The sequence below is a fragment of the Pinus tabuliformis genome, chromosome 6, assembly GCF_031772625.1.
Source record: "Pinus tabuliformis cultivar Carrire ecotype Pingquan chromosome 6, CPIR1, whole genome shotgun sequence".
Taxonomy (NCBI): domain Eukaryota; kingdom Viridiplantae; phylum Streptophyta; class Pinopsida; order Pinales; family Pinaceae; genus Pinus; species Pinus tabuliformis.
The window spans coordinates 147,790,519-147,862,607 of NC_142292.1; positions in this window are offsets into that span (position 1 = coordinate 147,790,519).

Below are 72,089 nucleotides of genomic sequence, written 5' to 3' on the forward strand. Positions count from 1 at the left end.
GGCAAGGCTAGTCAATCCAGTGTCAATCCCGACCATCCTCCATGCCAATGATAGATCACAACTAACAACTAGATGCATATGCCATGCATGCCAAAGATAGTGAAGGAAACATACATGCAACTTGGTAACTGCAAACAACTCTGATGTAGGTGTTGATCCCAATGCATTATTGCGCATTCTTTCTCTTTCGTTTCCTTCTTTCTCCACAAATCCAACTATGCCACGCCCTCCAAGAGTGCTCCAAGAAAAATCTAAGTCTCTAAGAGTATGAGAGAGGGAGAGAATAATGAGAGAGCTCCAAAACTGAATTGACCAAAAGGTTACCAAGTGATCCTTAGAAGCCTTTTTATGGACGAGGCCTCTATTTTCTTCATTTTCCATTATTTTCCTTCATTTTCCTCCTTACATGCAACCTGTTATCTTTCAAATCCTTTTTCTCCTAATTTCCATTATTTTCATAAATAAATGTGCCAAAAATTCCATTTTTCCTTTCGAAATGCTTAACCATTGCCTTTTCCAATTTCTTTAGACAAAAACAACCATATGAACACCCCCCGTCTTGCTTGACATTCAGCTTGGAATAAGTCTCCCATCAACCTTGCTTATTGTTTTTAAATTTTATCACATGGGATTTTCACTAGGGTTGTTACAGGTGCAACATACTAATATGCTACCTGAATCAGTAAAAAAAATAAATAAAAGTGATACGTTGGCTCTGTGAATTCAAAGTAGGGGAATGGCTCCTTCAAACCATAAAACAAAGGATAAATCCAAGGTGGAACATCCCAGTACAACCCATAGAAGCCACAAGAAAAGAATAGTAATGGGAACACAAAGAAGGACATGGGAAAGTGGTGTGATCTTCATAACAGCCCCACTCATAACATAACTGTGTGTTGTGTGAAGATGTTGCTGGTGGCCGTGATAAAAGACTCAAAGTTAGATGTTGGTGTCGACTCTGAACTAGACCCTAGCAAGGGGAAACAAATCATTCATGCAAAACTCAGTGTCACTGGTGCTACCACCAAAGTATAGCGCAAGGATCTTGAAGATATAAATTAAGGTGAGTGTCTCTTCCACTGAGAGATGTGGGTAAAGGTAGCCCCCTATGATTCATTTTTGGTAGTAGGAGTTAAAAGAACCTCATCTCAGCAGAGGTTGTTAAGCAATTGGGTCTGTTGGCAACACCACAGCCATAGGCATACATTGTGGAGTGGTTGCACCAAGGGTGAGATCTCCGCGTCAACTAACAATGTTTGCTACCCTAAAACATCAATTCATTCACACACAAGGTATTGCATGATGTTGCTCCCCTTAAATTTTGTGGTGTTTTATTGGGCCAACTGTAGTTGTGGAAGTGTAATGTTATGCATGAGTCCAAACCTCATAGTATTATTATTTCTTTGGGCAAAATTTTTTATAAGATACCAGAGGTAGCCCCGCCTACTACTATTTCTCTAATACCTAATAAGAAATGCAGTAAGATCATCTCCCAAACTGGCAAATTTGTCTTCCTCCTATTTTTCTCTCAAAGTAAAGGGAAGATCATAGCCACATCCATGGACACCATATAGGGATCCTCTGCATAGAAAAATCAAGTGTAAAATGCCGTGGAAGAATATAAAGACATCTTCTCCTCACCCATAAAGGTGCCCTTCCATTGGCAGGTCAAGGACTCCATCGATCTGAACCTCGATGCACCTCTACCTAATGGGCCAATCTCCAACCACTCTTTTCTAGAAAATGAGGAAATCAAGTAAAAAATCCAAGAGTAGCTACAAAATGGGCACATCTGACTAATTTATTCATCTTGTGAGAGCCCAAGCGTACTAGTGTAGAGGAAGGATGGGACCTAGAGGCTTTGTATTCATTATTGAGCCTTGAACAAAATCATAGTCAGGTATAGGTACCCGATTCCATGGATTGACAACCTTCTTGATTAGTTCAAGGGGAAAAAATACTTCAATAAAATTGATTTGAAGGTTAGATATCACCAAGTTCCAATTGAACCCATAGATGTGTGGAAGACTACTTTCAAGTCCAAGGAGGGTATTTTTGAGTGGTTTGTCATGCCCTTCAGTTTGACAAATTCCCTTTCAACTTTCATGAGGCTCATGGATGAAATCTTATGACATTTCACCAACTTGTTCATGGTTGTATATCCCGATGATATTCTCTTCTTCAACAAGAGTTTGGAAGAGAACTTGCAACACATTCAACAAGTTCTGGATACTATGCAGAAGAACAAGCTAGGTGCAAACTTTGAAAAATGCTCCTTTGCGATGGATAAGGTCCAATACCTAGGCTACATTATTGATGAGTGAGGCGTGCATGGTAATCTAGCTAAGATACAAGTAATTCAAGATTGGTTGGCCTTGAAAAGTCTCATGAACCTTCAAAGCTTGTTGGGCCTTCCTAATTTATACCACAAATTCGTGTTGGGATTCTCTCATATCACTTGGGTCTTAAGTAAAGTTACCAAGGGTGAAGAAAAAACAATATTTTTTTGGTCGAGGTCACAATAGAAGGAATTTGTTGAGATGAAACACCGCCTTTTCTCTGCACCAATCCTCACCTTACTAGACCTATAGTATCCATTTGAGATTAAGATATAATGCTCTAACTATGTTGTTGGTGTATTCCTCACATAGTAAGCACATCCAGTGGCCTATTACAGCGGGACACTCTCTGATATTATGTAGAGATACCCTACCTACGATTAGGAGATGTATTCCATTATGCAGGCTTGTTAGAAATGGAAACATTACATTCTAGGGAAGGAGATGATCATCCACATAGATCAATTACTTCTTAAATTTGTGTAGACATAACAAAAGTCACAAAATGATCGCCATAGAAAATGGGCCACTTCCAATATCTTCTTTGAACATGTGTGGGTACATTTTTGAATCCTATAGACCACCATATATAATCAAGATAGCAAGATATTCATTGTTGGATTCGAAGCTCACCAAGTAAACTTTCTTCCACCTCTAGACTAATGGCCCGACAGAGGTTGACAATATGATGGTAGTGTGCATACTATGCATGTAAAATTCTAAGCATCCAAAACCAAAGGATGAGATTCTCCCTTAGTTCAACACAACTACAATAGAGCTCCCCATAGCTCAACTAGCCACAACCCATTTGAAGTCGGCCTAGGATTTCAACCATTGTGTCCCATTGATGTTGTGATGCCTCTTTCCACTACATAGGTAGAATCTACACATGTTCATTCTGAAGTTGATAAAGAGATCACATTTATTGAATGCATTTAGCACATCTACTAGAAGGTTCTTGATATCTTGGATAAAGCCAATATTGAGTACAAATATTTTCATAATCAACATTGAGTTCCAGATAAGTTTCAAGTGGGGGACAAGGTTTAGTTGCATTTGTAGAAGGAACACCTTGCAAGAGCCCATCAAAACCTTTAACACTATAATAAGAAACTTACACCATCACTAAGGTTGTGGCTCACACCAATTTATAGCTATATATCCCCCCATTCCTTGGTTTGTACCTGTTATAGAAATTTTTGGGCCCTACAACCCCAAGCATGAAATGTCCATAACCCAAGGGCTCCTAAGTCCCTAAAAGTGTTGTTCTAACCCCTAAAGGAACAAGGTCAACAGATTACAGCTTCTCCCAGAAGTTCTCCATGAAAAACTGCTCAGAATTGGTCAAAACAGGATCATTTCAGCTGCTCCACTGGCCAAGTGCGTTGCATATCACCTAAATACACTGTGTGGGTGCATTGCATTTCAAAAATCCCTTATGTGGAGTGCGATCGGCGAGAAATGACAAATGGCAGTGTCATTCCGCGAGGTGGAGAGGCAATGGAAACCTCCAGAATCTTCTCCTGTGACATTTGCCTCACTCAATTCGACCAAGGATGAGTAAGAGACCATCAATCTCCAAGTGGAAGCAAGAACTATTAGAGGGAAGACACTAATCAAATCATGAGCTGAATCATCTCCATTACAGATATCTATATATGGATCCCTCATCCTAGAGATCGAGGAGGCTGGAATTTTGCATATTGTAAGGAATTGTTGTTGGTTTCTTGAGACAAACATCAGATTGTTGGGTGATCTAAACTTTGTTTGAGGTGAAGAGGGGCTTCTTTGCTGGGAGGTTGATGCTGGGTCAGAACAACTGGTTATAACTCCTCTTGGCTCTTTCTTGTTTTATCAAGAAAAGCTATTCAAGTTTTCCTCCATGCTCTTGTGTCATTGATTCTTGCTAAATTTGTATGGTCAATTTACATCTGATCCTATATTGTTTATGATTATAGATCCATGTCTTTGTATAGTGCTATGCCTTTGTGATCTTACAGTTACTTTGTGAAGCTGGGCATGCAAGGGAGCAGGCAGCTAAAGACTATCAAAGAAGAGGGGAATCAAATCAGGAGATTAGCGCAAGACAAAGGTTGGTCTTTCTGTTCCTCTCTATCTATAATTCATAAAGGAAAAACGAAAGTAGCTTTTCTCTGTTTGTTTCTAAGGCAGTTGTCACAACTTAGTGGGATAGAGCAGTTCTATATAGACACCTTTCCTTGTAACAAAATGGCAACCCCGCTGGGGAGATAATTAGTTTGTTTGTTTATCATTATTTGTTGTCTATTTCATAAAATTACAGGTAGCATTCGAACTGCATTTGCCATAGCAAATGCAAAGTAGATAACTGCTACTTCAATCCATCTACTGGATCTGTTTATGATTTAAACAACTGATTCAAAAACTATCTGATTGCCCTTGTGATAGCTCTTAGATCTTCCTTAGATCTACCCCTGATTGTTGCATTACTGATTGCTTTTTGCTCGGTTAAAACCCAAGAACTAAACTACAAACTGTGACCCAGAACCCAAACAGAGTCTCGTTTCTGGCCCAGCGCAGGTACTGTTCAGAGAATCTGAACTTCAGTGCACTTCCCGAGTGGACAAGGTGCACTGCATTTCAAACTCTCTGTGTTACAGGTGCGCTGATCAGACTAGGCTCTGTGCAGTTTTGGTTTTTGTGATTCATTCTTTCCAGTTCTATTCCTGAATTTTGCTGCCCGTGATCAGTATATGTCTGTTTGAAACCCCTTTTCCTTGTTATTATTCTGCCTGCTTTGTACAAAAGAACTGTAGATGTTTTTGTGTGTTTGTTGATTCATTTATAGTTCTCCTTTGCAAAAGTAGCATAATCGTACTGTCGTCCTTTGATTTGAAACTGTCGCAAGTGTCGATTTCAATCGTAGGAAAGAGTTTGATTGCTGTTGATGGTCGATTATCCTGTTACTATTTCTTTTGGTCTGAATTTGTAATTTTCTAGTGTCAAGAACAAGTATTCATTTGTAAATCGTAAGGTGTTGTGATCGTCTCCATTTTTTATTTCGAAAAGAAACTTTTTGATATTTGTCGCTTGAAAAGAAATTCAGATTTGTGCATCAACTTTCTTTTTCGCATTCATATACTAAGAGAGTCGAAAACAAATACATGCATGTGCATTTGCATATAGAGAGTCTGATTGGCTTGATTTAGGAAAGTGCATTTAGAGTGTGCTCTTTGCTCTTTGTGAAAAGATTATGTCTTTCGTTTCCTTAGTAGCTAGGATTTTCATTGCACAATGAAGATAAAAAAGTTTGTTTATCATCTTAGATTGCATTTTAGGAATTACATATACATCTCGTGGTGAACCTGAAAGGAAAACTTCATAAACAAGATCAACTTAAAATAAATTCAATGAATCTAACAACGCTCTAGAATAACGGTGAACTTAACGCACAACATTTAGAAGTCTAGGCTAGAGATGTATTCTGATGTCGTAAAGCCTGGTAACTATTGTTCTCACTGATGGTTGGGTGATTCTTCCACTTTGAGACGATAAGTGCCAGTACAGACTTGTGCTCCCACGTACCGTCGAGTATATTTTGGGAGACCCCAATAGGCTTAATCCTTTATCCATAGGAAGCCGTGTCTGCCACCCTATCGATCGCAATGCACTGAACACAACATTCGGGAAGATTGACTGCCGTACCATAAAAATTATTCTGCAGTTTTGTGATTGGTTTGGTAATCCCTATACCTAGATTTCCAGAGCAGTCCCTTTCATTCCTTTTCAGACTCCTTAACAGAAAAGGTCCATCTGAGCACTTGTCACTTCAGGCTCATTAAAAATCGAAGGAGACTAGAGTCATCTTTTGTTTTTTCTCGACTCTTAAAAATTGAAAAAACAAGTTGTGTCAAAGCGTCTAAAATTTATTTTAAACGGAATATTCATTACCCTTTCCGACATTGATCTTGGGTTGAGAAAATGGAATCCACCAACCAAGGAATTCCCCTTGGAGGAAATCCTAGTCCCTTCTCCTCTTGGGGAGATGTTGGTGCACCCCATATGGCCACATTGTCGCTTCCAGGACTGACAATTGGTTTGCCTGTATGGCTCTTCTCAACCTCTGTCGTTCAGAACACCACAATTCCTGAACAATCGAATCAACAACTAGACGAGTCCAGAGTTACCCACCAACCTTCTACTTCCTCTAATTCTTCCTCTCCTCCTTCCTCTTCGCTTGACGGGGCTGGTAAAGCCAAAATTCAAGTACCCGAGAAGAAGAAGGAAAAGAAGAAGAAAGAAAAGAAGAATAAGGAGCCAAAAGCGGATGGGGGCAAACGAGCGTCGTCTAGCGAAAATCCACACACTGCACCGACCAGGCCTAAATCGCCATGTGTCATTTTCAAAGGAGACCACTATCACAGAGATTGTCCTTGCATCCCTCGGATCTTAAGGGACTGGTCTCCTCGTTTGCACAATCCGGTGTCGTCAACCTCTGATGGTCATGTTGAAAACACACCATCAACTAGTGAAAGCGAAGCCCCAGGACAAAAAGGAAAATATAGATTTCTTTGTAAACTGTGCGAAGGCGATCATGCCGTCCACCGTTGTCCCTTCTTAGACGAAGCTAAAAGATTTTTGGACGATTGTCCGGTTTCACCGTTACGACTTCCTCCTGGACATAAAAACTCTTGCCGAGCCCGTCACTGGTGGAAAATCCGGTTGGCCCGCTCAAATGGTCGGCTGAAGCATCTATCATTGAAGATAAACCATCTGAACCCATACCAGACGAAAGTCAAAAGGTCGACGCGGCAGTTGACCCAGTCTTGCCTTCAGAGGTTCCATCTTCAGATGATACAGTCACTGAAGAGAACAAGGATGACACCGTCCAAATTCTTTTCATAAGCACAGACTCCAACAAACATGGTGGAAATTTACCCGTTCCTTTACCGCAGGAAGGAAGTTCGTCAGAGTCGTACCCGGCCATCTATTCGGACCCACCTCCAAGCAACCTAGTTGTCTCCTTCGACTGGAATCAACTAGGCAGACCCCGTTTACCAGCTAGTGTACCATTCTGAATCATTGTTCAAATATATAGAATGGTTATGGCTTGTACCATCATAGATGAGGGGGCTTCTGTCAGTATCCTTTCCTCAACTGCTTGGAAAGCACTTGGTTCACCATCGCTTTTTCCTGAGATGAGAAATCTAATAGGTTTTGATAAAGGAACCAGTCGACCATTATGGATCCTTCCCAATGTGCCCATAACATTGAGAGGGAAAACCATTCACATGAACGTAATGGTAGTCCAAGGACCCCTGGATTACAATCTACTCCTTGAATGAGACTATATTTATTGCATGGGAGCAATTGTCTCGTCACTCTTTAGAGTAATGTGTTTTCCGCACGAAGGAAGAGTGGTCAAGCTCGTAGACCAGCTTTCATTTCCCAGATCATATAGAGCAAATAGTCATATACCATCCCTCAATGGTCTTTTTATGCAAGAAATGTCTCAATCTCCAGTCCATCCACCCGATGAGAGCGAGTGATTCGGGGGGACATGACTGAAACCCAGGGGGCATGCACCCTGGTCTGCTTCGGCAGGAAAACTTTGGGTATAGGGTAGGTTTCCGCGAGAGAATATGACTAGTCTGTACCCACTTCCGTGATTGGAAGAAGGGGTTATTCTAGAACAAGATTCTCTTGTCAAAGCTATGTGAGTGGAGTAGCCTCCTTCACTCACCTTTGTCTATTTCGGTAGACATCGCCGAAGTAGTGTTTTGTTTGCGCTGTGAATAGAACGATCTTTGGGTAACCTGTAAAAGGTAGGCCTCTCTCGGTAAAACAAATGTTTTAACAGAATAAAGAAGGGGTAACCTTGAAACTCTGTTTAATACCTGGGGGCATGCAAACCTTTTGGAGTGCAAGCAAAGAGCGATCATTTATCTGTTTTTTGGATTGGTCGTTTCCTAACTTGCATAAATAAAGGATGTGGGGCAAAACTCTAAAAATTGTCATTTTTATATGAGACATTCTTATCACACGACTGGATTAATCGAACAGTTTTAGCACATAGTTCAAGCTCGTTAAAAAATAAACATAAGCCATGAGCAAGTGCTTCCCCCCGCGTTTAAGCTCGTTAAAAAATGAACTATTCCCCGGCAAATAACCATCGTGAATGTAGTACTTCAGCCATTAAAGCCTTGGTCGTGTTTGCACCATCACCTCCACTTTTGCATTGGCCGATCATTCACCTCCATTTGATTGTTTACCCATTTTGAGGAACAGATGCGAAGAGTGATTTCACTAGCCATCCTTGTAACACTACCGTGATTGGAAAATTCCAAACCTTACCTGGAATCAGTTGCTACCCATTTTATCACTCGTTCCTCAAAAGACGAGTCTCCTTTAAGCTCTTTTCAACTGACTCATAAAATATGAAAAGATTGCTGAGCCATTGGCCTCTCCAGCTCGTTAAAGTGACAGGAAGTGCTATCCCTCCTCTAAATTTTAATCTTTTTGGACCTGAGGGATTTTTACACAAAACGATCGAGCGCTTGTTTTGTTCGGCTCGTTAAAGTATCGAAAATTCATCCCTTTTGTATTGTTTTATACTTTTTCGGACTTAAGGGATTAGATGACAAAAAAGGAATTTTGGAGTTACCTTTACGTTCCTTTTCAGACTCTCTAAAATTGAAAAGGGCCGAGTTATCTTTGTCGTTAAACTCGTTAAAAAGATTAATAGCGACAAACTTGTCTATAGACAAGAACGAGTTTCACTATCGCTAGGCTCGTTAAAACATAGCAATGGGTTTGCCCGAAGGGAAAATTATAGAACAAGCATATGTTATCCTCCTCAAGCTTGACAAAAATAAAGAGGTACTGGTCAGCAATGACTGGGGAAAAATTGGGAAGAAAACTTGAAGAAACTTTGTTGGTAGCAAGTCACTCTTGAACATGACACTTCCACTCCGTGTCTGAGTCGGGTTGGGTTGTTTCATTCACGGTCACATCACCATGGTCCCATCACACCATCCACATTTGGGGTTAATGCTACCAATCCATCACATCAGTGTCGCCGATATGTTCAAGAGAAGTCATTGAGAGAATTCACCTGTGTCTCACCCACTACCATACATTTATACTCCATTCTTTCATGACCGCCACCCTGAACCTTATATCACTAGATCATTTTCACCTCCATTAAAATCATTTGCTCCATTCCGTGTCATTGATGTGGGATTCATCAAGGCCCTCCTGTGACGGATCACTTCTTGTCGACATCAGCTCATTATCCAAGAAGTTGATCTAGGAACACCCCATTCAGTACTTTGAAGCTTGCATGCCTCAATGGAAAGTTTCTCACTTCCGGCGATAGGTTTACATCAATGGCCTTCGACCGAAATATTTTGCATGGTGTTCGATGCCAAGTCCTTTATTCACACCACGTGAATTGTACTGCAGTACCTTGAGCGTCATTATCATTATCGGTGATTCCTCTCGCACCTATTAACATCTTACATCATTGGCTGGTAATCAGGTGATGTCTTTCCATGTTCGACTCCAGAACATTTTTCACATGGATCGACTTGTACTTCGAGTGAAGATCGAACGACATTTAAGACCCAGGATCTAGTTTCATCCATCTGGGCTACGATATATATTCAGGGAAATAAAGACATCAAATGTAAATCATTGCCGCACAGATAATCATCCAATCAAAAGGATGATGGCTCTATCAGAATCATCAGTCTACACTCAGACGATTGTCTGTCCTATGTACATGAAAATGAATTTATAAAGCTAAGCATGGGAATGCCCACCTCAGCTAGATCATGAAAATATTATGAAGATAATGTATTGTATTGTATCTTATTACAGGTCTCCTCCCAGCATTGAAAGAACTTCGAATCCTCATAATAAATCATTTCACTCGACATCAAAAGATTAACGACCTCATGCTTTTGGGGGCAACTGTTATAGACATTTTTGGGCCCTACAACCACAATCATGAAATGTCCATAAACCAAGGTTTCCTAAGTCCCTAAAAGTGTTGTTCTAACCCCTAAAGGAACAAGGTCAACAGATTACAGCTTCTCCCAGAAGTTCTCCATGAAAAACTGCTCAGAATTGGTCAAAACAGGATCATTTCAGCTGCTCCACTAGACAAGTGCGTTGCATCTCACCTAAATACACTGTGTGGGTGTGTTGCATTTCAAAAATCCCTTCCGTGGGGTGCGATGGGTGAGAAATGACCAATGGCAGTGTCATTCCGCGAGGTGGAGAGGCAATGGAAACTTCCAGAATCTTCTCCTGTGACACTTGCCTCACTGAATTCGACCAAGGATGAGTAAGAGACCATCAATCTCCAAGTGGAAGCAAGAACTATCAGAGGGAAGACACTAATCAAATCATGAGCTGACTCATCTCCATTACAGATATCTATATATGGATCCCTCATCCTAGAGATCGAGGAGGCTGGAATTTTGCATATTGTAAGGAATTGTTGTTGGTTTCTTGAGACAAACATCAGATTGTTGGGTGATCTAAACTTTGTTTGAGGTGAAGAGGGGCTTCTTTGCTGGGAGGTTGATGCTGGGTCAGAACAACTGGTTGTAACTCCTCTTGGCTTTTTATTGTTTTATCAATAAAAGCTATTCGAGTTTTCCTCCGTGCTCTTGTGTCATTGATTCTTGCTACATTTGTATGGTCAATTTACATCTGATCCTAGATTGTTTATGATTATAGATCCATTTCTTTGTATAGTGCTATGCTTCTCTGATATTACATGTACTTTATGAAGCTGGGCGTGCAAGGGAGCAGGTAGCTAAAGACTATCAAAGAAGAGGGGAATCAAATCAGGAGATTAGCGCAAGACAAAGGTTGGTCTTTCTGTTCCTCTCTATCTATAATTCATAAAGGAAAAACGAAAGTAGCTTTTCTCTGTTTGTTTCTAAGGCAGCTGTCACACCTTAGTGGGATAGAGCAGTTCTATATAGACACTTTTCCCTGTAACAGTACCCAACGTTCAATGTGGACCACCTTTGACCATACTTTCCATAATTTTTGGACACATCAGACATTGTTGAGTAGCTAACACTGATAGAGCTCAACCCAAAGTGCATTGAGCATGCCACAACCAAGAAAATCATTGACACAAATTAAAAACACTACCAATAGAGCATTCAACTCTATCGAGTTGTCAAATCCAATTACTCTTACAATAATGCAAGTGTCTCACCAGGGACCAAGTTCAACAAATGTTTCCTCACCTCATGGAGGCAGTCAATGTTTTAGATTACATGCTTTCATTCTATAGGTAATAAATTTTCAAAATTTTCTATTAAATAATTGAAGTTTAGTTTTTATATATATCTCTCTATTTTGGTTTTAAATTTTTATTTCATTTCATTCCTTCATAAATCCATATCAAGGAGAGCTCAATATGCAAATATGGGAAGTTTATTTATCTGGAAAGCTACTGATAAATCAATAGGTTCTTTAGACCACAAGTTTCCTCATGGTTTCCTATGGCAAGCCGCACTCTTTGGCTTCTCCTGTCCTCTTGAAACCACAAGAGAAGGATATTTAAACATGGGAAGGTTCCTCAGCTAGATAAACCACCATGGAAGTGCAAAGCTCACCTTTTTTAGGTAGTTATTCAGAGAATGCAAGCACCAATTTTCATATCCCAAGGCCACTCCTAGGGTTTTCACAACACCAAATTACTTGGGTGTCTCTGTCCCCTGGACAATAGCTTCATCAATCAAAAAACTTCCAAGTGGGTTCTTAAGTCCCACTAAAAACCAGTCCTGGTAGCTTCACTAGTACTTCGCAAGCCACTGCTATTTATCCTACAATAACAGACTGTCTTAGACTTGTTCAATTGCTCTTTTTTTAATCTAAATTCTTCAGATTTGTGAAATTCTTTTCCTTTCATGAATGAATGAATATCACTAGGAGATTATTAGCCTCCCCCTTCTTTCTATTGTCTTCCTCTTCACGAGGAATTTTTTTTCTTCTCTCCCTCCATTAAATATTACCTTTCGTGAATGAATGATTGTCACCAGGAGCTTGTTAGCCTCCCTATTACACAACATTTTTTTATTATCCCTATACTCCTCGTTCCTTGATCCTGGAGGACCTCTACAATGAACCCTACATGCTTTTCCTTCATGAAGAAACTCCCATTGTGTCCCTCTTCATGAGCAGATCAATTCCCTTTTGCACCATTTCCCCTGAAACTTTTGTTTTTCCCAGTTTATAAGACTGGTGCTAATGACCTTTTTCTCCCCTGCCCCGATGTGCAGAGATTAGCACTACTCCTCGCGCCAACCAAAGTGACTGAGTTGTGTTATAGTTGCATCGGTCCTGTTTTGGAAAGTTTTTTAAATTTGGAGCTGAAGATTCCAGCTCTAGGAACTTCGTAACAGAAGTCTGGTAAATGGTTTGGCTGGATGGGGTCGAGGATGTCAATTTGGGCTCCTTTCCCCTATAATGATGGAACTACCTCAAGGGATAAGCCCTTCTCCCATGAGAAAAGGATCCATCTCCCATACATTTTTCCTATATAAACCTCCCTTCTTCCCAAGCACAAGCTAGTGTTGATGTTGGTGTGCTTATGCTATTTTGGTTTGGAGTAGACAACAAGTTATTACTAGTTGTAGCTATCTAGTTGTGTGAGGGAGAAGTGTGATTTGGTTTGGAGTGAAACCTAAAGGGGAGAGCCTTAAAACTATTGTTGATTGAGGCCATCAAGGAATGCTAGGAGAAATGTGTGGGAACCTGGTCTTGTCAGAGGAGGACTGCAACGTCAAGACAAATGGTTGTAATCTCTCTTTGATATTAATATATGCAACTATCGATTGATTTCGTACATGTTTTGTCATCATACATATTCATGGATTAATGTTTCTTGACTCTTTAAGTAGGTTGAATTACAATTTGTCTATTGTCACCATTGTTGTTTGCTGTTCTTTACTTTTTTCAAGTGCTTGAAGAAGGAAGCGAGAGATAGCTGGAGCGAGTAAGCAAGGACATCATCAAAGAAGATAAGTGGACTAAGAGGTAGACCCTCTTAATTGGTTCTAAATTAAGGAAATCTTACATAGAATGTATCTATTGTGGCTAGACCCATCATTGGGCTAGAGGGATTTGTTCGTGTCCACACTTATAATTTTACTTCACCACAAATTGGCGATTCCGCTGCGGACCAAATCCTTTTTTTGTCTTGGATTTCATGATTTCGTGAGAACTTTTCTAGTTCCACTTTTTCCCTTTGGTTCTGTTTATTTTCTCCTGCTTACTAGTTTGAGTCTAAAAATTCATAGTAGCAGACCTGGTCCCTATTTCGAATTTTTTTTAACTTTTCCTTAGCTCCCTCGATTAGTGCGCTTAGTTCACTAATAGTTGCGCTGATCAATGTGAGTTGCTAAGAAATAGTCGCACCGACTAGCCTCTCACACTTGTTGTCAATTAGGTAGTCATGCCGATGCCTATAAGTGAAGATTAGGGCCTAACCCTAATCTTGGCCAGTGGGTTCTGCTCTTGTGATTTTGACTCCGTAAGCCTTTTGAACCATTTTCTCCCTAATTAGAAAGCTACTTTTCATTTAGTTTTGTTTTCTTGTTGGCTTATCATCTTTCTTCTTGATTGATTGAGTCATTGAGTGGCCAGCGACACTAGGGCATCTAGTTGGTCATCCAATCAGCAGTTTGCGAACTCAGGAAGTCGGGTTGTAAGTGTACTTACTCTTGGCATTTTGTTTTTTGGTCCTTTTACGACTTTGACCTCTTTTACACAAGTTTGAAGAGTTTTCGTTTACTTGCCTAAACATTTCCTTTCCGACATCTATTACATTGCTTGTCTTGTGATTGGTAAAGTTGTTGCATTAGTCTGAATGAGTTCCTCTTTCCATGTGTTCATTTGCTTGAAGAGCTTATTGTCTCAAGAACTTTTTCACTGAAATATTATATGCGAAAATTTTGTTTCGTGGTTTCATGAAAGAGTATGAAATTCTAGCTTGTTGCATCATTACGTTACGATAACTTGCATCATTAAAAGACTAGGATTGCATCGGCATTTGAAAAAGGAAGAGAACTTGTTTGCTTTTTAAAGGAATAATATTTAAGTGCTTATCAGGAAATTAGGAATTGGAATGCATTTTTCATTAGTTTATTTTTTGAAAAAGTAAGGTAGTGAAATATCATTTCATTTTCAGTTGCTTGATTGTTTGCATTTGATTGAGTAGTTTCTACCCTATTTAGTGTAGGCATTTCATCAAATTGAAAGGGTCTTGTCTCATTTAGTTGCATTTAAGGTTTTTTGAGTCGCATCGCTAAGACCTGAAAACTGAAACATAACTGAAGATCAAATTTAGAAAGAATTCAGTTAACCTAAGGCACATTTGACATTAACAATTATATCTAGAAGGTCTAGGCTAGAGACGTGTTCCAGTGCCTTTAAACCTAGCAATTGTCGTTGTCTTCGGCACTAGACGATGCTAGTATGGATTTGTGCTCCCCGTACCATCAATTATATAACGGGAGACCCCACTAGGCTGCATCCTTTTATCCTTAGGAAGTCGAGTCGGCCGCCTTGTAAACGTGACACACCAAACACAGCATTCGGGGAGATTGTCTGCTCATACTTCTTGGTTCACAGGGAGGTATTCTATAGTTTATGGTTACCTGGTAATCCTATTTACCTAGATCATCCAGAGTAGTCATTTGATATTTTTGACTCATTAAACTTGAAAGATCATTCGAGCACTTGTCCTTTCGAGCTCATTTCCAATCGAAAGTGATAGATTCATATTTGTTTCTTTCTCGACTCTTAAAAAATGAAAGAGCACCAGTCTTTTATGCCTCTTCATAATTGATTGCCCATGATCCAAAAACACCCTGTTAGTCTTTTTTTGAGACAAAATTGTGAGTTTCGCTTAAAATAACATTTTAAAGCCTTGAAGGTAATTGTTCTGTCAACTAAGACAAGGTCATCGTGGTTAAACCATCTGATTCACCCAATTCCTCTTCCTCTCCTCCATCTCAAATATTGTTTGAGGAGCCATTTCTTGAATTACCAAAGTCACTCGAGGACCAAGATGTTTAAGTCACAATTGTTCTGAGAATTCAACCCTTGTCATCTCTTCCTCCGCCTACTTTCGAGACTGGGTCATTTTCTGATCTTGGTTCGGAATATCCAAACAATCCCGTTCAAACTCCAGAGAACTCGCCGACCATTAACTGTCAACTTGGACTCGTTATCTACCCCCCCGAACCCTCTGTTTGACCCTGTTGTGATATCACCATAGTTTCCTTACAGTCCATGTGACTAGCCGGGTATTCCTTTGGAACTATCCCCTCGTACTCATTCAACCATTCTTCCTCATTTGTTTTTAGACATGGAACGCGAAGGCGATGCCTTAGTCGCATCTCTGGATGAGTCCAAAGTTTCTACTCCACACACTCTTGAGGGGGAGGAATTGCAGTTTCCTCTCGACAGTTTCCCCTTTTCAAAAGGTATTCCCTCCAGTTTGCCACCCAACTATGTGTCTTTGGTGCAATTGGTTTCAGGTACACCTAGTGCCTCATCAGTTTACCATAATCATGTATGGGCATCAGGCACCAAGCATACTTCATGTTCATTCGTTATGAACACGAATTCCCAACAAGCTGTTACTTCAGTCCCGGTGCAACATACCATTCTAGATACCCTGGTATTGTCAATCCTAGTTACTCGTCAGGCACAACCGGTAGTTTCAAAGATTGTCTTTGTCAGTTCCTCCGTCTCGCTAGTCAGTGGCTAGGTTGTGCCACCACCTCGGGGGGCAGAACCTAAACATTTCTATGGTCTTAGATGCCACTAATGTGAGTGGCTCACAAGCTCACATGCTTGGTATAAACCGACATTCTTCTGGAATTATTTATAACCCTGCTGACCCTACTGGATCAAGCAATGTCCAGTACCAATAGGCTCAGAATCTCGTTGGTCCTTCTGGATTGAGCAATGTTCAAAATCAACAGCCCTATGGGGCTCAGGTCCAATACCAAATTCCTTACATTCCATATGGTTCTCAAAGAATGGTTAATCAACCTTACACCCTCCAATCTAGGCAGTACATCCAGCCGGGCTATGGTCAGATTCAATTCGGTAATTTCCCAGGCACTGTTCAAGTACCCTTACAACAACAAGGAAAGCCTCTACAACAACAAGGGAACCCTTTGTTACCGCAAAGGGAAACATTTGTTACATCAAGGGCGCTTCGTGTAACAACAAGGGAAAATTATCCTGCAGCAAGGTCAATTGCAACAACCGCAAGGTCAATCCTTACAACAGTTGCAACAAGTCGTGCAGCAACAGATGCAATATGCTCCGCACACCTCTCAACCCATGTCCTTGCAGGGGCAACCTCTGCAGTCCTAGGGACAAATTTTGCAACCACTAGGTCAACCCTTGCAACAACAAAACCAACCACGGCAGCAACAACCCTTGTATACATATCAACAAGGTCAACCCTTGCAGGGGTAGGGTCAAGGTCAAGTCCTATAGCAACAGGCTCAAAATCCTCATGTCCTAGGTCAACAGGTTCACAATCTTTTCGGCCAAGGGAATTAGGTACAAAATCCCTATGTCCAAGGGCTACAAGTGTATCAACCTTATGCCCAAGGATTGTAGGTCCAAAACCCTATTTTTTAGGGACAACAGGTTCATCAGTTGTATGTTCAAGGACAACGGGTCCCATATCGATATGTCCAAGGTCAACAGGCTCAACAGCCTTTTAACTTGTACGTTCCTTATCAACAACCTATGGCCAGATAGTTCCAAGGTATTCAAGGTCAAAATCCTCCCTATGGTCAAGGTAATCCACAATGGGACAGCCTCAGATTCCATATGGCCAAAATCCCCCACTATGGGGCCAAAATCCTTACCAGCAAGGATGGGCTCCTCCCTATGGGCCTGCTTATCGACCTCCCATGCCTTTTAACACCCAATTTCCATTCTTCACTACACTCGAGTTGCCATATGTATCTCACCTTACGAATGATCAGATTCTTCATTCACCATACTGGCCTCCGGTGTCGTCCAAGATACTAAGTGATTGCCCAAAGCTTGATGGGAAAGCTAAAGAAGATCCTCAGGCCCATGTGATGACATATCACCTCTCGTGCTCGTCAAACTTGTACGTGGACAATTCCATTCATCTCCATCTTTTCCAACGAACCCTCATGGGTGCTGCAGCAAAGTGGTACATCAAGCTACCTCAAAGTACTTACCATGACTTTAACTCTTTAGCCATGGCTTTCCTCATGCATTTTCATTTGTCGGTTCGCTATGAAATGGGCACCTATTTTCTCACGTCGCTTAAGCAATATATTGTGACACACGTCTTCGATCACAACCACGAATGGAGACGTAGGCATCACCTGATCAAATTCAGGATTGCTAATCAGTTACTCACTGAATGGTTTACCAAATAATTCGTGGCCCTGATTCCTCACAATATAGTTATGGGTGGATGTGTCACTAAAGAGTAGGCCATCGCTCATGCCCAGTACTTGGATCTAGTTTACTCTCGGTCTGGCACTTTGTACGAGTTATTACCTAATGCTCTACGGCCATCATCCGATCCTGAAGCATTAAATTCATCAGCTATTCCTCTCGTCGATGGAGTTATTGGCTTAGTATCCCAGACCCCTGCTAAAACTTCTTCCAAACAGAAGTCGGTCTCAAATATTGTTCCTAATAGTTCATCCCATAATCCACCTGGCCCTGGTAAAACCTCAGAGGTCAACACTGTCTAGTCTACCGCAGCGGACAAATCCTCGAAAGGGGAGAAGAAAGGAAAAGGCAAAGCTAAAGCCAATGCCCCAAAATAGGGTCCTCCCAAATCATCTGGTGGTGAATATTTGCAACGGAAACCTAAGTATCCTTGCCTTATTTGCGAGGAAGATCACTACACCAAGGATTGTCCCTAACGACCTGAACTTAGTCACCTGCTGAAAGAGACCCTTGCTATCCTCAAAGAGTCGTTTCTGTCTCAGTAGACCAAAATGGTAGACCAAACCCAATATGCTTCCTCTAGATCTCAAGTGTTCATGATGAGTACACTTGTTAATGTGTCTACTAGGTTGAAGGACTATCAAACTCTAGCTCTGACAACTGGGAAAGAGAAAGAAGATGCAACTTCTTCTTCTACCCCAATTTCTGGCCCTCTGCATATTGAGCGTCTTAACCCTGATTCTGCTATGTGGCCACCCTCTCGAGGTGTACTGCGGAAATCCTCGTATAATCCTAATGCCTGAGCTGCTCAACACTACAATATTTTTGAGGATTTGGCTCAGGCGCCGTCAACCATGTTGGCTCCCAAGTTACTCCAAAGCTTCCCATCGCAGTGGACATCTTTGCTGTGAGCTATTGGGGGCATCAATCCCAGCGATTCCAATTTGATATGTTTTGATCTAGAAAACCATGTTCCACAGCTCCCTCATCAGATTGCCTTTCTTATTCAGGTAATCATCAATGAGAAGACCATCCACCAAATTGTCATCGATGAAGGTGCTTCCACCTACATCATGTCAACCACATGTTGGAAGGATATTCATTCTCCTGCACTGAACCAATATCTGAAGACTTTGGAAGCTTTCGATGGGCACGATTCACGACCCTTCGGTGTCTTACCTAACCTTGCCATCACCATGGAAGGCAAGACAATGCAAGTCGAAGTAGAAATTGTTGACGCCAATCTCAATTATAATCTTCTACTCAGTCGAAGTTGGACTCATGCCATGCATATCGTGGCCTCCTCTTTATTTTGTGTGATTCATTTTCCCCATCAAGGGAATATTATCACCATTGACCAACTATCTTTCTCTGTCTCTTCCTCCTCAAATGGCAATGTTCCATACGTCAAGCACACTAGTGCTCCTATGAGAGTGTGGGGGTAGGTCTCTTCAAAAATTCTGCCTTAATGGGAATTTTTCCACTTCCACCTCCTCATGTTTCCTCTGTTAACATGATCTCAGTCAAGTCTGATCCTTGGGTCATACCTACACCGGCTCTTGTTGATACCTAGTGTGAGGTTATGTCACTTAGTCCCGTCGAAATCAATTACATGGAAATTGTTTCGGCTTCGAACTCTGCATCCTCTGATCCTCATATGCCAAAGACCTCTTTTTGATACGTACTCTCAATCCGTGTGGCTTGCTACTTTGGAATCACTTGATCCCTTAGCTGAGACCTTCCTTGCTAATGAAGGTATCATGGAATTCATGTCTCTCGCGGAACTACCTTCGATTGATACTCATCATCGCTCCTTGTTCCAGCCTCACCTGGTGGTCATTTCTACTATTTTCGAAAAGTCCTCCTCTCCTTTTCCGCCACCTATTGTTACTCATGAAGTATGGTCGGAAGGAAATCTAGGTAATATTACCCAAATGATGCCAATTGACATCTCTCTCAAACCCGGTATCATTGAACACATTCATATTGGGGTATCATGTTCTTCGGATGAGATCAAGACATATACTCATCTATTTTAAGAATTCTGTGATGTGTTTGCGTGGTACTACGAAGAAATGCCTGGCATTGATCCTAGCATTATGGTGCATGAAATACCAACGTATCTGCACGCAAAGCCTGTTTGCCAACGGCTTCGCCTGGTGCACCCTAGGAAGGCCGCTACTATTAAGGGTGAATTTGAAAAGCTTGTCAAATCTAGATTCATCTATCCCATCCCCCTTACAAACTGGGTGTCCAATATTGTCCCAATGACTAAAACATAGGGCACGATCCATGTTTGTGTGGATTATCGAGATCTCAATCATGTCTATACTAAAGACAACTATCCTAATCCCTTCATTGATCAAATCATTGATGAATGTGTCGGGAGCCCGATATTTTCCTTTATGGGTATTTTTTTGGCTATAAGCAGATCAACGTCGCACCGAACGATCAAGAAAAGACAACCTTTATTTTTCCATGAGGTACATTTGTGTACAAGAAGCTCCCTTTCGGCCTAAAAAATGCTGGAGCCACATTTCAACGGGCAATGTCCTATGCATTTCGTGACATTTGCAACATTGTCTAGCCTTATTTGGATGACCTTCCCACTCATTCTCGTAAGCGACAAGAGCACCTAGACCATCTTCAATAGATTTTTCTACACTACAGGAACTATAACATTTGATTAAACCCGTACAAATGTGTTTTCTATGTAGAATAAGGATGACTCCTTGGATTCATCATTTCCAAGGATTGTATTCTCCTAGATCTTCTAAAATTCGAGGCCATTGTAAATTTACCCCCTCCATCCTCACTACACCAACTCTAGAGCCTACAAGAAAAGGCCAACTTTCTCCGTCGTTTTATACCCAACTATGTTGGGCTAGCCACAGGATTTACCCAGTTGCTCAAACAAGGAATGCCCTTTGTATGGGACATGGTGGCCCAAAAATCCTTTGACGATCTCAAGGCCATCCTCATAAATGCTCCTTTGTTGCACCCGCCAGACTATTATCGAGATTACTTCCTTTACCTAGTCACGTCCCCTAGAAACATTGCTATGGTATTGGTCCAAGACGACGATGAAGGAAAGGAACATGTAATCTACTACCTTAGTCGGAATCTCCTCGACACTGAAATGCATTATGCACATGTCAAGAAGTTGGCTTTGGCTGCCATTCAGGATGTTCAACGCTTTTGGCACTATATCCTTTTGCGCACGACTGCAGTGATTTCTGAATGCAACCCCATGACCTATATCCTGACTCATTAGTTGCTGGGGGCAAAGTATTTTAAATGGATCGTAATCCTACAAGAATTTGATTTGGTCTTCACTATAGCCAAATCTAAGAAGTCACTTGTTTTCGTTGAATTGATTGTTCCCTTCCCTCTAAGGCTCTCCCTGTTGGTCCAGATGAACAACTTCCAGATGAGACCCTTTTCCTAATGAGCACGCTCGATCCATGGTACGGTGATATCATCATGTATCTCCATATTTCCACGTTCTGGTCTACGTTGACCAAGGATGATCGTCGAAGGATTCAGCATCACTCCCAACCCTATCATATCATTGGCGATAATTTATACGATGTCGGTGTCAATTCAGTTCTTCGTTGATACCTTATGATCGAGGAGGCTAAAAGAGTTCTCAATGATTGCCACTCTGGGGCATGTGGTGGTCATATGTCTAGTTACGCTACAGTTCAAAAAATCCTTCGCGCTGGTTATCTCTGGCCATCTATCTTCAAGGACTGCATTCTTGTTTTTCATAAGTCCCATGAATGCGAAATTCACCAACACAAGCTGTTTGCCCCACCCGCTCATCTAAACCTCTTCATTACCGTTGGTCCCTTTTCCAAATTGGGCATCAATTACATGACATGTAACTCTCGTTGGTCCGGGGCGCATGGCTATATTATTGTCACTGTGGATTATTTCACCAAATGGGTCAAAGTGATGCCTACATATTCTGCAGATGGTAAGGCGATGACTCAATTCCTTTTCAACTATGTTATTTCTAGGTTCGATGTACCCCAAGCCATTATCATAGACCATGGCTCCCATTTCAGAGATTACATGATGACTGAGCTAACATCTACATTGGGCTTGCACCACGATGGTTTGACCCCATATTACCCTCAGGCCAATGGCCAAGTTGAAGCCATGAACAAGGTCTTGGTCACAATGCTTCAACGTACTATTGGGATTCATAAGTCAAATTGGCATCTCATGCTTTTTTCAGTTCTCTGGGTCTATCGAACCTCAACCAAAGATGCAACTGGTTTCACACCATTCCAGCTGGTTTATCATCTGGAAGCAACATTGCCGATCGAATGCAAGATTCCTTCAATTAATTAGTTGTTGAACTCCTCCCCGAAGCGTCACCTCAAGAGGATTGCCTCTTATATTTAGAATGACTAGATGAGACTTGTTGTCTCATTGCCTTCGTCATCGAAGCACAAAAGAAATGGGTCAAATCCCATTTTGATCAGTCGGTCTCCCCTTGCATGTTCTTTGAGGGTGATTTGGTCTTACTATACGACCAAGCTAACGATAAGCTAGGGGAAGGCAAGTTCGAACATATGTGGCATGGGCCCTACATCATGAAATGCATTTTGCAGAAAGGAGCCTATGAGCTTATTGATTATGAACGAAATCCTCTCGATAAGCCCTAAAACAGGCTCTACCTCAAGAAGTTCTGTTCTTAGGTCATCTTGCACGGTTACTTGTGTACATTAGTGTGTGATTCATTTTTGTACAACATGGTTTTGTGTGATAGTTTTCAAACTGCTTTCCTGTTTACTATTCTTTTCTTTCTTTGCAGATGTCTGCGACTCCCCACATTGGTTTCACTGATGGTGCTTGATGTAGTACCCATAGCCTATCATCTGTGGCATGGGCTATTTATGATCCTAATGGTGAGTTGATTGACCATTAAGGTATCTATCTAGGTCACACAACCAACAACATTGCTTAATACAGTGTGGTCATTGAACTGTTGTTAGAAGCCATCGCTTTGGGAATCAGAGAATTGGTTATTAACTCGAATTAGAGCTTGTCATCCTTCAACTCAAAGGGCAATATTCCATCAGTAACCCTCAAATATTGAGAATGTATCTGCGTATCGTATATTGGAAAGGCATTTTGATTACATTACATATCATCATATTCCTATATGCATGAATACATTAACATATGCATTAGCTAATCATGTGCTGGATGGACATTTACGAAACATGTAAAAGATAAAACAAACCATTTGTACCATAGTAGACAGGAAAATACAACATATATATATATATATATATATATATATATATATATATATATAGATAGAGATATATATGATTACATTACATATCATCATGTTCCTATATGCATGAATACATTAACAGATGCATTAGCTAATCATGTGCTGGATGGACATTTACGAAACATGTAAAAGATAAAACAAACCATTTGTACCATAGTAGACAGGAAAATACAACATATATATATATATACATACATACATATATATATATATATATATATATATATATATATATATATATATATATATATATATATATATATATATATATATATATATATATATATATATATATATATATATATATATGGTGATAATTTTGATACATTAGAACCCCAAAAAATAATATGTGTGTATAAAATAACATCGGCGACTCGCAGGCCTCATCTATCCGTGGCACGCAGACCTCAAAAATATGTAAGTGCTGGACCTAGGAACTAATCAACATGGTGATCATGGTAGCATGATATGACTCATGCAACACGAGTCAACAATTGACGAATCCACTTTGAGACTCCCACCATGTGTCTCTGGTACTCATGAGGAATGTCTCCTCCCTGAGCATACTCCAAGATACCACGAGTCAACCCCTCAAGGTTCCTTGTGATCTCCTCCTCATTGTTGCTCCCCTCCTGATAAGGAGCAACAACATCGATAGGGCAGGGGACGTGCCTAGCTATTGGGGACATCCAAACAGGCTGCTCTGGTCCAACTTCTGCATTAACAAGAGAAATGTTATAAGTACACATATACCAAAAACAATTAAAAAATCTCAAAATTAAAAATTTTGGTTGTTTACCTTCATCATCAAAGTCCTCTCCATCTGGTAAGGGCATGTCTGGATCTCCACGGAAATCAGTTTCGTTTTATGGCCAGCCCTCCACAACAATCTTCTGTCATTGTAGCCATGAAAAGGATGCAGGTCGATATGACTTGTGCTGACCCCCAGTGATCCTGGGCATCAAACAGCTCCAACAGGCCATTCACGGATCATGTGGCATAGGAGGATCTACCTCAATCAGATGATACTGGAAAAATGGTACTCGTTCCAAGAAGAAGGTCACAAGCACTAATCTGAAGCCAAATTGCTTCAAAGTCCCCACCTTAGCTTTGGACAGCTGGTGTTTGATGTTCATATTCATGGCCTATGCCTAGTTGAAGATCGTAGGAGCTATGCAGTCAATAGCATAAAGGAACTTCGACTTGTTAGTCTCATGTTCAGCCTGGGACCCCACCACTCTGTTGATAGTCAATATAAACACCCTCTGCGTCAGACCCCACACACTAGAAATCTCTATCTTCCCACTCTTGGATTTCAGGGCCTTAGGGAAGTCTTTAGCAAGCAAGGAAGATATGCTTGCCCCAATCGGATGTGACCCATACAAGTTCACTGGCTCCCCTCTGCGGGACAGTCTAGTGATGAAGTATATATCTGAAGTTTTCAAATCCAGCTCCTGGTCGGCAATGACAAAAATCTCCCGATTAATGTCCCAAAGACTAATCAGGTACTGAAGCAACTCGGGCTAGGCCCACATCCCTGGCGTAAGAAAGAATTTGAGGAGCCCACAAGCGCTCAAAGTGTCAAGGCAATTTGGGTCATTTGTTGCCTGGGTGTCAACATCTTCATGTTCCCGTTCTTTCCAGTCCACCATTTTTGGTGATTCTCTCCTACAAAAGCCATTAATTTAAGTCAATAATCATCCATGGCACATAAAATTTAAGTTTAAACGGTCAATTTTTGAAAAAATAGGGTGTTTCCCCATCCACAGCACTGGTGTGCCTGCTTTAAAAATAGTTGCGCTGATCGTCATGGATGGCTTTGTTAATCACCCTCGGCCGACGCAATTTCGTGCCCGAAAATCATGCCAACTGAGGGCGAAAAATATTTTCAAAAACCTCCTCAAAAATCTAAAAAAGTGGCTAAAAGCATAAATAAAGAACATGAAAATGGAGCTCAGGGCTTCGGCTGTTACCTGGAACTGGCGGCTCATCGATTGACCTCCCAGATCTCCCGCAATCTGCTCCAGAACAATTAGGGAAAAAGTGAGTAAAAAGTCTTCACAACAAAGGTAAAATGGTAAATGGTAAAAATATATTTACTTTTCCCCTTTTTATTCATTTTTTTCATTAAAATATTAGGTTTTTGTAAATATTTTGACCTATGTTGCCTCAAGGACTCAATAATACACTTTACCTTACTTGTGCAACGATAGGTGATGGATGTTCAACGATGATGATGAGTCACGTTTCAGCTCTTTTCTCGACTCGTTAAAATCATATGAAAAGATTGCCGAGTTTTTTTCCCTTTTTTACTCATTAAAGGGAATAAAAATGGGGGGTCTGATTTTTGCTCTTTTTTGACCCTTTAAAAGCGAAAAGATGGTTGAGCCCTTGTCGTTTTGAACTCGTTAACGGATACGAAACGTCATGTGCCGAGTATAAGTTTACCCCTTTTTCGGACTAGGAGGCTCTATTTAAGAAGAGGGTACTCCTTGACTGAAATGGTCAAGCGGTTCTCTCGAGTAACATTTTCTACCTTTCCGGGCTTGAGAGATACAAATGTACGAAAAGGGAGCATATGGAGTTTTCTCTTACGTGTCTCTCTAAACATGAAAAAGATACTGAGTTACGCCTTTGTCGGACTTGTTAAAATATTAAACGACATCGGATTCATCACCATGACAAACATGAGCTTATCCTTCATAGGTCTCGTTAAACTTACTAGGTCGGATTTGTCCAAATGATGAACTTACAGTGCAAGCATATGCTATCCCCTTCAAGCTTGCGATTAAAACATAATTGGGATACCTACCAGAAATGGTGGGGGGAAATTTGGAAATCTATTAGTTGTGTCAGCAACTCACTCTTGAACATGACACTCTTTGCTTCGTGTCAGGTCAGCATATCCTCCTTTGTATCGTTGACCTTCCTGGGTTTTGGCCATTCATTTTTTCCTTCCATTTGATCCCTGCCACGTCATCATGACCACTGATCCTATGGATCCAAAAGCTGCCAAACTTCCAGTTGTGTCACCAATATGTTCAAGAGTTGTCCTTCTATAGTTACACTTACCTTTGATTCTCTGTATCATCCAAAATCATTTTTCACCCTCTCATCCTGCATCGATGAAGTGGGATTCATTATGGCCCTCCTTCGACACAATCGTTTCCCATCGACTTCAACTCATTATCTGGGAAGTTGACCGATAGACTCCCTTCTAGTACCTTAGAGCTTGCATGCTTTAATGGCAAGTTCTCCACACTCGACGATAATTTCACATCATTAGATTTCGATCGCGTGGTTTCATGGGTGTTCGACTTCAGTTCCTCTATTCACATTCTATGGATTTTGTTGATAGTACCTTGAGGACCATTGTCATTATTGGTGGTTTCTCTTGCGCTTGTTAACAGTTTACATCATTGACTGGTAGTTAAGAAACTTTTTAGCATGTTCGACGTCAACACATCTATTTACATGTTAGAATCTATACTTTGATCGAGTCGTATTAGAGTGCAAGACCCTAGACTCAGATCACAAAAGTCTAGGTTGTGAGGTGGTGTGACATGGTTATGCTGATATGCATGTCTCTATCAGATGGCTGGTTGCGACCAGACCATGAGTTATCATATGTGATCCTTCTCATTGTTGAATGGCTGCGACCATGCTTCAGTTTCGTTATGATCCTCTTTGACGGATGGCTGCACCCATACCTGGATCCATTTACATGATCATTCTCTCGATGGTTGTGTCCATGCCACGATTCATGTATCATTTGATAGAGATCTCAGATTATGTATATGTATTTGTACTTTCTCGTAGGTTTTCCAATGGGAGACTGGTTCCCCACACTGATTTATAAAGCATTTCATCCCTCACTCCAACTTGGCCTTCAGGCTTTAGGGGGCATTTGTTACACAAAATTTTGTCAATGTCCTTGTACTCCCCATTCCTTGATCTTGGAGGACCTCTATAGTGAACCTCGCATGCTTTGCCTTCATGAAAAAACTCCCATTGTGTCCCTCTTCATGAGTAGATCAATTCCCTTTTGCACCATTTCCCCTGAAACGTTTTTTTCCCCAGTTTACAAGACCGATGATAATGACCTTTGTCTCCCCTGTGTCTTTGTGAAGAGATTAGCACTACTCCTTGCACCGACCGGAGTGACTGAGCTGTGTTCCAGTCACGCTAGTCCTGTTTTGGAAAGTTTTTTAAATTTGGAGCCAAAGCTTCCAGCTCTAGAAGCTTCATAACAGAAGTCTGGTAAATGGTTTGGCTGGATGCGGTCGAGGATGTCAGTTTGGGCTCCTTCCCTATAATGATGGAACTACCTCAAGGGATAAGCCCTTCTCCAATCAGAAGAGGATCCATCTCCCATCCATTTTTCCTATATAAACCTCCCTTCTTCCCTAGAACAAGCTAATGTTGATGTTGGTTTGTTTATGCTATTTTAGTTTGGAGTAGACATCAAGCTATTACTAATTGTAGCTATCTAATTGTGTGAGGGAGAAGTATGATTTGGTTTGGAGTGAAGCCTAAAGGGAAGAGCCTTAAAACAATTGTTGGTTGAGGCCATCATGGAATGCTAGCAGAAGTGTGTGGGAACATGGTATTGTCAGAGGAAGACTGCAACGTCAAGACAAATGATTGTAATCTCTCTTTGATATTAATATATGAAACTATCGATTGATTTCCTACATGTTTTGTCATCTCACATATTCATGGCTTAATGTTTCTTGACTTGTTAAGTACGTTGAATTACAATTTTTCTATTGTCACGTTTGTTGTTTGCTATTGTTCACTTGTTCTAGGTGCTTGAAGAAGGAAGCAAGAGATAGCTGGAGCGAGCAAGCAAGGACATCATCAAACATGATAAGAGACTAAGAGGTAGGCCCTCTTAATTTGTTCTAACCTAAGGAAATATTCCACAGAATGTATCTGTTGTGGTTAGACCCATCATTGGGCTAGAGGAATTGATTCGTGTCCGCACTTATAATTTTACTTCACCACACTCCCAATTATTCTTCTTTTTTCCCTCTGAATGAGTGAGTCAATCATGAATGAAAAATCCCCGCAAGTCCTCTTGGCCTCGACTACATTCTATTGCAACCCACTATTATAGGCCATTTTTTCACATCTGGTCAATATTCCTACAAACTGGATCAATCAACATCTATGAACACATTTTCATCATCACTACATAAAGTCCTAATCATGACTCTATCAAAAATCTACGTTTATGACCTTGACTACTTCATTCTAGTGCTTTTATGGTCTAGTTCACCCTGGCCCTTTAGGGGCCTGCATTCAGTAATAGGTTGCTTAGTTATGCACCTACTCTGATCAGAGGAATTTCCCTTTGTTCGGGGTGTGTTGATTCTAGAAATTCAGGAAAAATAAAAGGAATTCCAAAGCTTCGTCTTCCAAAAGCTTCCAGGAGTTATTACAACTATTTACCTTCGATAAGAACTTTAAATCTTATCACCTACGTTGGATATTCCACCTCTTATCTGATGAGCTCATCCTCCCATCAAGAGTGGATCTAAAACCTAGATTGGTAAATGGATAAGAACTCCTAAACTACCACCCTCTCCTATATATTTATTGTCATCCACAAGCTAGAGGTTGGCTTTTTGATACTAATCATACCCTTATATTTTTGCTTTGATCATAAGATATTTATCTTTCCCATGCATTAGGATGGCATTGAGGTGTACATTATGGCAAGGAAGGACAAGTCAACTTGGGAGGATCTTTATAAGATCAACTTCCACTTTTGGTTGTAAAATTTCTCCCTTTCACATTAATACATAGAGTATACCATTTTCCTACATGTGTTATGTTATATTTATATACATGCGTTTCAATTCTGTGATGGTCCATTGAATAGAGTGATTGGATAATGCTACATAGCCATCGTAGATATTTGGCTTGTGTTGTTTGTTTGTGCGTGTTCTAATGATAACGATCATAGCTACGGTTGGAGCTTACAAGCCAAGAGGAGAGAAGAGTTTGTGATGGATCACAAGTAAGCATCCTTCCATTCTCTAGTTCTTCTAAGGAAAACTTTATAGTCTTTGATTTTGTTGTTCTAGATTAGGCCACTAGGTCTAGGGAAGATACTTCTTTTTGTAGTCATATATTTTTTATAATACCCACCAACCATTCACTTCCCCTTGTGGTCTATGTGAACCAATCCATGAATAATGTGACCACTCTATCTATCCAAACTCCTTCCACAACATCGCGCTTCTAGAAGTTTGTGTAGAACCTTCTTGGCTTGTTGGGTCATGTCACGTATCCCAAAAGTATCGCTCTTTATTGTTTTTTAATTGCAATCCCACTTCCCACTCTTTGTTTACATGATCTAGTCTTAACTGTTCAACAATGTTGTCATCCCCATTTCTGTTTTTTTATCCTCTCTTGCTTGTGTTTTTCTCTAAGGAAGCATGTCCCTTATCCTCTTTTTGAGCTCCCTATTGGTGGCATAATCCATCCCATTAAAATCACTCAGTCAACACATGATTGATATTTAAGATAACCAAATCCTCATGTAATCTCCCTCCTTAAACTATGGAATCCTTGTCCCTTTCTCTCAAACCTATTTTATTTATGGTTACATAATTAAAAGGAAAGGGGAATTAACCCATATTGGATGTCACAACATCTTAGTGTGTTTCTAACATGGCATGTCAATGTGATGATATAATGTTGTGAACCATGGTTAAAAGGGTTGACAAGTTAATCAATGTGTCATTGATGTGGTATGGGATGTGGAATTCAAATGGATCAAGGATATCTGGGAATATGGATATTAAAAAAATATGAAACAAAGGAAAGAGGGAAATTTGAGTCACCCTCAAATCTAGATGTTTTAGATTTACTTAAATACGTTAGAAGGTTGGATTATATTAATGTATCCAAAAATCAGGATAACTATAACTTCTTATAAAGATAGGCTAATGTAAGGGGTGTTTAATGTGCTTAGTTTTGACATGGCCTTATGTGTTGGTCGTACTTGAGCATGGATACCACACACCAACCATGTGTTAGTTGACATAGCATTTTATTCAACTGGTTGGTCATGCATTCATAGTGAAAAATGTCACTGCAAATTTCATGAGGCTCATGGATGACATCTAACGGCCTTTCAGAAACTCATTCATGTTTGTATATCTCGATGATATCCTTGTCTTGAACAAGAATTTGGAAGAACACTTGCAACACATTCGGAAATTTTTTGATACTGTACGGAAGAACAAGCTATGTGCAAACCTTGAAAAAATCTCATTTTCTATGGATAAGGTCCAATACCTGGGCTACATTATTGATGAGTGAGGTGTGTTGGGTTGTGTTATATTATTTCCATGTAGTTAACAGGGGGTTTGAGAGGCACTCATAACCCCACTTTATGCTGTTCGGGACAACACCCTGGAAAGTTTTTGTTTTGGACCCTATGTTAGGTTGGGCAAACCCACCTATGGTTTTGTGCATGATTTTTACACATGTTTTTTGGATGCGATGGTTTTTGGTCCATGGTATTGGACACGATGGTTTTCAGTCCGTGGTATTGGATGCTTCGGCATGTATAAATATGTATTATAACATTGAAAGAAAAATAATGAAAAATCAAGCTGGTAGTCCCGGTTTTGGGATCCAGGGGAAAATCTCTGTGTATATGTGTTTTATGTGTTCTGCTCTCGCATTATTTATTTTCTCTGTTTTAGAATTCATATGTAGGTACTTTTTGTACAGGATTAAAACATACATTTGGTATCAGAGCAGATTTGGCTTCAAGGGGACGCCTTTGTTGCTGAGGGGTTTCGCTCAAGCCTGTGGTAGACCCTGTTCAGTGGGAGATCTGCGAGATCGATTCTGGTGGTGAAAGAAGATGGCGGGCAGTTTAAATATAGAGATTGATAAATTTAATGGTCAGAGTTTTGAGTTTTGGAAACTCAAGATGGAGGATCTGTTGGTAGATAAACATTAGTGGATTGCGGTAGATCCGGGTACTAAACCAATGGGAGTGTCCGATGAAGAATGGAAGAAGTTGGATAGGAAGGCAAAGAGCACAATATGATTATGTGTCTCAGATTCAGTATTGTTGAATATATCAGGGGAAGCTACAACAAAGGCTTTGTGGGACAAGTTAGGGACTTTGTACCAATCTAAGTCTCTGGTGAATAAACTGTTTCTCTGGAAAAAGTTGTATAACCTAAGGATGAAAGATGGAGACTCAGTGGCAGAGCATCTGAACGCATTTAATACTGTCATAAGTTAGTTAACATCTGTTGATATTAAAATTCCAGATGAAGATAAGTGCATCAGTTTATTATGTTCTCTACCAGATTCGTGGGATAGTCTGGTTATTGCAATAGGTAGCAATGCAACTATCTTGCAGTATGATGAAATAGTTTCAACCTTGTTGACGGAGGATATGAGACGGAAAAATATGGAGAGCCAAAATGGTGATGCCTTGTCTGTATGAGGACAGTCCTAGAATAGAAACAAAAATAAGTCATCGAGTGGGAGATCTAAATCTAGAGGGAGATCTAAATCTCTAGGAAAACTTGTAAAGGTGGTGTGCTGGAAATGTGGAAAGGAAGGTCACTTCAAAAGGGACTGTAAATCTAAATCTCCTAACAAAGGAAAGGGATTTGATGAGGCTCCTTCTGCAAAGGCAAAAACCACCTCAGATGAAGGTGGGGATGTGTACTTGGCTTCTTCAAGTACACTTGTAGATCATGAGGCATGGTTGATTAACTCAGGTGCATCCCTTCACCTCACTCCCCATAGAGAGTGGTTCTATGAGTATGAGAAATAGGATGGTGGTGATGTCTTCTTGGGGGATGAAAGGAAGGCTAGAATCATTGGTCATGGAAAAGTAAAGTTGAAGCCGCAAGGTGGAAGGGTCAGAACACTTCCGAATTTTCTACATATGCTTGCACTAGCCAGAAATCTGATTTCTGTTAGTAATTGGATGATGTAGGTGTAAAAACAGTGTTCACGAAGGATACCTGCAAGATGGTTCAGGGAGCATTGGTATTGATGTGGGGAGTTTGGATTGGAACTCTGTACAAGATGCAAGGTAGCAATGTTGTTGATGGGTGCAACAGTTCTGTGGTTCCTGAAAGTGGAGCAGAAAATCTAGTGGTCTCTGGAGAAAAGACCATGTTGTGGCATCAAAGTCTTGGACATATTGGAGAGAAGGGTTGTTGATTACTTCATGGTAAAGGTATGGTAGAAGGTATGAGTAATAGCTCTCTATATTTTGATTTCTGCGAAAATTGTGTATACGGGAAGCAGAATCGGGTGAGTTTCCCCTTTGGTGGTAAGAGGGTGAAACATATATTAGAGCTTGTGCACAGTGATGTGTTTGGACCTGTGAAGGTTCCACCACTTGGTAAGTCTATGTACTATGTATCATTTATAGATGACTTCTCAAGGAATACATGGATATATTTCCTTACGAAGAAATCTAAATTCTTTGACAAGTTTAAAGAATTTAAGGCTCTGGCAGAAAACCAGACAGGGAAGAAGATAAAGGTGTTGAGGACAGATAACGGTGGAGAGTTTTGCAGTAAAGAATTTGAAGAATTCCATAAGAAATGTGGTATAGCACAACAGAAGACTACTCCATATACACCTTAGCAAAATGGAGTTGCAAAAAGAATGAAAAACATTGATGGAAAGGGCAAGAAACATGCTCAGTGGTGCCGGGTTAGGATAGGAATTCTGGGAAGAGGTGGTGGATACTGCATGTTACCTGGTCAATAGGTCACCTTCATCAGCGTTGGTATGGACTAGTAAGAAGCCCTCTCTTTCACATATGAGGGTATTTGGATGTGATGCATATGTACATGTTCCAAAGGAGAAAAGAACAAAGTTGGATAGTAAATCTAAAAAGCACATCCTTATTGGGTATAAGGATGGTTTAAAGGGTTATAAGCTTTGGAACCTAGTAACAAGGAAGGTTATGTACAGTCGAGATGTGGTGTTCAGAGAGGTGAAAGATGTTATTAAACATGAAGTCCAACCAAAGGAACCTGAGAAGATAGAGTTTGAGGTAAAGGAGGAAGAATCAGACTCTACAGTAGAGGAGGAATCAGAAGATGAAGAGCCACAAACTCCGACTGTGAGAAGATCAGTTTGAGAAAGAAGGCAGCCAGAAAGGTATAGTCCATCTGCTTTCTGTTCAAATTTTGCTTTGTATGTTACTGATGATGATCCCAGAACTGTGAAGGAATTAGTGGATTCAAAGGATGGAAAACTCTGGAAAGAGGCCATGGTTGATGAAATGGCATCTTTGCACAAAAATGAGGTTTGGGATCTGGTGGAGTTGTCGACTGGAAGGAAACCCATTGCCAGAAAATGGGTGTCCAAAACGAGGAGAAATTCAAAAGGAAAAGTGGAGAAATACAAAGCTCGGTTGGTAGAAAAAGGTTATTCCCGGGTGTCGCGAATTGATTTTGGTGATATTTTTTCTCCTGTTGCCAAGGTAACTTCTATTAGATTACTTTTATCTGTTGCTGCTGCTTTTGATTATGAGGTAGAATAGATGGATGTGAAGATAGCACCTCCTCACGGGGATCTGGAAGAGGACATCTACATGAAGCAACCTGAAGGCTTTGCGGTGAAGGGTAAGAAAGAACTGGTATGTAAGTTAAAGAAGTCTCTATATGGGTTAAAACAGTCACCAAGGATGTGGTATCAGAAATTTGATACATTTATACAGGGAGTTGGCTTCACCAGAAGCAAAGTAGATCACTGTGTGTATTTTAAATTAATTGGTGACCATGTTATTTATCTAGTCTTGTATGTGAATGATATGTTGTTGGTTGGAAATGACAAAGAAGTTATCTAAGATTTGAAGACCCAATTGTCCTCCAAATTTGACATGAAAGATCTTGGTGCTGCAAGCTATATTTTGGGCATGGAAATTAAAAGAGATCAGGCAAAGAGGAAGATCTGGTTAAACCAGAGGAAGTATGTTGAGACAATATTGCAGAGGTTTAATATGCAGGATAGTAAAGTGGTGAAGGTTCCTATTCCTGTAGGTGTGAGGTTATCTGCTAAACAGTGTCCCAAGACACAAGAAGAGGAAGAGGACATGTCCCGCGTTCCATATGCAAGTGGAGTCGGTAGCCTGATGTATGCAATGGTTTGTACTAGACCAGACATTGCACATGCAGTGGGAGTATTGAGTAGGTTTATGTCAAAACCAGGGAAGGAGCACTGGACAATAGTGAAGCGAGTTTTCAAGTATTTGTGTGGCATTAGTGATTATGGTCTGTGCTACCAAGGAAGACCAGGATTGGACCGAGTGTTAGATATTCGTGGCTTGGTTTATGCAAACTGGGCTGGAGATCTGGATCAGAGAAGATCTACGAGTGGATATGTGTTTAACCTATTTGGAGGTGCAATCAGTTGGATGAGTAAGAAACAATCTATAGTGGCACTATCAACTACAGAGGTAGAATACATGGCAGCCACTCATGCAAGCAAGGAAGAAGTTTGGTTTCAGAGATTGTGTTCAAGTATGGGGTTAGTACAGGAAGCTATAAGGATAGACTGTGATAGCCAAAGTGCAATTTTCTTAGCAAAGAACCCTGCATATCATTCAAAGACAAAGCACATTGATGTTCAATATCACTTTGTGAGGGATATTATAGAAGACAAAAAGGTGTTGCTGGTAAAGGTGGACACTTTGAAGAATACTGCAGATCCATTGACAAAATCTGTTAGCTTTGAGAAGTTCTCTTGGTGTAGAGAGACAATGGGCATTTCAAGGCTCGAAAAATGTCTAAGCTCTCTTGTGGCCACCTGTGGAAAGAAAACAACAAGTGGGAGAATGTTGGGTTGCATTATATTCTTTCCACGTAGTTAACAAGTGGTTTGATGGGCACCCGTAACCCCACTTTATGGGGTCCGGTGCAGCACCTCGAAAAGTTTTGGTTTTGGACCCTATGTTAGGTTGGGTGGACACAACTATGGTTTTGTGCATGATTTTCGCACATGTTTTTTGGACGCGATAGTTTTCGGTCCATGGTATTGGATGCTTCGGTATGTATAAATATGTATTATGACATTGAAATAAACATAATGAAAAATCAAGCTGGTAGTCCCGGTTTTGGGATCCAGGGGAAAATCTCTGTGTATATGTGTTTTATGTGTTCTGCTCTCGCATTATTTATTTTCTGTGTCTTAGAATTTGTATGCAGGTAATTTCTGTATGGGGTTAAAACCTACAAGGCATGCATGGGAATATAGCTAAGATACAAGTGATTCAGGATTGGTCAGCATCAACAAGTATCACAGAGCTTCAAAGATTCTTGGGCCTTGATAATTTCTACTCCATATTCTTCTTGGGATTCTTTCATATCACTTGGGCCTTAAGTCACGTTACCAAGGGTGAAGCGAAATCAAATTTTTTTGGGTCTGGGCCACAATAGAAGGAATTAATTGAGATGAAACACGACCTTTGCTCTATGTCATTCCTCACCTTACTAGACTTGCAATATCCATTTGAGATTGAGTCATAAGCCTCTAAATATTCTCTTGGTGTAGTCCTCACTTAGTAAGCACATCCAATGGCCTATCATAGTGAGACACTCTCTGATATTATTCATAGATACCCTACCTCTGATAAGGGGATATATTCCATTGTGTAGGCTTGTTGGAAATGGAATAATTACATTATGATGAAGGAAGTGATCATCCACAAAGATCACTTACTTATGCAATTTGTGTAGACATAGTGAAAGTTACAAAATGATGTCCATAAAAAATGGTCCACATATCTCCAACGATTCTATTTGAACATTAAATTCAAGAAGATCATCACAATAGAGGCCACTATTAAGTTCTTCCTCAAACATGTGTGGGTATGTTTTGGAATCCTATAGACCATCATATATAATCAGGATAGCAGGTTCCTCAACGTATTCTAGTTGACCCTCTAGTCATTGTTGGATATGAAGTTCACCGAGTAAACTTCCTTCCACCATCGTACTAATGGCCTGACAAAGGTTAACAATAAGATGATAATGCAGATACTATTCAAGTACAATTCTAATCATCCACAAACATGGAATGCTAGCCTCCCTTATGTTTAACATAACTACAATAGATCTTCCCATAGCTCAACTAGCCACAACCCCTTTCAAGTGGGCCTAGGATTTCAACCATTGTGTCCCATTGATGTTATGATGCCTCTGGCAAGTAAATAGGTAGAATCTATATGTCTTCAGTCTGAATCGGGTAAAACCATCACGTTTATTGATCACATTTAGCACATCCACCAAGAGGTTCATGATATATTAGATCAAACCAATACAAAGTACAAATAAGTTCACGATCAATGTCGAGTGCCACATAATTTTCAAGTGGGTAACACGGTTTAGTTACATTTTCATAAGGAACGCCTTGCATGAGCCCATAAGAAGCTTTAACCACTCTAATACAGGCCTTAGACCATCACTAAGGTTGTGGGTCACAACAATTTAGAGATATATATCCCTCCATTCCTCGTTTTGTACCAAGTATTCAGTGTGGACCACTGTCAACCATACTTTCCACCACTATTGGACACATCAAACATTTTCTAGCACCTGACACTAATAGAGCTCAACCCAAAGTACATTTACCATGCCACAACCATGTAGATCCTGGAACACATATTAAAAAATCTTACTAATAGAGGATCCAACTCTATCGGGTTGTCGAATATGGCTAGCTCTTGCACCAAGGAAAGTGGCTCACAAGAGACCAAGATCAACAAGATATTCATCACCTCATGGAGGCACTCGATGCAATAGGGACCATTACTTCCTAAGGTTAGGGACTAATCTAGGTGGATAAGTGTGGCTGCCTGCCTCTTCCACTTGGACCCCCAACATTGTTTTCTATTAGTTTCCTACCTTTTAATACAATTTCTTATTTAAGTAGTTTTCTATTTTTTGTAGTTTTTGGGTCCTAAACTTGAGGACTTGTTTTGAGGCTTTAATTGATGTTTTTGGGAAAATGAGTAAGAAAGGATTGAATATCAATGTTTGTAGTCAAATTTTTTTTTCCCCAGATAGACCTATCATGCACACCAAATGAAAATCATATGCCAAAGTTATGACCCTGGGAAGTTGACGTTCCAATTAACCCGATTGGGGCCCATAGTTTTTGGCGCTTCATCTCCTAGGGTTAATTTTTTGGATGTTTAGGGTTTCTCATCAAGGAAAATTTTAAGAAAGGAAATTTATTTTAATGTTTAGAAACCTTGACAAATCTCACTAGTTCATAATATGCAAGATGTAAAATATTTCTACTTTTGTAAAAATATTCAAATTTTGAATAATTTTATGCAATCCCTATATAAAATTTCGACGATTTTTACAGTAAAAAAAAAAATACACAATAAATTTTGGGCAAATATTTTTTAGAGAAAATGGAAATTAGAGAATATTTTTTCGGAAAAAGCATAAAAAATTAGTCTAGTTGCGAATATTAGCCCCTAAAAGTTCTCTTGTTTCTCATTGTTTCCTCCTAATGAAAAGGCCTCAAAGCCTCATTGTAACATAGTTCAGAAGGCATGTAGTTGTCACATCTCTTCTCAGAGATAATTTACTGCTTCCCGAGTTGGTTTTATTTCATTCTACATGTAATCAATTTTCAACATTTTCCATTTATTAATGAAGTTTATTGTTGCTATATATCTCTCTGTTTTTGGTTTAAATTTTTATTTCATTTTATTCCTTCCTAAATCTAGATCAAGGAGAGATCGATATATAAATATGGGAAGGTTATTAAGATGGAAAGATACTGATAAATCAATAGGATCTTTAGACCACAAGCTTCCCAGTGTTTTCCTAAGGAAAACCACACTCTTTGGTTTCTTCGATCCTCATGAAACCACAAGAGGAGGAGATCTCAACGTGGGAAGGTTCCTCAACTAAATAAACAACCATATAAGTGCAAAGATCACCATTTCTAGGTAGTTCTTCAGAGAATCCAAGCACCAATGTTCATAGCCCAGGACCACACTAGGGTTTCCACAACACCAAAGTACTTGAGTGTCTCTGTCCACTGGCCAGTAGCTTCAACAATCCAAAAAATTCCTAGTGGTTTCTTCATTCCCACTGAAAACCACTCTTGGTAGCTTCATCAATCCTTGGCAAACCACTGCTCTCTATCCTCCACTAACAAACTGTCTTAGGCTTCTTCAACTGCTCTATTTTTAATCTAAATTCTCCTAATTTGTTAAATTATTTTCCTTTCATGAACGAATGAATTTCACTAAGATCTGATTAGCCTCCCCCTTCATTCTATTCTCTTTCTCTTCATTAGGAAATTTTTTTCTTCTCTCCCCTAATTGATTCTCACCTTTTGTGAATGAATGAGTGTCACAAAGAGCCTGTTGGCCTCCCACTTCTTCTTCTCTTTTTCCTCTAAATGAGTGAGTCAATTGTGAATGAAAAATCCTCCACAAGACCTCTTGGACTCAACTACATTCGATTGCAACCCACCAACCATTAGCTTCCCCTTTTTGTCTACGTGAACCAATCCATGAACAATGTAACCTCTCTATCTATCCAAACTCATTGCCCAACATCATGTTTTTCTAGTGTGTGCAAAACCTTCCTGGTCTGTGGGGTCATGTCAATTTTCCCTAAAATTTTCCCTCTTTCTTGGTTTTTAATTGCAATTCCACTTACCACTCTTTCTTTATGTGATCTAGGCTTATCTACTCAATAGTACTGTCATCCACATTTATTTATTTTTTTCCTCTCTTTCTTGTGTTTTTCTCCAAGGAAGCAAAAGCCTTACCTTATTTTTTATCTCCCTATTGGTGGCATAATCCAACCCATTAAAACCACTCAGTCAACCCATGGATGATATTTAAGATAACCAAATCCTCATGCAATCTCCCTCCTCAAACTATGGAATATGTGTCCCTTTCTCTCGACCATTTTTAATTTATGTTACATAATTAGAAGGAAATTTTACAAGGGGAATTAACCCATATTGGATGTCACAAAATCCTAGTGTGTTTCTAACATGGAATGTTAATTTGGTGAACCATTGTTGAAAGGAACAATGTAAACTTTGAAATGGGAACTGATACTGTTACCCGTTTCGTAGAGATAGCAAAAAATTGACCCGATTTTGAAAAGGGGTGATGTAGAACACATATTTTTTTTAGATCATATTTTTTGGCACTTTAAATAACCGATATGATTACCCGTTTCGTAGGGGTAGTAAAAAAGTGACCTGATTTTCAAAAGTGGTTAAACATAATACACTTCTTTTTGTTGGGAGCATATTTTTGACATTTTAAATTTTCTTATGTATCAAATGTAAATATTTGTTTTTAAATATTAGTGATTTTCATGCTAATTTTAAAATGTGTAGATGCAATGTGTTGATGCAGCATACCTTTTTTTAAAGGACTTATTTTTCACACTTTAAAATTTATTATCTCCAATTTTTTTTTAAATTATGATTACTTAACAAATTTTCAAGTTGTTTTATTTTTTATTTTTTAAATATTGATTAGTTAATATATATATATATATATATATATATAGATATATATATATATATATATATATATATATATATATATATATATATATATATATATATATCTATATCTATATCTATATCTATATCTATATCTATATCTATATATATCTATATATATATATATATATATATATATATATATATATATATATATATATATATATACAAACAAAAAAATAAAAAAACATAAAAAAAATTATTTCATAAACCATAAAAGAATTTGGAAAAAATTAAAAAATTAAAAAAACATTAAAAAAACTAGGAAAAAAAATAAAATAAGAACAAACTAGATTAAACAAAAATAGAGAATTAACCCAAAAAAAAATTTAAAAACTAGTAAAATTAATATTAAAAGCATTTAAGCCCCCGATCGGGGTGGTTAATATGATGAGACGGGAAGGCAGTACAAGGACGCGGGGTGGAAATTATGAGCCACCTTACAGCAGGAGATCGCGGCAGGTGGATGACAAGTTAGGTAGACTGGACATCATGTTAAATTGCAGCAGGAGGAATAATCTCAAGCACAGAGGTGGTGGAGGTGACGGCGGAACGGTGATGGGACAAGGACCAGGATGCACAAGGGAAGGCCGAGAAGGAGTGGGCTATTATGGTGAGTGCAGGCGGCAGAGAAAGGCAGTACAACAGATCAGAAGAGGGCGCAGGTGAGCGAGAGTGCATACGGGTGGAGGCATAAGGGTAAGCATGAAAGGAGTGTCCTCGAGGTGAACGGAGGAAGGAAAGAAAAGGTGATAGACGAAGTAGGAGAAACTACTCAGGATCGACCTCTGGGGCTGGGGAAAACTTAGAGCAAGAAAATTGAGGACAGAATGAAGAGGACTGCAAAAACGGGGAACAGGGGAGGAAGACCTGTGCGAGCAGAAGGCACTAAGCCAGAACAATGGGAAGAAGAGGAACAGACACGGGCAAACATAGAGGAGATATATGACCTGGAACGGGATAGGCAACAACAGGTAAGAAGAAGCGATAGAGGTAAAGGGAGAATTCTGGAGAATACAGGACAAGCAGCGGAGGATATAGGAGAAAGGAAAGCTAGGGACCGAGAAGAGGAAACCGACATGGGAGCACCAACTAGAGAATTAGGACAGGGAAGCAGGGTAAGGGAATACAATGCAGGCAGAGTAGGATGAGGAAGGGGCCGCAGAGGGAGAAGAGGACGGTGGCAAGCCGGTCGTCAGGAACAGGGACGCACCAGAACAATAGGAACCAAACGCGGAAGGAAAACGATGAATCGCCAGGTGCAGTATGCAGAGAGGGCCTATTGCAAAGACACGCATGTAGGCATTAGGAGAATAATCCAGCATTTGGAAGAGGAGGCGACCCAGGAACAGTCCAAATCTGAGATGGAGGATTGGGAATACCTGTTACCAGACCCTGGAAATACCAGAGGGCGTATGTCCCTATATAAACAGGCCTTACATGTGTATTGGGTCATGAAGTGATTGTTAGCTAAGACTATGGAGCAGGTGGCCATGGAGATGGCTGAATTAGCCCAAGGCATTCCTAATCTAAAGAAAGAGATAAACAACCTTCAGATAACCATTATGATGCAAGATGGCAAGCTCGACGAGATACAGCAGCAGCTAAAGAAGTTCACTCAGGAGGTTAAAGAGGAGGAGCATCAGCCGAGCACAATGGAAGAATGATTCTGTCAAGATATGTCTATTTCTTCTTTAGTTAGGAAGCTGAAAAGCATGCCACCCTCTGTTATTTTTCATAATGCAGCTAGTAAACAGTGTTAGTTTTTTTGAATGGTTAGTATATATAGCATGGACAAACAGACTCGTTAAATTTTGTTTTTGGATGGCCATTAAGAACTTCAGATGGCCAACAGACCCGGTTTCCCTTCAGGGCGGGTTGAGGCCATCGTATGTATGCACTGGTTTTAACCCGTTATAATAGAAATGGTTCCATCTTAGCTTACAAAAAAAAAATATTAAAAACATTTAAGAAAAAACAAAAAAACGGAAATACACTGAAATTACTAAAAAAAAGAAACAAAAAAAATATAAAAATATAAAAAAATATATGTCTTTTTAAATTAAAAACAAAAAAAATTAATTAAAAAACATTATAAATGTATTAAAAAAATGTGTTTTTGATTTTAAAAATAAAATAAAAAATAAAAAAATAAAAATTTATAAAATTTTCATTGTTAATTTAGAACAAATAAATAAAAACATAAATTATTATTATTATTATTTTAAACAAAATTTTATGTTTTTTATTAAAAAAAATTCACTTTTTTTTTTCTTTTTTTCTTTTTTCTTTTACACACCCCCACCAGGCGGCTGGCCAATTCTAGGAATCGGCCAGTGGCCCACCCGCCCGGTGGGGGTGCGTTAATTTTTTATTTTATTTTTTGTAATAAAATAATAATAATAATAATTGAAAAAAAAAAAAAAAAAAAATATTTTCTTTTTAAATAAAAAACACAAAATTTTGTTTGGAAAAAAAAATTTAAATTTTTAATGTCTTTATTTGTTTGTTTTTAATTTAACAATGAAAATTTTATTAAAAAAACAAATTTTATTTTTATTTTTTTAATGAAAAACACATTTTTGTATACGTTTAAGAAGAACATCTCCCCCCATGTTAGGATTTATAAAAACGAACCTCACAACCAATATAGTTGGATAGAGATCAAAGACATTAATAATAAAAAGTCCTGCATAGCAATATGTTATTTTCCCCCTATTAATTCTAACTTCTATAAGAACAAGAATCTAGATAAAACTAACCCTTACAATGGTTTAGAGAATGATATTTCTAGCCTAAGGAATGACGGTAATATCCTTTTAATAGGTGACTTTAATGCTCGAACTTCAAACAACCAAGCTATTATTCTAAGCAATCATTCCAACCCTAATCCTCTTTGGTTAGACGAAGACCCTACTCTGGCTAGCAGGTACAAAAGGAGCTCTAAAGATCTCGGGGAAAATTTGTTTGGGTCGGAGCTAGTCAAGCTCTGTAGTGCTCAGGATCTCATAATTTGTAATGGTCTAAAGAAGTGGCCCAATTCTAGCAACATGACCTGCATCCATGGACTTGGTAGCAGCGTGGTAGACTACATTATTTCCGATCTCCCATTATACAACGAAATAATAAATTTTGACATCTTAAACGACCAAGAACCTGACTCTGAACATAGGCCTTTACTTATAACTCTCAATTTTGTCATGCATAGTGTTCCCATAGAAAATAATACTTATATCCAAAAGAACTTAATATTTGATAGAAATAAAAATGATCTATTTCTAAATGAATTAAAAACTAATTTGCTTCCTTTATCTAGTATAGACAACATAGAGGACCTCTATCATAATTTTACTACAACCCTCTCATATTCTATTAACAAGTTCTCACTTGAAGTTTCAAATAATAAAAGAAATAGAAAAACCAATCCATGGTATGACAAAGATTGTAAAAGTGCGAGGAGAGCAATTAAGGAAGCTATTGATGAATCTCTTAAAATGGACAAGATAAAAATATACAAAGCCCTAACTAAAAGCAAAAAGAGGCAGTACATTCATCAAAGACAGGAGATTCTCTTACACCTCTCTAAGGTAGATCCTAAGAAATTTTGGAGGCAGATTCTAACTAGGAAGACTAAGGATAATAATAAAATTGCTCTTCATGATTTGAATTCCTATCTTAAAAAGCTTTGTGAATCTCCAAATGTCATGGATAATTTGGAAACCCTTCTCACAACGAAAGAAGTTTTCTCTTTAGAAGACATTAAGTTTGGGGTTAATCGCCTCGCTAATGGGAAAGCTAAGGACATTGAAGGTTACCAAGTAGAAATCTTAAAAATTGGAGGTCCTGTCCTCATCCCCCACATCCACAAGCTTTTCAATCAAGCAGTCAAGCAAGGCTTCCCTAAACCTTGGACTGAGAGCCTCATTATCCCCATTTTTAAAAGTGGGGATACAAATAACCCCTCTAATTATCGACAATTATGATCAGCCCTCTCTTAGCCAAGTTTTTTTTTTCCCGTAGAAAAAATTCGTAAGTTCTATTAAGTCAAAAGAAATTACATTCTGTAGATGTCTGAGCATATGCATAATGAGGCTGGCTGCCTCTCGGACAGTAGAAAAAAATAAAACAGTTTGTTTCAACCATGTACAAAATAGCACAAAAGATCCCCTGATTTTGCCTCCACGCAGGGAGAGATTGTATCATGAATAGAGATAAGCATGTATATGAACTCCACGCAGGGAGACTTAGAGTATAAACTGGAAAAAAAACTAAGAAAGCTCCAGGCCTATAGCAGTCTGAAGTAAAGAACGTCTATAATGAAAGCTGTCAGCTGTTTACAGCAGCTGTATCACCGCTGCCCTGTAGAAGAAGTACCCCCGTGGGTCATGCCAGAAACGAAAAAAAACAACAAAAATACACAGTGTGGATATGATGGAACCGCCTTCAGAGCTATATCTCCCTTTGTGCCTGTAGATCAACAAAAGGCCTGTGATAGTGTTGATGGAAGGTTCCATCCACTTCTTCCTGTATTAACCAGTCCTCTTCTTGCCTTTGCGCGGCCTGCTTGGATAGGAGGTCCGCCCGTGAGTTGCGCTCCCTGTAAATGTGATAACAATCAAATTTTTCAAAAGCAGCTATAAGTCTGTGTGTCTCATCCATAATATGTCTCAAAGAAAAAACAGTGCAGGTAGATTTTCTGTTGAGCCAGTTGCAGACAAGTTTTGAGTCTCCAAACAGTTGTAGTTTGGTGCATCGTTTTTCAAGTGCAAAGTGAATGAGGTGTTTGGCTGTAGATAGCTCGGCATAATTATTTGTGCCCCTTCCCAGATATATTTGTAGTTTGAAGCAGTGGTCTTCCCTAAGGAAAAGGAGGGCTCCACCCCCACATCCCTCCGCTTGGGCTGAGCCATCAAAGTAGGCCCAGGGGTAGGATTTATCAATGAGTTCCGGGGAAATGGATCGAGGAGGGGCCTGTGGGGGGTCATCAGGGATGAGAGCGAAATCTGCAAGGATGTGGGAGACGATGGTTGGCCAGGATGGAATTTTTTGGTAAAAAATTGCACGATTCCTCGCCGTCCAGATAGCCCAGCACATGAGGAGAGGGATGTTCCTATCTTTGCCTGAGTGGTGCTCCAGCCAATTCTACCAGGCTTCGATGATTGACTGTCCTTGCCATCGATTGAGGAAGGGGGAAAGAGAAGAAAGGAGGGACCATTGTTCAATGACTACAGGGCAGGACAGAAATAGGTGTTCAGTGTCTTCCTCATTGCTCCTACACAAATGGCACCAGAAGGGCCCATGGAAGGATCGTTTTTTCAAATTTGAGCCTGTGGGGATTTTGTTGAAGAGGATGGCCCACATGAGCATACGCGTTCTGGGAGCTGCTTTGAGATGCCATATAGCTTTCCACCACTGCTGAGCATTTTCTGGCTGAAATTGTTGCATGAGCTTTTGGTATCCATCCTTTGGAGTATATGAACCATTTTTTGCAAGTGCCCAGACTATCTCATCTTCTTCTTCCGTTATCCTGATGTGTGCTAGTGTGAGGGCTTCAGTGTAGTTCTCCCAATCTTGCCGCCACTGTTCCGGGATGTGGAGGTCTGGTGCTGTCTTCCAGGCCTGATGGAGAAAAGTGGAGTTTTCTGGGTCTGCAATATGTGCTATATGAGAGACACCCTGATCCATAAGATGAGCCGTAAGCTGTTCTGGAAGTCGATGGGCATTGCCACATCCTATCCAGGGGTCTATACCTATGCGTACTGAGTTCCCCTGATGTATTCTCCATGTTAGACCCTCCCGAATGAGAGGGAGGGAATTGAGAACTGCTTTCCATATGATTGAGTGTCTTCCACTTCCCCTGTGTTCCCTTCGAATCCAGCTGAAAATGCTTTCCGGGGCAATATATTTCTCCACTACTACTTTTTTCCAGAGGCTTTGGGATGTGATCAGTTGCCATCCTAGCTTTGCGGCCAGAGCTTTTGCAAAAAATTCCAGTCTTTTTATGCCCCAACCTCCCCATTTCTTGGGCCTTGCTATTGTGTCCCATTTTACCCAGGCAAAGAGGTTCCCCTGTTTGTTCCCCTTCCATAGGAATCTGCAGCATATTTTTTGGAGTCTGGTTAAGATTCCTCTTGGTATCCAAGCCAAAGACATCCAGTATACAGGTGTTGCTTCCAGCACAGCTTTTATAAGAGTGAGTCTCCCAGCCCTGGTGAGATATCTATTATACCATACATTTAATCTCTTCTCCACCTTTGCAATTAGCCATATCCAGTCAGCTATTTTGTATCCCCCATGTTTCACTCGGAAGCCAAGATATTTCAGCCCTTCCTCCATAGGGTGAAGATGGAGAGGGAAACGGTTTTTTATATGGTAGTATTTTGGAAAGGAAGTTAAGCATATGGATTGAAAATTAAGGTAAGCGGGCTAAAGGCCAAGAAGGTTTCAGAAGGCATCACTCAACAATAGACCACCTTGTTACACTTAGGATCATTGTGGAGGAATGTCGTAATGATAAATCCAATTTATTTTGTTGCTTTGTGGACTTTAGAAAGGCTTTCGATATGGTTCCTAGATACAACCTTTGGAATAGATTGGAAGAGCTAAAGGTTCCTCTTGAGTTGAGAGCTGCTGCTATAAGGTTATACGAGAATGTAATTACCAAGCTAAAGAGCAATGAGGGGTGGTCGAAAGATATTAAGTGTAACATCGGAGTTAAACAAGGTTGCCCCCTCTCCCCTACCCTATTTGGCATTTACATCGATAAGCTCGAAGGCTATTTAGAGGAAGCAGGATGTGATGGCACGATCTTAGCTAGGATAGTTGTCATCCTTCTTCTTTATGCTGGCGATATTGTTCTTTTGGCAAGGTGCCCATCTGATCTTAATAAGCAACTCAAGCTTCTTAAGGATTTTTGCTCTACCATGGGTATGACTGTTAACACTGACAAAACAAAAGTTATGATTATCAAATCCAAGAAGGAAACTTACGCTAATTTTATATATGACAATAATAACTTGGAGGAAGTGTATTCTTACAAGTACCTAGGCATTGATATTCATCACAAGCTCAATTGGAACCATAGCATTGAGAAAAGGATTAATGGGGGGTGGAAAGCTTATTTTGGTCTTGAAAATAATTGTAAAATAGAAAACCTCGTAATGTGGGATAAAAGAAGTTCCTCTTTGAAACTTTAGTCGCTTTTGTTATCTTATATGGCTGTGAGGTTTGGGGTTGCAGCATCTCCAGAGAATCATGGAGAAAGGTTGAGCAAATCCAGAAGCGTTTTATAACTTATAACCTGAAAATTAAAAGTAATACACCCTATCCTATTCTCCTTATAGAAGCAGGTCTTTCCCCTATTGAGAGCCTAGCTATGCTTAGGTTTCTGTTGTACAAGCACAAAATCAGTAACATAGACGATCATAGACTTCCTAAGCTAGCTTTAAATTCTATCCAAAACCACCTAAGGCTCAATCGAGGGTGGCATAAAGACACAAGGGTCTGGTTAAACTATTGGGAGATCAACGAAAATGATGCATTGAAAAACACAAATAACATTAAAGATATTGTCACCTCTAAGTTCAAAGAAAAAAAGTGGTGTGAGAAAGATTTAGTGGCTAAAAGAAAATTAAGTTATTATAAGAAGATCATCAACCCCACCCTAGAAGATCAAAAGTATCTCTCTATTTTAACTAGCTCAAAGAAGAAAATTAATATAGCAAAGATAGAACGAATTCTCATGAGCTCCATAGTGAAATAGGCCGTTGGGCAGTTCCTAAAACGCCATGGATGGAAAGGATCTGCCATATATGTGAGAATAGGAACATCGAGGATGAAAACCACTTCCTCTTAGAATGCCCTGCGTATAACCACATTAGATCTCAGTTTCACAATCTTTGTTACAACACTGACCTTCCTAGCCTTTTACAATGTCAAAATTATAGTGAGCTCGGGAGGCTTCTCTCCAAGATTTTTTAGCATAGGAATAAAATCTTAAATCAAAACAAATAATTTGTTTCTTTAGGTCCGATAGACCATTGTTTGGTCTCAGCGGACGTTAAACATCATCATCATCATAATGTTTTTTAATTATTTTTTTCGCTTTTAATTTAAAAAGACATATTTCTAAAATTTTCGTATTTTTTTTAGTAATTTTAGTTTATTTTTGTTTTTTTAGTTTTTTTAAAATGTTTTTAATACTAATTTTACTAGTTTTTTTTTTTCTTTTTTCCTAGTTTTTTTAATGGTTTTTTAATTTTTCTATTTTTAGTTACTTAACTTTATATATATATATATATAGATTTATTTTTATTTTTTTTAATTTTTACAAATTTTTTTATGGTTTACATATTTGTTTTGTTTTTTTTTTTTTTTTTCAAATATGTTTTTTTAAACTATTTATTTGTTTATAATTTGTATTTTTTTTTTAGTTTTTTAATTCTTATCTTTTATAGGTTAATTTTGTTTTTTTTTTTTTACATTTTTGTGATCGATTTTTTTTTTTTTTTTTTTTATGTTTGATTTATTTATTTATTTTAGTGTATATTTTAATTTATGTTAAATTGCTATTCTTTTTTTCCTTTTTTTTGTTTTGTGTTGTTTCATTGTTTTTATTTTGATTTTGATTTTTTGTTTTTATTTTATGTTTTCATTATTTTTTTGAAATTTTAATGTTTTTCGGGGTCATGATAAAGTATTTTACGCCATTATTTCAAAATGTTGAAATTTTACCCTTGAATTTTTTTTGTTATCCCAACGTCAACACTTTTCGTTTTGAGGGTGTTTTTTGCACAAAATTTACCATTGAAAAAAAAAATGTTATTCGAACATCAACGCTTCATTTTGAGATTGTTTTTTGGACAATTTTTGCACAAAAAATTGGTTTTCACCGCCATTTTTAAAACATGTTGAAAATTTACCCTAGAAAAAAAAGGTGTTATTCTAGCACCAACAATTTTCGTTTTTAGCACTGTTTTTTATGTTTTTACGGGGATTTTTGGCCAGAGTTCCCATTTTGAGTTTATAGTTCCCGTTTCAAAGTTTACATTGTTAAGAGTTGACATGTTAGTCAATGTGTCATTTATGTGGTATCAGATGTGGAATTCAAATGGATCAAGTATATTTGGGAATATGGATATTACCCCAATCTGACACAAAGGAAAGAGGGACACTTGAGTCACCAGTAGATCTAGATGTTTTATATTCTTAATTATGTTAGGAGGTTGGATTAGTTTAATGTATCCAAAAGTGAGGATAAATATAACTTATTATAATCATAGCTTAAGGAAATACCTAGATCCAAATGTGAGGGGTGTTTAATGTGTTGAGTTGTGACATGGCCTTAGGTGTTGGTCGCACTTGGGCATGGATACCATGTGTTGACCATGTGTTAATTGACATATCATTGTATGGAGGAAATAGGGAGGATAAAGGGTTACCACATGGAAATGGTATGTATTTTGAGATGACAACTTGAAGGTGAAATATTCAAGTGGGAATAATTTTGTGTATAGATATTGGATTTTATAAACTTACATCATTAGAAAAATCCTAATGAGAAGAAGACGATGGGAGTCTCATAAAGGAGTATAAGGTGGTCGAAGAAAGTGAAAATTTATAATCCCCACCTATTTAAGATGACGTAGGGGTTTATACATATTACAATGTGGTATCATATTAGAGGTTTAACACTTGGGATAAATGGGCTTAGGAGAGAGTGAGTTTGATTTTGATATTGCTAAATGTTCTTGCACAAAGCTAAAAATAGAATGACATAATGTAATGAAATTATTTAATTAAAATTCAATTGATTATTTTTCTAACCTAGGACTAAGATTGATTTGCAAAAAAATAAATATTCAACTTCAAACTAGTCTAAAAAACTGCATGTAGAGACCGGACAACTAAACATACTAAAAAATTCACTCTTTCACTAAACTAACAAGTGTGTGTTGTTTAAACACATAAAAATACTAACAAATAGAAGATAAGAAAGGATGTGCTCAGTAGAATGGTACAATATGGCATGAAGAGAACAACATACATAAGAGATATTGGTGTTTCAATAAACCTTACACCAAAACTAGTACATGCGTTTAGGATACCTTATAGAATGAGTACATGTGAGCTAGTGGAATTGAAGATGAAATTAAAATAAATGTTGTACAAAGGGTATATCTAGCCTAGTGTGTCTCACTGGAGAGCACTAACATTACTTGTTAAAAATAAATATAGTTCTCTCATATTATACATTGACTGTAAAAAATTGAGCAAGATTGCCGTCAAGAACAAACATCCGTTGCCCATGATTCGTGACCTCTTTAATCAACTAAGATACACCATTACTTCAAGAATATACTTGAGGTATGTATATAATGAAGTCATGATCAAGGATTTGAATATCCATAAAATCATATTCAATAACAAATATGGGAAATACAAGTTTGTTGCAATGCCATTGGACTTACAAATACACTAGATACCTTTCATGTGCCAGATGAACAATGTTCTCAGTAAGTATTTGGATAATTTTGTGTTGGCATTTATTTATGACATTTTAGTGTATTCAAAAACCAAGGAGGATCATGAAGTACACCTCAATATGGTATCAAAGGTGCTAAGAGAGCACTAATTATATGCAAAATTCAATAAGTGTGAGTTCTTTCAAGCACAAGCACACTATTTTTGTGTCATGTCATTTCAAAAGTAAGAGTTGAAATAGATAATAATAATATAAAGGAAATCATGAATTGGCCTAACCCTTGAAATGTATAAAATATAAAATCCTTAATGCACTTAGCAGGATATTTTAGGAGGTTTATTCAAAGGATCTCAAAGATTAGCCATACAATCATTCTTCCACAAGGAAATTAGTGAGTTTTCTACGCTTAATTGAGTATGAAGCAAGATTATAACAAAGAAACAACCTCTTTTCCATTACACCCAGATCCATACAAAGAATTCCTAGTTTCTATAAATGCTTCCAAGGAATGAAACAATGAAGTTGTTATGCAATATGGAAATGTAATTAACTATCTATTTAGGAAATTAAAAAATTATGAAAATCATTATTTGACATTATATTAGAGTAATGCAACATGCATGGGGAAAATTTACAATAGAGATAAGAGATTTCACCAAGAAGGGTTCTTGAATTTGGTTAGCCACATTCAATACTTCCCAGGAGGTTGTTATGGCATATGTATGCATTTCCTTAAGTATCAATGGAGCCAACTCTCTACTTAATTTCCCCCTCATCGTTGCATACAATTTAGAGAAATACTTAGCCAAAGGCAACATGGGATATAATAAGAGGAAGAAAAGAACAATTTCGCGTTAACATTGAATGAAATCTTGACACATATATGTTCTATTTGTATGCAATTCAGTATCACAATAAAATGAAATGAGGAGGAGGAAGGTATGCAATGAATCAATCAATGTGTATGGGAACATTTACTAATGTTTATGATTCTTTAGCACTCTTATCCCATTATAATCATCCACCTATTGTCTTCAATATCCTTAAATAAACACACACACACACACACAAATAGACATGACAAATAAAAAGCAACACAAGTAGCAATAAACCCCTGAAGGGAAACTTATATTAGATGATACCATCCCCTGTGTTACATTTAAGGTAAAAATCACCCCTTATATAAATATAGGTGATTTTTTCTCAAATTTAGTTATTTTGTTTTAACCAACCACATAAAAATTCCATTTTTGGTCCAGTAAGAGTGGAGCCTTCCATTAATCGAGAAAAAAATACATAATGTAAACTCTTTTAACGGAGCCAAGAACATCAACACCAGCTCTATGAACACTCAGTAGACAACTGGGTTGACACAACCCCATACCTGACTCAAACAAAACTACAAAAGGATTGATGCTTAAACCACCAATGAACTGCTCATCCTCAAAGCTACGCTCTAGAAAACCTACCTTCCTTCCTAACCCAAAAGATAAATTTGAAAGGTACTTTCAGGTCCGCTAAATGTCGTAAGTCTCGAGCAACAAAGAACCCGACAACCCTTGATGACGAGGGCCCACATATCCTACGGCCCATAATATCCTATGGCCCACAAAGCAATAGTAAGTGACTATAAAACAAGCCTTAACCTGTGGTTGACTTGGCAACCCAATGACCGAGCGATCCAGCCCTCGAAGATCTGATGGTCTTTAACTGATTTCGGGTCAACAACTTGCCCACTCCTTAATTTTCCTTTCAGACCTGATGAGAAACCAAAACCATCTTTCTATAATTTTTCGGGTCTGTTTTGTGGATTAGCCCTCGATTAGCTTTATGACCCGACTATCGTGTGATCCAGCCCTCATTGATCCAACAATCCAGAGTTGATTTCAGGCCGGCAACATGCCCACTATTTATTTTTCCATTCAGACCTGATGAGTGGCCTAAATCGCCGCTCTATAGTTTTTTGGGTCCGTTTTATGGGATATCCTTCGTGTAGCTATCCGCCCGAAATCTGTAGGATGCTGGAGTTCACTACCATCTTTGGTTGGCTGCCTGTCAACCTACTCGTTGTTTACCCCTTGCTTCTTCCCTGTTATTGGTTCACTTTCTACTGTTTCCATTGGTCTATTTACTGCTTATCTTTCATAAATTGAAAATACTCCCTGTCTGCGATCACCTGTCTGTGACAGTCCTTGTGCAAATTCCCTGAGGGTGTCAACTCCCAAGCATAGCTTCTGTTATCTCTTGTACAGAGCACTCCTTCATTCGCCAGATGATTCGCTAACCTGTTGGCTGTTCTGCGCACGTGAACAAATCTGAGTGTTCTTAGGGCTCTCAGGTGGGATTGTATACATTGATAGACCTGCAATAACTGCCAGTGATTTGATACTTTTTCTGGTGTTGTGTCGTTGCCTATCTTTTTTACCGAATTAATTATCAATTCAGAGTCTGCTTCTATGATGGCATTGTGTAAATTGGATTTAATCAAGATTTCTAGGCATTTCTCTAAGGCCATGAGTTCCACCATATTATTAGTGGCATTCCCCAAATGACTATGAAAGATGAATTTTATGTTTCCCTACTCATCTCCTATGACTCCTCCATAACCAGCAACCCCAGGGTTTCCCTTAGAGGCTCCATCTATATTAAATTTCAAAAAGCCATGAGGAGGCAGTTGCCAGAAGTCCTTCCCTATTGTTGTATGTCTTACGATCTTGCTTATGCCCTAGGGGACAGGAAACTGGAGACCCAAATGCAAAAGTATATGAGCATCCTGGTTTAGAGGAGGGTTCTTGGGGGGTTGCTTCGGAAGGGTGCACATAGTTTCTTTGAGCTATCTTATAATATGAGCTATGATGCTCTTGGTTGAGCCAATTCTATTCTTGAAAATTATATTTTGTGCGTTCTTTCCATACATCCCAAATCAAAAAAACCTAGTACCGGAGTCGAGGTTTTGTTAATTATTTCGTTTTCTGAGAAGTCTTTCCTCCAATTTTTCAAAGTGCCAAGGATGCTGAATTCATCCCTGTCAGTTTTCTTGAAGATTGAGGCTACCTAATTCCACAAGGTAGAGGTGAATGGACAAAGGTTGAGTAGGTGATCCATCGTTTCTTCTTATAGACCACATAGCTGGCATCTAAATGGACCAGCTAAACATATTTTTCTAATATTTTCCCAACTTAGAATTTTTTTATGTTGCACCTACCCCATGAACAGTTTAATTTTCATCCAGTGCGGGTTCTGCTATAGGTCCTTCCATACCTTATCAGGGTTTGTAAATTAAAGCCCAATGGCAATTCTTTTGGCTTCTTTGAGATTGAAGTTGCCTTCGCTGTTTCTTCCCCATCTTTGTTGGTCAGACGATGTTGAAGTCAAAATATTTCTCTGTTCCAAGATCACTACAAAAGCTTCTGCCTGGGCATTCAAAGGGGTCTCTTCACTATATACTAGGTCCTTTCATGTTCGCCATTTGCCCTTGTCCCTTGTCTGATGCCAAAATTCACTTACCTTGAGTAGCACTTTATTGTCAGTGTCAATCTTGAGACTGGCTAGTTCTTCTCTACATAGGTTAGGCTCCTGCTGCCAGTTATCCTCCTAAAACCAAGCTAGTTTTCCATCTTTGATCTCCCAGAAACTATGCTTTTGAATAATGGCTCTATTCTCCCGAGCATTGTTCCAAATTTGGGAGCCCTTGATGAGACCTATCATTCGAATATGATCCCTTTCTTTCCAGTTATTTGCATACTTCTATTTCTAGAGCTTGGCCCAAGGGGTTCTCATTTCCTTTAGCCATCTCCACCAAAGTTTTGCCCCAAAAACTTTTCTTAGGCTTTCCTGGTCATGAAGTCCCAAACCTCCATGGGTCTTGGGTTTGCAGAGCTTTTCCCAAGCTACCAGAGCCCATTTCATTTTCTCTTCCCCTTTTCCCAAAATAAAATCTCTTTGGATGTTCCTGATGTGTTGTAAAACTCCTTTTGGAGTAGGAAGAGATGAGAACATGAAGATGGGGATGGTTTGCAAGACAGCCTTTGGAAGCACTAGCTATCCTGCTAAATTCAAAGATCTGCTTGTCCATTTCTTGATTTTGTCCTACAGTTTATTAGTCACTAGCTCCCAAACTTTCTTACTTAGTTGTTTGTCGGTCAGAGGTATTCCCAAATATTTGGGGGGTAGTTGATCTCTTTGAAAGCCGAGAATTCTAGAGAGATTTATCTGAATAGAAATGTCAGTATTAAAAAGAAAATTTTTGATTTTGTGAGGCTTACCTCTGTACTAGCGGCCATAGAAAAATCATTCAGGATTTGTTCGAAAGCTTTAGCTTCCTTGACCGTGGGTGTACCCTGCAGCATATTGTCATCCACAAATTGTTGATGAGTCAAGGTATCCCCATTCAGGGTTAGTTTGAGACCCTAGATTCTTCCTTCTGCATTAGTTGATTTGATCGCTTTGCCTAATCCTTCCATCATGAGAATAAAGAGGAAGGGGGAGCGATCTCCTTGTCTGAGGCCTCTCAAAGGCCTAAATGTTTTGGATGGAGAGCCATTAAGTAGGATTGGAAAACTAGCTGTGGTAACAAGGGCCATTACCCATCTTATCCACTTGTGGTCGAAGCCATACGATTTTAGTACTTCCCTGTTGTACGAGCAACTTAGATTATCATAAGCTTTCGCTAGGTCAAGTTGTATGATCAAACCCGCTTGCTTATTTCTCTTGAGAGAATGAACCACCTCGTGAGCTTGAATGATGTTATTTAGAATTTTCCTTCCTTCCACATATCCAGTTTTCTCCTCAAACACAAGAGTTGGAAGAAGGGGCTTGAGTTTGTTTGCAATTACTTTAGAAATAATTTTTTAAACCACATTGCATAAATCCATGAGTCTGAATCTATCTGGTGTCATATCTTTTCTTGCTTTGGAATTAAGACTATGAAATATGCATTGAGCACCCTCAAAACTATTTTAGATTTTCTTGAGTCCTCCACAACATCAAGGATATCTTGTTTGACTATTTCCCAGAATTTTTTGAAAGAGTCTACGTTGAACCCATCCAGGCCTAGAGCTTTCCCATTTTGCATCTCTTTGATGACTTCATTGACCTCCTCTTCAGTCACTGGCCTGTTAAGATTGTAATTATCTTCCCTAGTTACCAGTTTTGGAATGTACTGTGTGAAGTTGTTGATAAATTGTGATCTATCTAAGAGAGGCTCCTTTGTTATGCTTTGGAAATGTTGTACCAGAGTAGATTCCATTTCTTTGTGGGCACTTAACTCTTTCCCTTGAGTATCTCTGAGTTTTGAAATCCTGTTATGTGCCCTATGATCCATGGTTGAATTGTGAAAAAATTTTATATTTCTTTCCCATTATTTAATCCATTTCACTCTCGATTTTCTGTCTCTAGAAGATCTCCTCTTGTTGGCATCTATTTTCCCATTCTTGTTGAAGAGAGTCAGCTTGAATTTTCCTTTCCTTGATAAAGCCATCTATGATGAGGATCTGGTTAATTCCCGATAATTTCTGTTCAACTTCTCATTTGGATTTGAAAATATTTCCAAACTTATTTTTGTTCCATTCTTTAATCCCGAGTTTGATGTGTTTCAATCTCTGTTGCAGTAGGAACATCTTTGTGGCTTGAACAGGCATGTCTTCAACCCACCATTTTTCCAATATTAGTGATGAAGCTAGGGTGAGTGAGCCAGATATTTTCAAACCTGAAAGGTTTTCTCCTCGGAGTTCCTATAAAAGAAGCTTCAAGTTGGATAGGCCACTGATCCAAGATTCCAAAAGGAAGGATTAAAGAAATCAAGTCAAGGCCATTGAAAAGGAGGTCCTCCAAGATTATGAATCTGTCTAGTTTAGAGGCAACTTGAGAAGCCCCATCCCCTCTTATTGTTCCAGGTGAAGGTGTCATTTATTGTCTCCGTATCCACCAGCCTCATGTCGTTTAGGAAGTTCTAGAAGGAAATGGAGTCTCTGCCTAGTATTCTGGTCCCGCCTTTTTTTTTCTGTAAGAGATATGATCATATTAAAGTCCCCTCCCAAAATCCAGGGCATAACAGGATGTCTCCCTCTCAACTCCTCCAGTGAGGTGAGAAGCTTGAGTTTGTCTTCAAGTTTTTGAGGACCATAGACATTTGTGATCATATATAGTTCCTTGTCATCCAAAGGTTGGATAACCATTGAAATGTAGTTCTTGGATGCTTCAGCATCCAAGATTCCAAGTTTCTGGGGATTCTAAAGAGTGAGAATCCCTCCTGCTGTGTTGTTTGCTTTAACTTCTAGATACTCGTACTTAATGAGCCATTTGCTATGTATCTCTCTGATTTTGTCTATTGAACATTTTGTTTCCTGTATAAACACCATATCTGGTTTTTCTTCTTTTATTCTATTGCTGAGATTTTTTTTTTTTTCTTTTACTTCCTAAACCCCTAATGTTATAGGTTGTGAGCTTCATTATGAAGGGTTTGTAAATGAATAACTAGTAAGATATTTCATCTTTCCTAAGTTAATCATGAGTTTCCCACACTCTGTCAGCAACTCATTCTGTCTCTTCCTTCCTCTTTTCTGGCTTGGGTTCTTGGAAGAGTGTCCTGATGTTACCTCCATCGATTTTACCCCTCTATTTTCTTGGTTATCATGGTTCCTTTTGACTCCAGAACCCTTTTCTTGAGATCTCCAGAGGAATATTTGTTGCACTCTATCAAACTCCTCTTGTGGTAGAGAATCAACACCGTTGGTGGTTCCCTGCTCCAGGAACTTTTCTAGATCGAGATTCTCCCTCTCAAGAATCTCCTCTAGTTCGTGGTCCTCCGTACCAACTTCACTTGGGGTCATCTCATGGTCCCTGCCAAGTTCCATAGTTCTTGGCAGATCCTCCTTTAGTTTGTTGTTCTCATGTATGTCCTCCATGCTAACATCTTTTTCCTTCTCTACAGGATCATCCTCCAGCGCTTGGTTCGTTCCATTGTTCCCACCTTCTTCTTCTAAAATATTGAAACTATTATGACTTGTTTGCTTATCCTCATTAGTTTTCTTTTGGTGCTTTTTTACTCCTTTCCCTTTGCTTCCCACCTTGATAAATCCTTTAGGATCTTTGCCTGTGTTGGTTTTCATATTGTCCTCCAATTATTTTAGTGGGCAGTCTATGAGGAGGTGCTCGTGTTCATGAAATTTATGACATTTGAATGAGACATGTTCATAGTCCACTGCCTACACCCATTCTTCATCATATACTTCTAGAATGATTTCATCCAGAAGTGCTCCCGATAGGTCCATTTCTACACATATGTGGGCGAAGGAGGTATATTTACCTCGCAGAGTCGCATCTGATATTTTTAAAAAACTGACCTAATTTATTGCCTATGGCTTTTAAGGATTCTGGCAGCCAATAATCTAAAGGTAGGGAGTAGAGTCTTATCCATACCGGTACCGATGTGAATGTTTCTCATTCCGGGACAAAATTCATCACCCATGGTCGCATGTAGAGGCCTGCAGCAACATAGAAATATGGTCCTCCTTCGAACACTCTATCTTTATCCTCTAGGTTTGTGAACACCACTATGAAGAATCCCTTGGACCCAAGATGAAGGTTTATATCTCCCTTTGGTTTCCAGTGGTTTCTTATCCATGTGTGCAAAGCCTTCTCTGTTGGCCATATTCCCATAAATTTGCATATAACCGCGTATGCCGCCATGTGATCTCTGTGCACCTGTAGTGCTGGATCATTTAAAACAACCTGGGGTTTAATGGTTGACCTAGGTTTACAGAGTCCTGTCACAGTCTTGTGCTCAGTTCTCTGACTGCTATCTCATGTTCCCTTGTCTCTTCTGAATTCCTCGTGATTTCATTCCTGTTCATGAGATTTGATGCTTTCCAGTTTTTTTGTGCTTATATTCTTCGTTTTTTCCTCCATTGATTTCTTGAATCAATTCGAACCAGCCTCCTTTCTTCTGTTCGCAACTACAGGATTGTAGGAGGGAGTGGAGCTCCCCCCTCCTTGCCCCTCCATGGTTACCATCTCGCACCCGTCACTCCCTGTTCAATACCCTCATTCCGCTTGCCCACCTCTCCTACCACAACTAATTTTTCCCAACCACATAACAATTCATTCCTATAGTTAGTATCTAATTAATTTATTTCTCATATTATAAATAGGAGTTACTCCAACATACTCCCCATTAATGAGTACGTGTGATCTAAATCCACATTCTTCATATTTTCCTTCCATGGTCATTGTTCTTTTTCTTTATGTTCTTGTAAAGACATAAAAATTTCACTCTCCCTACATCATGACTAATCATCATCATGGGTTTTTTTTGGTTGATTAGTAACCATTAAACCTATAGCTTTTTGCATAGGCTTACCCTCAACAATTACAAATGTGTTTTTCTTACCTCCAACAACACATCATGTTGTGTGGTTTTTGTTGACCACAGACATTAGTGTTTTCAACCATGAACCTCAATTTAAAAAGATATTTTTACAAAGTAGTTTTAAGAGTACCACAAACCTTTCAACATAATAGAGTTTAGGAGTATACATATCTAATCAGGCTTATATTAACATTGACCTAGGTACATTCAATTCAAATTAAGCAAGACCATTAAACTTTTTATGGATGTTTTATTTGCATCCAAATTTTATTTTTATGAATGTCGTTTTCATTTGCATTTACATTTACATCTACACAATACTATTATAGTTACCTTACTTATTTTGTTTCTTTGTCCCATGCATGATTTCCATATTTATTTGTTCTTTGTGTCTTCATCTTTCAATTTCATTTTTCCCATGCTGTTGCATCATTCTCTTTGTCATCATCTTATTTCATCAAGTTGTTCTCCTTGTTCTATGTTATTGCATATTTATCATCGTTATCAAATTATTTCATCATTATATTTATCACAACATCTCTTTGTTCTTTGTTGTTGCAACTTTGTTCTATCATGAAGTCATCTTCATTATAATTATTGTACTTTAATACTTCCTACAAACAATTAATATAAAAAGGAATCCATCTACCAAAATACATAAGTACTATCCATTGTACTCATTATTTCTCTAGGAATCATTTCCAGTTACATGATTCATCAAATTAAACTCCTTATTCATTATAATTTTGTCCTCACCTTATGAGATTATCCCAACCTTATGAGATTAATCTACCTCAATTTCCTTCCATAATCAAAGCTTCAACTTCTCTAATTTCACATCAAGCTGGCATACGAGTACACCTGACAACCTTGTACCTACCCCAATGTTTAATTCCACAATTTGATGTCACATCCTCTCTCTGTAAAGAGGATACATAGTACACAATCACTATATATGTAACCTGAATTGAGAGGGATTACAAAACACCAAGGGAAAAATATTTTTTTTTTACTTAGACTTTAATATGACCAAAACTTTTACAACCAAACATGCATCCCTTTACAATACACCTCCTTACATTATTTCAAATGAGGTGAAACAAGAATGAAAAATTCTCCTCTAACTCTCAATTGTGACTATTTCTCCATGATACTAATTATATGCTAAAAAAAATTATAAACCCTTTACATAGGTTCATTTACATCTCATGACCATACATAACATTTTGCAATGAATATTCAACTGAATTCTTCCTTAATTATGCACATTAAGTATGCAAAAAGCCAAAACAATTGATGCACATCCACTTGACTTTAAATTTTACCATCACTTTTAACTTCGAGCTTAATTATTTTTAGAGCAAACCATTTACTCTATTTGAAGATGAAAGAGAATAATGACCACTCATCTAACACTTTTTTAATTTCACCAATAAAGCATTCTCTCAACTTTGCACACCTCAACCTTAAACATAAATTTGATTTTACTCTTCATACATTTAGTAAATCCACTTTTAATATATATTAATTCTTAATGTTTACATATCAATATTTAATGTAAATTTGAATTTTGATAATTTTCACAATTGTGAAAAACACTTGACTTATTCTTTGTTGGGTCATCTTTTCCATTCCAAAAAGCATGACATTCTCTTTCTAACAAACATCAATAACTAAATAGTAGCATGCCATCAATAATTACTTGTTTTCCAAAATTCAAGGGTATATCAAACTAATTTTACTACCCACAAGTGGTTCCACCAATTCACATTGAATGGAATTTTTCCTTCTATGTTTATTTTTTCTCTTTTTTTCTCTCTCTTCCCACTCTTGCAACGAAATTTATTGCGTATGGATTTTACATCCCATTTTAATTTAAATTTTACAAATTGTTTACAAACTTAAAAAAACTTTGTATCTTTTGTTGTTGTTTTCTCTCTCATTAACCCATTGATATATTTATCTTGTAACCCCTCCATGCCCATGGGGGCTTCACCCAATGAACCTTTGATATATCATGTGCATTATTGACATACTAAACAATACCCTTAATTTAACTACATACTAGAAAATAGCTCTACAAATCACATTATTGTAGCCCCTACCAATACTAACCCAATACACATTCCAAATTTTAAAAACCCCTACTTTCTTTTTTTTGCTGAAGCAAGTGCCGAACCTTCTATTTCATTAAATCAACAGAAAAATTACATATTGTACAAAAATCTGATCCTTAACCAGAATACGGGAAAAGGAATTCCTATCAATGATCAAGACACCCCAAGCTAGTATGGTGATCAAATTACATTTTGAGTAATAAACACGAAAAGTCATTACAATCCCCCCCTCAAACTATCAGAAAAAACATAGTCTCCTGGGCCCACCAACGATAGTAGACCCCCCTGACCACGAAAAAACCACACACCACTAAAGAGTGAGAAGATGCGCAAAAACAGAAGAAAGGACATAGAGCACCTGGCCACACAGCATCACAATCAATCCCAATCGTTGATTCAGGCTGCTGGATCCAATGGCCGGAAAACAAATCGTGCGGCCTGACACTACCGAGGGATAGTGTGTGATCGAAGGTGGTTTCAAAGTCAACCACCTGTCTCGTGTTACAATCGCTATGGAATCACTCCCAAAATTACAAAACCATAAACCACTAATGCAACATGCGATCACCAGAATACCATGCATCCCCTATTTGCCGAGCCCGAAAGCAGAATAGGGGGAATTCCGGTTGCCACAAAAATGGACTCCGCAAAAATTCTTATGTGGGAAAGGACCCTGCACCTTTTCACTCAATGAACTAAGAATCCCCTTCCACTGCCTCTAGGGTAAAATGAAACCAACCTTTGCTTCCCTTTCATCCAAGTACATGCTGGAAGGAAAAACAAAACTAACCGGAGAACTCAATCCGTGCTAGTAAACCTGGCCCGATATCTGCATAATTCTTTATCTTCTGTGGCTTGTTCTTCACAGAGTACTTTTAATCTGTTTTGTGGTATCTCCTGCCACCTTTTTTCCATGCCACCATCAGTATTATTCACCCTTGATTGGCTAGAAGGTTCGCAAGTTTGTTGGCATAGCGACGAACATGATTGAAACTCACCATTTGAAGCTTCTGGAGGTGAACGTGGATTCTTTGGTAGACCTGGATTAGTTTTCAGTGTGAAGAGACTTTCTCTAGTCGAGATCTGTCATTGATTTCTTTCACAGAGTTAATGGTGATCTCTGAGTCCGCTTCAACAATGACATTTGAATCATGGTGCTCGGTCAGAAACTCAAAACATTGTTCCATAGCCATTAATTATGCCATATTATTTGTGGCTCTTCCCAACTGATAGTGGAAGATAATGATGATACTACCCTTATCATCTCTAAGAACTCCTCCAAAACCCGCTGTTCCGCGGTTGCCTTTTGAAGCCACATCGATGTTGTATTTTAGATAGCCTTTCGGAGGAGAATGCCAGAAGTCCTTCTCTGTCTCCATAATTATGTTCTTCTTGCTCAGTCCTTGGGGAATAATTCCTTCCATTCCCAATTGTTTAAGAGTTCGGAGCTCAATCTCAGAGGGGGGATTATTAGGGAGATTGTGAACTATGATACTCATAGTCTCCCTGAGCTGTTTTAGGATCAGATCAAATAGTCTTAGAGGATTCGCCTTTTCACTCTTAAAAATTCTTTTATTTCTTTCTTTCCAAACATTCTAGAGAATGAAACTTGGTGTGAATGCCCAGGCCAAGTTAAGGTACTCATTCTCTGAATAGTTTCCTCTCCACTTGTTTAGGGTATTTGTGATACTAATTATGTCCCTATCTCTCTGATGGAAAATGGTTGAGAAAGAATCCCACAACTAGGTGGTATAGGAGCAGCTGTTAAGAATGTGCTCCATGGTCTCCTCCTTTTCTTCACAGAGCTAGCATCTGGAAGGTCCCAATACCCCCCTTTTCCTAATGTTGTCCCACGTTAGAATTTTCTTATGATGAACCAGCCACATGAAAAGCTTGATCTTTATCCAACCTTGGTGCTTCCAAAGGTGCTTCCAGGTATTTTCTGGAACACTGGAATCAAGCTCCAGAAGAATACCTTTAGCTTCCTTAAGGTTAAAGGTGCCTTTATTGTTATTTCTCCATCTCAATTGATCCTACCCCTCTGTTACTAAAATCATTCCTTGTTTCAGCAAGTTCTCCAGAGCCTCTGCTTTTATTCTAATGGGGCTATCATCTCTGCAATCAATTTTCCTCCAGCTTCTCCACTTTCCGGAGTTCTGAGTAGGATCCCAGAAATCCTTAACTTTGTTTAACCCTTGGGCATCTGTTTTCTACCCGAGGGTTAAAAAATCCTCTATTAATAGCGTTGATTCTTGTTGTCATTTTTCCTCCCAAGAGAGTGCAACATCTCCATCTCTAATTTCCCAAAAACTGTGTTTTTGAACTAGGCTTCTATTTTCCCAGGCTTTGTTCCAGATGTGAGATCCTTTTAAATTCCTAGACATCCTTATGAGATCATTAGTGTGCCAAGAGTTGGCATACTTCTCTTTCCAGATCTTTGCCCACTATGTTGTTGGCTCCTGAACCCATTGCCACCAAAGCTTGGCTCCAAGCACTTTACTGAGAATCTCCTGATCATCTAAGCCAAGAACTCCATGATTCTTGAGTTTACAGATTTTGTCCCAAGAAACCAGGGCCCACTTCTTCTTTGTTTCTTCCTTACCCTAGAGGAAATCTCTTTGTATATTCCAGAATTGTTCTAAAACCCCTTTGGGAGCTCGGAGGGCTGATAACATAAAAACCGGGATGGATTGTAAAATTGCCTTTGTCAGAACCAACCTGCTAGCCAAGTTCAAGACCCTGAAGGTCCAATTTCTGACTCTATCCTGCATCTTGTTAAGCACCTGTTCCGATGTACTTGTGCATAGGTCTGGCTGTGAGAGGGATTCCTAAATACTTTGTGGGGAGGGAATCTCTTTGGAAGCCAAGAATTCTTGAGATATTTCTCTGAATAGAAATATTAGTGTTAAAGAAGAAGATTTTTTATTTAGAGAGGTTTACTTCGATACCTGTAGCCATGGAAAATTCCTTTAGGATTTGATTGTAGGATGAAGCTTCTTTGACTGTGGGGATTGCTTGTAGCATGGTGTCATCTACAAATTGTTGGTGAGTCAAAGTTTGACCATTCTCAGATAATTGAAGACCTTTAACTTTGCCCAAATCCTTAGCATGCTTAATGGATCTGCCTAGTCTCAGAATAAAAAGAAAGGGATAGAGTAGGTCTTCCTGCCCGAGGCCTCTAGAAGGAATGAAAATATCTGAGGGAGAGCCATTCACCGAAATTGAAAAGCTGGATGAAGTCACCAAAGCCATGACCCATCTGACCCAGTTGTGATCGAAACCAAAAGCAGTGAGAACCTTCCTAATGTAATTCCAATTCACCTTGTCATATGCTTTGGCAATATCCAATTGCATGATCATCCCAACCTGCTTTTTACTAGTAAGCGTGTGAACCACCTCATGGGCTTGAATAATATTATCTAAAATTTGTCTGCCCTCCACATAGCCTACTTGTTCCTCTGATACTAAGTGAGGAAGGAGAGGTTTTAGTCAGTTGGAAACAACCTTGGATATTATCTTGTAAACTACATTAAATAAGGCTATGGGTCTATACTTATTTGTCGTTTGTGCTGAATCCTGTTTGGGGATCAAAGAGATGAAGGCGGTATTGAGGGCTTTCAGGATGATGTTGCTACACCTGGAATCCTCCACCACATTCAAAATATCCCGTTTGACAATATGCCAACAATCTTTAAAAAAATCCACATTGAAACCATCCGGGCCTGGTGCTTTACAATTCTGCATCTCTTTGAGAACCTCGCTTACTTCCTCTTCAGTAATAGATCTATTGAGGTTAAAATTGTCCTCTCTCGATACCAACTTAGGGATATGCCTTATTATTTCTTTGATGGAATATTCCCTATTTGGATTGTTTTCCCAAGTGATGTTTTGGAAATGCTGAACAAGCACTGCTTCAATATTCCTATGAGTGTTCTGAAGCTCCCCATTCTTGTTCTTTATTGAAGAGATTTTGTTGTGTGCTCTATTAGCTATGGTGGATTTGTGGAAAATTTTTGTGTTCCTTTCTCCTTCTTTGAGCCATTGAACTCTAGACTTTTGCCTCCAAAATATTTCCTCTTGTTTGCATAAATTTTCCCATTCTTGATGATGTTTTTCTGCCTGTTCACTTTTGAGTTTGTCAAAGCCTTCTTGGATCAATGCCTGGTTGAGTTCCTGAATTTTGATCTCCAAAGATTTTTTATTCACAAAAATGTTTCCAGAATCCTTCTTATTCCATTCTTTGAGTCTGAACTTGACATTTTTTAGTATTTTATGAAGGAGGTACGTTGGTGATCCTTGTAAATGCAAATCTTCAGACCACCATTTTTCAATGTTACTGATGAAATCCGGGTGGGAGAGCCAGATGTTCTCGAATCTGAAGGGCCTATTTCTGGGAGAAGCCATATGTTATGAAAACAGCTCAAGAAAAGATAGAAAAGATAGATCAACGCCTTAGAATTCAGCCTCTTCGTGGGGGCAACCTCCTTTACATTACATAAATGAACAATTCTTGGATGATTCAAATGACAAAACCTCCTTTCTATATATAGGAGTCTAAGGAGTCACAATATAATCCAGCCGACCTAACAATAATAATATAAAGCCACAAAAATAACAATAGAGGGATTCTATGGGGCATAGTAATAACAATATGGGGGCAATAGGGGCACAACAATATTAATAAGGGGTATAACTACAATAGTAATGGGGTAATCACTAGTATTATAGGGACCCAACATGCCCCTCTCCTTCAAAAAAGTGTTGTCCTCAACGCTTGAGTAGTTCTGGATACTTCTGCATAAAATTCTCATCCTCCCATGTGGAATCTTCAGCGGATAAGTTCTTCCACTTGATAAGATACTCTGAAATTGAACGATTTCGTAGCTGTCGAGTTCTTGTTTCTGTGACTGCTTCCGGTTCCAATATAATTTTTCCTTCCTTGTCAAGTTCTGGCAATATTGTTTGAACTGGGAGCTTGTCGCCTATAACCTTCTTTAAACATGAAACATGGAAAACTGGGTGCAATCGAGAAGCTGCAGGAAGCTCCAATTTGTATGCCATAGTACCAATCTTTTGCAACACCTTGTACGGACCATAATACTTTGGTGATAATTTATTATCCTTCTTAGCTTGCTTGAGGGACATTTGCTTATATGGTTGTAGCCGTAGGAATACCCAATCACCTACATCAAAACTTCTTTCACTGCGATGTTGATCTGCCTGTTGTTTCATTCTATTCTGTGCCAACACGAGGTTATCCTTTAAGAGTTGGAGGACTTGTTGTTGATGTTCGATGTGATGTTCCACTGCTTGAACCTTATAATTTTCTATTAAATATGATGTGATGGATGGTGGTTGATACCCATAAAGCTCCATAAATGGGGTCATTTTTGTTGCTGTATGGAAGGAAGTGTTATACCACCATTCAGCCAGAGGCAACCATTTGACCCATTGTGTCTGTTTATCAGATACAAAGCAACGAAGATATCCTTCCAAACATTTGTTTACTATCTCAGTTTGCCCATCAGATTGAGGATGATAAGATGAGCTATGAGCTAACTGAGTACTAAGACAAGAAAATAATTCTATCCAAAAATTTCCAGTGAAAATGGGATCTCTGTCACTTACAATAATATTTGGGTTTCCATGTAGCTTTTGAATTGTTTCCATAAATGCAGTAGAAACTGTACTGCTTTAAATGAATGTGATAATGCACAAAAGTGTGCATACTTGGTAAGTTTGTCAACTACCACCATGATGACACTCTTTCCCTCAGACTTGGGTAAACCTGTGATAAAATCCATTGAAACCTCCTCCCAACGTTGGCTTGGAATGGATAAATGTTGTAATAGACCCGGTGTCTTAATTGTTTCAACTTTATTTTGTTGGCAAACCAAACATTCAGCCAAAAACTTTTGAATATCTGATTTAATGCCATCCCAAAAAAATTCCTTCTTAACCCTGTGGTAAGTTTTTAAAAATCCTGAGTGCCCTCCTAAGGGAGAAGTGTGCAATTCCATAAGAATCTTTTGTTTTAGTTGGGAATTCTTACAGAGGTATAAGCGATCTTTGTACCATAATGAATCATTTTGCCAGCTAAATGTACCAGACGTACTGGAATCTTGTTGTAACTTTCGAATAAGTGCCCACACTTCTTCGTCATTCTTCCATTCCTCCCTTGCTTCGTTTATCCAATCTGGTTGGATAATAGAAATGGCGCACAACAATGCTTCCACATCCTCATCCTTTCTTGAGAGTGCATCTGCCACCACATTTTGCTTCCCTTTTTTGTAGATGATTTCAAAGTCATAACCCAACATCTTTGTGACCCACTTTTGTTGCTCTTCAGAGGATAATCTTTGTTGTAAAAAGTATTTAAGGCTATCATGATCCGTTTTTACCTTGAAGTGTCTACCCATTAGGTAGGGTCGCCATTTCTTAAGTGCATGGAGTATTGCCAACATTTCCTTCTCGTAAATAGCTTTGCTTAAAAACTTTCCCTTGATTGGATGACTTTCAAAAGCAATGGGTCTTTCATCTTGCATTAGAACAGCACCAATTCCATTTCCTGAAGCATCACATTCCACAATAAAGGTTTTTGTGAAGTCCGGTGTAGCTAAGACCGGTGCTTGGCACATTGCCTCTTTAAGATGTTCAAAGGCCTTTGTTTCTTCCGGAGTCCATGAAAATGCATCTTTCTTCAATAATGTCGTTATAGGTGCTGCTATTCTCCCATAATTCTTCACAAACTTGCGATAATACCCTGTCAACCCGAGAAATCCTCGCAGATGCTTTATGGATGTGGGGATTTTCCATTCCTTAATGGATTTAATTTTGCTAGGGTCTACCTTAACTCCTTCATGAGATACAATATGACCCAAATATTCCACCTCCTGGACTCCAAAGAAACATTTGGATCTTTTTGCATATAATTATTTCTCCTTCAATAGTTGTAGCACCTTGTCAACATGTTCAACATGATCCTTCCAAGACTTGCTGTAGATTAGTATATCATCAAAAAATACTAACACAAATTTTCTAAGGAATGGTTTGAAAATTGAATTCATCAAACCTTGAAATGTTGAAGGTGCATTGGTAAGGCCAAAAGGCATGACCAAAAATTCATAATGACCCTCATGAGTTCTAAATGCTGTTTTCGGAATGTCTTCAATCTTCATTCTGATTTGATGATATCCTGAACGAAGATCCAACTTGGTGAAGTAAATTGATCCATGCAATTCATCCAGTAATTCATCAATGACAGGAATGGGGAACTTATCTTTAATAGTGAGCTTGTTGAGCTCCCTATAATCCGGACACATGTGCCATGATCCATCCTTCTTGTGCACCAATACTACTGGAGCAGAGAAAGAACTTTGACTCGGTTGAATTATACCAGCCTCTAGCATTTCTGCAACCATACGTTCAATTTCACTCTTTTGGACATAGGGATATCTGTACGGCCTGATGTTTGGAGGAGCACTTCCTAGAATCAGATGAATAGCATGATAATGATCACGCATAGGTGGGAGATCTTTGGGAGTCTCAAATACCTTGGAATGATTGTCCAGGACTTTTTGGAGATCTGGAGAAATAGATGATTCCGATGTGGAAACATCTAGTGAGAATAATTGTGCAATTACACCTCTTTGCTCCTTTTTTATAAGCTTTGTCATACTATTAGAGCTGATTATCTTTCCTGGTTTCCCTGCAATACCCCTTAATTCAACTTCCTTTCCTTCCGTAGAAAATTTGATGAAAAGTTCTTGAAAATTAAAAGCTATTGTACCAAGGGATTGTAGCCATTGGACTCTGAGTACAACATCAGCACCTCCCATTGGAATGGAAAGCATTGGGCTAGTCAATACATATTCTCCCATGGATAGCTTGATATTATGGCACTTTCCAGAGCAATTTATTGTTCCTCCATTTGCAATCATCACTTGACACTCTGGTGCTGGATATAGGAAGCAATTAAATTCTTTTGCTACCTTACGATGAATAAAATTGTGGGTGCTTCCTGAATCAATCAACACTATTACCTTTTTCTTCTTGATTTGTCCTTCTATCTTGATGGTTTGAGGAGTGGTAATTCCCGCCAATGCATTACAAGATATGGTCGGATTTATTTGTTCTTCATCTGGGCTTTGTTCTGGAGTATATCCTCTTCTTTTGACCTTTCTTGCTCCTTTTCTTCTTCCTCTTCACAATCTATGTAGAATAATTTCTTCTCAGCACACTTATGACCCTTAGTGTATTTGCTATCACAACTGTAACGAAGCCCTTTTGCTCTTTTTTCTTCCAATTGTTGTGGTGTCAACCTTATAGGTTGTGGAAGACTAGGGGCAACAACACTTCTATCTTTATAGTTGTGAGTGGTATGCTTCCTGGTTGCCATAATTTTGCTTTCCATTTTTCTTGCTAACCTGAATGCCTTCTCTAATGGATCAGGTTCCTAAAGGCGAACATCATGTTGGATATTATCCTTTAAAGACCCTATGAACACATCAATCCTATGCTCCTCTGGAATATCTTTTACCCTTATGTTCAATTTTTGGAACTCCTCAATGTGCTCCATTATTGAACCCTTTTGTTTGAGACTTATCAATTGGCTAAAAAAAGTGTTGCTTTTTGTATCCTCATAATTTGCTATCAATTCTTACGTAAAAATTGCCCAAGTGATAAATGGTTTACGAGAGCAAAGCCATTGATACCATACAAACTGATTTGGTTCCAAATATAAAGTTTCCATACGTACCTTTGTGTGTTTTGCACATTATTGAGATCGAAGAATTGCTCCATCTGTAATATCCATGTGGCAGGATCCTTGCCATCAAACTTCCTCATATCGATTTTTGGAATATGGTGAGTCTTTGATCCAACATTAGCATCTATGGAATCATGATTAACATCTCTTTTGTTCTCATCATGAGTTTCCTTTAGTACCCTTTCACCCTTAGGGACCATTTCTTGTAGCAACTTATTCATATTTATCTTCAATTCGTCCATGTCTGTCTTCAAATCTATCTTCAAATCATCCATCTTAGCTTCCACGTCAATCATCTTAGATTCTACGCCTTTCTTTAAATAGTCCATCTTAGCTTCTACACCTTTTTTAAACCATCCATCTTAGCTTCTACATCTTTCTTTAAATCATCCATCTTAGATTTTGTTCCTTTTTGTGCAAGGGACAGTTGTTGCACTTGGTCTTGTAATTTTGATATATCATGTTGCATTTCTTCCTCTTCTTCATGAGTCATGCTAGAGCTTTCAGGTTCCTTACTAGGTGTTTGCATTTTCTTTCCTTGGGGCATCAGTTACCGATAATAATGCTCTACTATGCCCTTTGAATTCCTTCAAAATAAATTTTGAAACCAAGCTTAAGCAAAAATTTAAGAAAATCTACACACCTTTTTTCACTTTGTAGGAGCTCGATATTGCCTCTGATGTATCTTTGTACTTTCCAATCATCTAGTTTTGAATTTTGATTTGTAGTAGCCCTCTGTGTCCTCTTTCCAATGCCACAAGTCTGACCCAAATTGGATTCTCCAAGGAAGAGTTATGTGAAATCTCCCACAGTGACTTGCTTATATACTAGTTCAGTAGAGCGAACTTGTACGACGTGCCACGAGTCACTGTTTCGATCTTTGGATCTGAAACATGCATACAAGAAACTACAGTTCGTAATCTTTCTGTACCTTTTGATGAGATTTCAATCCGATGCCCAGAGAGAAAGTTTTGACAATTTTCCCCAGGTCACCTGTTTTGAATGTAATTCATGATTCTGCAAAAAGACCAACTTCCTCAGATCATATCTCCGCAAATATCGCGCGAAAAGCTCTGAAATTTGGACCCAAGGTTTAGCACGATTTCTTCTCCAATGGTTTTTTTTTTGCGACTTCTAAAACGTCACAGAAACAAAGTTATAGCGAAAATGCCACGATGACCTGTTTGGAGCAGCGAAACCCTAGAATCCAAAGCTCTGATACCAAATGTTATGAAACCAGCTCAAGAAAAGATAGAAAAGATAGATCAACGCCTTAGAATTCAGCCTCTTCGAGGGGACAACCTCCTTTACATTACATGAATGAAAAATTCTTGGATGATTCAAATGAAAAAACCTCCTTTCTATATATAGGAGTCTAAGGAGTCACAATATAATCCAGCCGACCTAACAATAATAATATAAAGCCACAAAAATAACAATAGAGGGATTCTATGGGGCACAGTAATATCAATATGGGGGCAATAGGGTCACAAATATATTAATAAGGGGTATAACTACAATAGTAATGAGGTAATCACTAGTATTATAGGGACCCAACACCATACCTTTGATTTCCAGTTGAATCGGCCAGTGATCAGACCCTCTAAAGGGAAGGATGATCATTGTTATTTCTTTGTCTATAATCATCACTCCTCTGAGATCAAGAACCTGTCTAATTTAGAGGCTACCTGTGCCTCACCTCCTCTTTTGGTATTCCAAGTATAAAAGCCATTGCTCAATTCTGAATCAACCAACTTCATATCCTCTGTGAATGATTGGAATGCTAAAGAGTCTTTGTCTAGCACTCTGGTTCCTCCTTTTTTTTCGAAAGAGACTTGATCATATTTAAATCCCCTCCCAAGATCTAAGGAATCCCATCCCGTCTATTCCCGAGATCTTTTATGGAGTCTATCAATCTAAGTTTATGATCTATCTTTTGAGGGCCATAAGCATTTGTGACCCGAAGGTTTCTGAAACCCCCACTGGTTGCATAGCCACTGATAAGTAATTTCTGGATGCTTCAGCATTTAAAATGATGATTTTCTGGGGATTCCAAAGAGTTAGAATGCCCCCCGCTGTGCTTTCAGCTTTAACTTCTAAAAACTCGAATCTATTTAGCCATTTACTATGAATTTGTTTTACTTTCTGAATGGAACATTTGGTTTCCTGGATGAAGATCATATCCGACATTTCTTGTTTCATTCTGAAACTTAGCATTCTTTGTTTTCTTTTACTACCTAGACCTCTAATACTCCAAGATGTTAACTTCATAATTCAAGATTTGTAAAGGAGTAACTGGTTAGATCTTTCATCTTACCTAAGTCTATCATTAACTTTCCACACTCCATCAAGAGGTCTTTCTGCTTTTTTCTACCTCTTTTCTTTCCTGCATTTCTAGTAGCTAATCCTAGAGTTGATTTAATTGTCTTCACTCCTCTGTACTCCTTGTTCGTGGTTTTACCTTTATCTAACCCATTTTCCCGAGTTTTCCATAAAAACAATTGGTGAATTCTATTGCAATCTTCTTGAGGTAGTGAATCTATCCCTCCCGTGGTTCCCTGCATCAAGAACCCTTCCAGATCTAGGTGTTCCTTTTCTAGAATTTCTTGAAGTTCATGATCCTCAAGATCTATTTCACTCTGGGACATTTCC